This window comes from Schistosoma mansoni, chromosome W (genome assembly GCF_000237925.1).
Source record: "Schistosoma mansoni strain Puerto Rico chromosome W, complete genome".
In the NCBI taxonomy this organism is placed as follows: domain Eukaryota; kingdom Metazoa; phylum Platyhelminthes; class Trematoda; order Strigeidida; family Schistosomatidae; genus Schistosoma; species Schistosoma mansoni.
This window is the reverse complement of record NC_031502.1, coordinates 41,200,155-41,272,243: the sequence shown is the minus strand read 5'-3', so window position 1 is coordinate 41,272,243 and position 72,089 is coordinate 41,200,155. Positions and strand designations below refer to the sequence as shown.

The 72,089-nt window shown below is 33.0% G+C and overlaps 4 protein-coding genes and 2 non-coding genes across 6 annotated transcripts; 4 read left to right on the top strand and 2 right to left on the bottom strand.

Moving 5' to 3' along the window:
* Positions 1–19,878: 19,878 nt before the first annotated feature.
* On the top strand, positions 19,879–19,944 carry Smp_tRNA_01637_Gln_TTG.1.1. Its single transcript has one exon. It is a non-coding gene (tRNA).
* A 1,521-nt stretch (positions 19,945–21,465) lies between these two features.
* On the top strand, positions 21,466–22,581 carry Smp_054430 (putative zinc finger protein; the record flags this gene model as incomplete). The annotated part of the gene is made up of 1 exon (XM_018789722.1): positions 21,466–22,581. One exon carries the CDS (start codon positions 21,466–21,468, stop codon positions 22,579–22,581), a length of 1,116 nt encoding a protein of 371 aa, XP_018655136.1.
* Positions 22,582–26,093: 3,512 nt separating this feature from the next.
* On the bottom strand, positions 26,094–26,162 carry Smp_tRNA_00172_Pseudo_TTG.1.1. The gene has a single exon. It is a non-coding gene (tRNA).
* Positions 26,163–32,702: 6,540 nt separating this feature from the next.
* On the top strand, positions 32,703–33,137 carry Smp_151270 (hypothetical protein; the record flags this gene model as incomplete). Its single annotated transcript, XM_018789721.1, has 1 exon — positions 32,703–33,137. The coding sequence occupies one exon, from the start codon at positions 32,703–32,705 to the stop codon at positions 33,135–33,137; it is 435 nt and encodes a 144-aa protein (XP_018655135.1).
* Positions 33,138–54,271: 21,134 nt separating this feature from the next.
* Smp_054450 (hypothetical protein) lies at positions 54,272–64,568 on the top strand (the record flags this gene model as incomplete). Its single annotated transcript, XM_018789719.1, has 9 exons — positions 54,272–54,320; positions 54,358–54,447; positions 54,487–54,511; positions 56,512–56,554; positions 56,603–56,684; positions 57,828–57,910; positions 59,559–59,611; positions 59,671–59,707; positions 64,479–64,568. The coding sequence occupies 9 exons, from the start codon at positions 54,272–54,274 to the stop codon at positions 64,566–64,568; spliced, it is 552 nt and encodes a 183-aa protein (XP_018655134.1).
* A 2,688-nt stretch (positions 64,569–67,256) lies between these two features.
* On the bottom strand, positions 67,257–67,562 carry Smp_054440 (hypothetical protein; the record flags this gene model as incomplete). The annotated part of the gene is made up of 1 exon (XM_018789718.1): positions 67,257–67,562. The coding sequence occupies one exon, from the start codon at positions 67,560–67,562 to the stop codon at positions 67,257–67,259; it is 306 nt and encodes a 101-aa protein (XP_018655133.1).
* Positions 67,563–72,089: the final 4,527 nt, after the last annotated feature.

Here is a 72,089-nt window from a genome sequence, read left to right as displayed (position 1 = left end):
TAAATTAGAATTTGAAAGACGAATTTCTGATTTTGCAGAAATTTAGATGACACCGATAATTCAAACAAGTCAGTAGGACCAGTTAGTTTGTGTGAAAATTTCTTTTTTACTATAGTGGTAGTAAAGCAGTCTGTAAAAACCTACTGATAGTATAACTAGCTTTCATTCCCAAAAGAAAATTATTATAGTAAAAAATATAAGATCACTGCTAAGACTTATTCTAAATGGCAAATGTTTATGGCTATTTTTCACTCGTGATTTCATGGATAATACATAAAAATAATTTTCTACTTTCAATTTGCTTTCTTCTAATATACGTTTTTAATGGATTGTGAAATATCATAGTAGTCAGTCAGTCAGTTACAACGTAGAACTTCGTACGTACGTACATCAGTTCGAGTTGCCATACCACATTAGCACATAAATGCAGCTATGGATTCAAATCCCATAGTGGTAGAAGTAGTAAGAGTATAAGTATTCTGTGAAAGATTAGGGTTTGAAGATGTGATTAAAGGAGTATAATACAGTGAAATAAATTTGGAAAGAGAAAAAGGATAGGGACATGAAGAATTCAGAAGATTAGAATTTGGTAGAACACAAAGAGTGTATGCACCTTCGCCATTGCAAACAATTTTGAGCCATGTCATTCAAGGTCTCTAACCATCGGTTGCTATCATCTCGCGAATCCCAACCAGGTAGTCTACACCTACCAGCATGGCCCAGTCCACTTGTCAGCGACTTCATGGATTTATGCCATGTTTTGGTCTGGCCGCCCCTAGCTTTCTTCCAACCTGCTCCCACACCATAAAGCATTGCACGTCGGGGCAGTCGGTGGTTGGACATACGTAACACATGTCCCAGCCATCTCAACTGATGAAGTTTCACCACTTCATCAATCCATTTGCCATCCTTACCTAGTACCCGTTTCCTAACATCTGCATTACTTACCCGGTGGTCCCAGGATATACGAGCAATGCGTCGAAGACACCTATGATCGAATACTAGTAGCCTACGAATATCCTCTACTATTATCGGCCATGTTTCACTGCCATAAAGTAGGACGGAACGGACTGCTGCACAGTAAACCCGTCCTTTTGTTGCTAGACGGATATCTCGCCTACGCCATAAATGGCGCAAGTTGGCGAAAGCTAGACGAGCCTTCTGTATCCGTGCTGAGATTTCGCCACACACCAGACCACAAGGGCTGATGAGACTCCCAAGATAAGTGAAGCTGTCAACACGCTCAACTACTTCACTCCCTATCATTAGTTCAGGTGTCGATGCAACCCAATCCTGAAGTAACATTTTGCACTTCGAGGGAGAGAATCGCATCCCGAACATGCTTGCATAGTTGCTTATAGTGGTCAGAAGACTCTGCATTTTGTCAGCGTCTTCACCGAATAAAACTATGTCGTCGGCGTATTCTAAGTCAACAAGTGAGCCTCCCGGTAAAAGTTCAACTCCAGGAGATTGAGATGATGAAAGTGTTATCTCCAAAAACATGTCAACGACAAAATTAAACAAGAATGGGGAGAGTGGACAGCCCTGACGAACACCACTTGAGGTAATCAATTCTGATGACAGTTCGCCATAGGCTCTAACTCGGCCAGTTGTGTTCGAGTAGAGAGCCTTTATGAGGTTAATGTACTTCTTTGGTACTCCTTTCAGTGATAAACACTGCCATAGAACCTCACGATCAACAGAGTCAAATGCCGCCTTAAGGTCAAGAAATACTACTATTGTGGGACGTCTGAATGTATGTCTATGTTCTAGGACCTGACGTAGAGTGAATATCTGGTCTATGCAACCACGTCCAGGTCGGAAACCAGCCTGGTTTTCTCTAGTCTGCTCTTCACGAGCTTTGGTTAGGTGCCTAAGTATTATTGAAGCTAATATTTTAGACACTATATTAGTCAAACTGATTCCTCTGTGATTGTCACAAGAGGACTTTTGTCCTTTCTTATAGACTGGCACAATCAGTGATTGGAACCAGTCAGATGGAATTACGTCCAGTTCCCAGATTCTACCTAAGACCTCAGTCAATCTCGTTGCTAGTACTGGACCACCATCCTTAAAAATCTCAGGGGTGAACCTGTCAGGGCCTGCTGCTCTCCCTCGCTTTAGATTTCCTGTAGCTTTTTCAACCTCGTAGAGAGTTGGAGGACTTACCTCAATTTGTCATTCAGGACAACTGGGGATCGTGGGTAACTGAAGTGTGGCTGGAGGCCAGTTGAACTGATCCCTAAAGTGTTCTGCCCATCGATCCAATCTCCTGGATTGAGAATGAATGATATGCCCATCTTTGTCTGAGATAGTTCCGCTAATAGTTGGGTTCCTAATACCGGTTTCTTTAATAAGTCTGAACAGCTGTCTGCTGTTACCTATTGCCGCTGCCTTTTCCATCTCTCTTGTTTTCGCTACCCACCACTGTTCACGATCATTGCGTAGGCTTCTTATTAGCCTTCGCTTAAGCTGACTCCGCTCTTCATTATGTTCAGAGCCAGGTGGGATGAGTTTTCGAGCATCTATCAGTGCAGTAGATGCTGCTGAGATCCATTGTTTCTCCCTAATCTTATGGCTTACCTTACTAGCGGATATCACTGCTGTTTCCACAGCTTTTCGGATGTCATTCCACGCTGCTTCGGGGTGGGCACAACTTACATGTCTGTCTAACTGTTTTTCCAGTTGTTCCTGAAATATATTCTTAGCTTGCTTATCATTAAGTAGAACCCTTAGAGGCTTCCCTGTATTGTCTTTCCTACGTCCAGTAAGACGCAAACAGATACGTGCTCGCACTAGAGCATGATCTGAGTCTAAACATGTGCTCCAGAATGAGCGACAGTATTCTATCGAGCCCCTCCATCGGTGGCTGATAGCGATGTGATCTAATTGGGTCCAACGTTGGGACGAATTCGGGGGTCGCCATGTCAAAAGATGTTTTTCCTTATGCTTAAAGTTAGTATTTGCAAGAAATAGGCGGTTATCTGAGCACAGCTGCAACAGACGGTCGCCACTATCTGTTCTTTTAGCCATGACACCATAAGATCTACCCAGGTGTCTTTCCCTTTCACTTAGTTTACCTACTTGAACATTGAAGTCACCAGCCACTATTACTACATCAGAACGCCTAGCTTTTCGGAGAAGGTCAGAAAGTTTCCTGTAGAACTCATCTTTTATATCGTCTGAGCTGCAGTCAGTGGGAGAATAGGCAGAGACGACGAAGAGGCAACGACGAGTTTCCCTATATTTCCGAGTTCTTACTGATCCGTTTAATCGGACAGCGCACAAACGACTGTCTACTGGGATCCAGTCTAAAAGAGCTAGTTCTGTCCTAGGACTTAATGCTACACCTACTCCAGCGAGGCCACGAGAAGCAGCATCAGGACTTCCAGATACACGAAGCGTGTATCGAGATGGTTCTTTATTTTGATATGGTTAGGCCAAATGAATGACGCTACTCGGATCTTGTATGCGCGTTTCGGAGACGCAGCACACATCGATGGTGTAAGATTCTAAAGTCCTAGCGAAGGAAGCCTGTTGTCCTATTTGGCACAATGTTCGGACATTAAAAGTTCCTATATGTAGTTTAGAGCGTGGTTTCAGGAGACCAGGAATAACGTTCTGTGTACTCGAATCGTTTACCCTAGCGGTCCGAGGTGATAAAAGGACGTGGGAAGGGTTAGTCGTGGAGATAAGAGAGTTATTAGGAGTAGGAGGGATTTGAAAGTGACCAACTTGGTCTCGTATGTAGTTACGGGTATGAGGGCTAATATCACTTCCCGGCTGCCCACACCCTGGAAGGGTATTTCTTGAGAGACCTGAAAAAGAAGTTAGATTAGTGTTGGTCTTAACGACCTGGGAGCGTGACCGCAGTGCCCAAGGGACAACTGCTTGAGGCCGGTCACGCACGGCCTTTTTGTGGGGGATTTCTGACGTGTTAGCTCCGTTCTTCAAAGGACCTTACCGCCGGAGACGGAAATCCGTGGGATAAGGCGAGGTGTGCATTTTTAGGGTCGACCTTTTTTAACCCCACCCCTCCTTGTGGGAAGGCAGCATCGCTGTCATGCTGGTTGTCCTAGGGAAACACCTTACTGCCGTCACACCTCTGTACAATCGGCAGTACGACTTCGCCTTCGGATTGCTGCTTTTAGTCTTACCGCTCTTCAACCGACCTGTCTGGCATGGTAGGACCCTGAGGAACGATTGTTCCAGCCAGCATAGCTCGATTGGTTCATCACGATAAGCAAGCCCGACCACCACGTCAAGGTAGCAGCAACGGTCGGGAATATCATAGTAGATGATGATGTGATTCACAGATTATTCATCAACACTTTTTCTTGTGGATTTATATGAAAGGAATCACATATATTTATTTTAAATTGCCAAGATTGTGAAGATTTGTTGTTTAGGAAAATGATTTGGGTGAAGCTGTCTTCTATTTTGAACTTTTCTGATTAATGATGAAGCATTCATTGTGCTCTTAAACAATACTATCAGCATAGACATCAAGAGCAGTTTTGTGTTGATGACGTTAAAAGTGTGTAGAAAAGTAAAGCTTTACAATTAATTCATTCACGTAAGAGAACACAACTTCATCAAATAGTTAATGATTTCATCAGATTTGCAAAACGACGGGAATTTTATTTTCCAAACTACTCGTAAGTAATATGATGTGTTTTTTATAAGTTGATTTCAGTCATTAACGACTGACAAATATTCATTATTAGTAAAGGGGAACTTGTCAAGATTGTAGAATGTTCATATTTTAAATCACGAACTGATTCTACAATCTTCACGAATCTCCCTTATACCAATTTTAATCATGCACTCACTAATGATTAACTTCAAGACGCAATTTCTTGAGTTCTATTGAGAAGCCCAGACTAATGTAGTTCAATCCGTGTAGGGTGTAACACAGTCATCCAGTGCAGAAAGTGGATCAAGGTTGAGCAATTTCATGAATTGGTCGAATTTAGACAAGAACACTGTTGATGACCGACTCAGTATTTTATGCTTTCATGCACGAGACAGAAGGTTCTGGGTTCGACTCCCAGTGGTGGAGTCGTGAATGCATACTGCCGAGCAGTGCAAGACCAGGATGAAACGGCTTTCCGGCTCTCCCAGGTTTCCTGTGGGTTTCTAATCGAGATCAGTTGTGATTTAAACTGAAAATATTTCTTATGTTTTCGTAATTGTGATAGAAATCCCAATTATGAACCAACACATGAAAGTCTACGAATAATACAGATTTCGCTCATTTTAGCTTTGGGATGAAAAAAAGATTCACGACAAACACAAATTTGTGTAGTGCACACTAGGTTCTTATATAAGAGCTAGCTAGACAAACCATTGGAAACTTAATGAAAATAACGAAATACAATCTGATAGACAAAATAGTATGTTTAAGACCAGACTATGTTTGATGTTTTATATTCCGAAGTTGATTGAACAAATGAAAAAAACGAAAAGTATTTGAACGCTCATTTATCATGAAACTGAAAATGGTTTTTATTATTATCAATATTAGTAGTAGTAGTCTCTGTTATGACTCACGACCCTGTCAATTATCATGTTACAAATTCTCCAATCAGAATGTCGATTTTCATTACCTTGTCCATGTGCTACACCAATTATACATCAACCAGCACTAGCAGGATTGAGTCAGCTAGGAGGCCTTGATGGTCCTCTGTATAGTAACTTCTCATCTAACCTAGCCCACTCAGTTCAGAACACAAATATCAGTTTCCGCTCTATGGATCCTATATTTCAGAAATATGTGGTTTATATACAAGTAGATCAGACTGTATCACACTATAAAATGAAAAATAATAATTGTACAAGATCAAGCCAAAGGTGGCTGTGAGTGCAGGAGAATGTAACCAGTAAATTGGGAATAGTAAATCATTTAACAGTAGCCAACAGATAAAACGAAAGCTTATGATAAAAGGAATGTGAGTGTATATATAATCTAGTTACTTAATAGTTATCCAATAGAAAAATATATATATAATAATAGTCCATTAATAATCCCTAGCAGTTACCATTCAGTTAGTCTTCGTTCGGATCAATTGCAATCCAATTGAATTATCGCTATCACTGAGAAAAGTGAACATTTATTCCGATCTCTTATTATTAGGACGTAGTAAGAAAATAGAAATCTCAATGTGACTTGGATAACAGTTATTACTTAGTTCATATGTATATGTGTAATTAGAAATGAACATTCACGAAAATCAGGTTCTCGTATTGTTTTATGGAGTCTTTTTATATTACCCTAATTTCAGCTCACTATACATTTCACCATTCACAAATTACAACCAATCAACTAAAAATATATTACTTAGATTTATATTAGAAATTTCTGCATTATTGTCTCTGTTAAAATTTACTACTACGTATTTCTTTACAATCTTAAATTTTATTTTACGCAATCACATGGAATACGACTATTAATACAAGTAATACAAAGTACTTCATATTTTGACTAGCTGAAGTCTTGATTAAAGGTTTAGGAATTTGAAAATCTGTGTGATCTACGAATAATGTTAAGTAGTTGAGTAACAAAATTGGTGGATATTTTGTTAGCCCTGTGTGCAAGATTATGACACTTACAATCAGAAATTCCTAGCAATCTAATGGTAATTGAAAATGAAATTCGAGCAATGAATATCTTAGTGTTTCAGCTCCGTACAGCAGAAACTGAGAACTACCACAAACATCATCATAAAGTACAGGTATTTATAAACAATTGCCTACACAAGATACTCGATGTCCGTTGATCGGATACCATCAACAATAGCCTACTGTGGGAGAGAAAAAACCAGTTTCCATCTGACGAGGAAATCAGGAAAACACATTGGAAGTGGATAGGATATACATTGTGGGAGTTATCATCTTGCATCACGAGGTAAGCGACAACTTGGAATTCTGAAGGGAAATGGAAAGAGGAAGACCAAAGAACACACTAAGTCGAGAATTGGAAGCAGACATGAAAAGGATGAATAAAAAATGGAATCAACTGGAAAGGATTGTCCAGGACAGAGTTAGTTGGGGAATGCTGGTGTTCAGCTTGCGCTCTTCCACAAGAAGAAACTGGTGTAAGTACGCATGTAAGTAAGTAAGTAAGTAAGTAAGTAAGTAAGTAAGTAAGTAAGTAAGTAAGTAAGTAAGTAATCATCTCTAAATGCAATACATAACATATTATTCATTCAATTGGTTGATTTAACCTACAAGATACAGATTAATCAGTCACATTTAATCAGATTTTAATAAATTGGTCATGACAAGCTTGAATAATTCAGTAGTAATATAAACGTTTGCTTCGATTAAGTAGTCGAAAATTCAGTCTTCCATAGATTTCCTCTTCTTCAAATAGGTTGCTGATACAACTTGTTGAAAATTATTGTGAATAAAAACAAAAACCTAAGTTTTATGTTAAATGTCTAAACTAATCAACCCTGAGGTGGTTGTAATCACAAATAAACTTCATTATTGACGATAAGGCCACACAAATAACTTGTTAATTTGAGCTTTGTATATATTTTGTTAATGTTTTCACCAACCAGTCTTCTAAGCCTAATTAACTTTTAGTCAGCTGAAAATGTTATCAACATCCCTCTCGAACGTCAGAAATCATAAACTAAATTCATGAGATAGTAAGATATTTAAATTGTTTGCTGAACGAAATATAATTATTAGATTATTGAGTGGAGAGCATAACATATCACTAAGAAAGTATAACACATTAAATCCCATTAAATAATTTGGTATATTTGAATATGTTTATCAATAACATTTTATGAAAACTCGAGGAACATTGATCCCTTTCAGGTTCTTACTTAGAACTCTATAACATTTCACACTTCGACTTTATGTAGTATCAAAATGGAGATCTCCATTTATCCCAGAGTGTGCGAAACTTTTGTTGAACCAGTAAGTAATAATTTGATGGTTCATATTCTTCAACACCAATAAACAAGCAATGTAGTTTGTTAAAAAATAACTGTTTTAGTTACTTGATGAGTCCAATCAAATCGTCACTTGCTGTCATATGAAAATATTACCGTTATTGTTCTAGCCATTTTCCAAATGATGTTGACTTACTTTGTATGATTTCCATTATGCGGCATCTATTGAAACAAAATCAAATCTTCTGAAGAAAGGTATTCTCACTTAAAGCTTTCATTGTGGACAATCCCAATCTCATTAATTAATTATATAATTTGTGCAGTCGATATAACTTATTTTCACTAAAGTATCAATTTATCATCTAGTTATAATGATCGCAATTTTCAATAAATTATAAATCCTACCAATCACAGTCAAGCAATTTTATTCATTACTATCTGATTGGTTACTTTTGTCAGGAGTAAATTAAATATTTTTCTACCCTTTTAGAAGTAATCGTGCTTGAAAATATTGTGTTTGTTTGTATCGCCCCTCTGTTTCCATGTTCTTATGATGACTAAGTTGAATAGATTCCTTGCGGCTTGTTGAAAATTGGGCAACAGTCTGTGTATTTACATAAACAAATGAGGACAATAGGAGGGAGAGATAAAAAGTTGTGCGATCACTGGGACCAATGAAGATAAGTAGTGTTACAAATTGGTCCAATTCAGCAAATAAGATTAGACAGGATCCTAGGGGTGATGGTGATGATAGTCACATTATTAATGATATGTATGATTTTTATTGTCTATATTTTTTCATGACTATTATATATTCATGACCGTACTTTTCATATAAAAATGGTTGTACAGCCACCAAGACGTTTGAATACAAAAATACTAGATACTAGAATGAATATGCTGCATGATAATTCATCTGGTATTTATATAGATCCCGATTTCCAAAGTAACAAATTTATGATGAATGCAAATCTTGCGGACGCCAACATGAATACCAATAATAATGATATTGATAATAATCATAAGCCATTTTACAAATTATTTAAACACTTTCCAAATTGCACTTCAATCAATGGATTAAATTCTATCTCTACAAATGATATTATGCCTAGTGAGAATAATGTTAACAGTAATAGTAACAGTATTACCAGTCACGGGACAAGTGCATTTAGAACACCTTCACCAATTATGGACTTTATGAAAGAACAATTCGGTATTACACAATCATCACCGAAGCAATCATTGAGCAATTTTACATTTCCTAATGATATATATCATCGAAACACTTCTATTATTAATGAACAAATTAATACCCAGCTACAAAATACGAAGATGAATATTACAGATTTGCAATCAACAATTCAATTAGCTGGTAAATTAGCTCAACATTTTATTGCACTATCTAATAATAATAATAATAATAATAATAATTCTATGAATTCAAATTTTTCACTAAAATCTAATTCAACCGATTCACAATTAGGACAATATCATCATCAGCAGCGTCAACAATCCAACGAATTTCACCAACCTTCTTTACAGCGTCCGTATAATTGTCAACAGTTAATTCCGTCATTAGTCAATTCGAATCATGAGATGAAATTATTGAATCTAAATGATACCTCAAATATACAATCGTTAGATCAATTAACTGAATTATTGTTATATCAACAATATTATCAAAATAACAATAATAATAATAAGCATATTATACCAGAAATACAATATCATAATACTAGTACTACTACTACTACTAATGTCAATAAATTGAACTATAATATAATAAGTAATAATTATAAGGCATCATCAATTCATTTGGAAAATCTCAATCAATTGGATAATTCACATTTTGATGAAACAATTCAATTTACACCATTGCAATCGTCACTTGAAGAAAGTAAGTGTAGTTTTGTACTCCTTTTTATTATTCTTACTGTTATCATTAAAATGATTCATGTTATGAATTGATGTTCAGTTAGGTTATCATTGCTGATCAAGAAGCATTGAATAGGATCGAATTTAGGTCCTTCATATATATAGTGGCTGGGACAATAACTTTAAATTGATGAGCTGAATGAAATTCGATTGTCCACATCTTAAATTTTAGTCAAATCATGATGTCGTTATACTGTGTAAATGAATGGCAACTGTTCTATAAGTGATATTAAATTTTTATTAATCTTTAAGCTGATCATTGTAACATGATACGACTAATTATTAGTTGCTTCTAAAATAAACTAAGTAATTAATTATGTCCCATTTTAGTCTGTCTTAACACTCACTATTCAATAACATTCACGTGTTCTGGTTGAACTAATAATAGAGGTTTTCTGAACATTGTTTGCTTACAATACTATCTAATATACTTTATAATAAATTTAGACGGACTCAGTTTCAAGTGAATATTATGATATTTCTTCATAGTTTTTAAATCATGAAGTGATCTTAGCTAGAATACCACTGGCACCTGGTCGGACGTCTCAGCAATGCACATCTACGACCTTACTACGAGAAATCAAACACAACCTCCAGTCTCGCGCACGAACGCCTAATCTCTAGATTGCTGGACCATCATTTGAAGGTGTTACTGTTTTACTTAATGAATCATATGAATTCCAGTCAATAGACGAGATGGTTTTTCCTAGTCCCTACCCCAACTACCATTTTCCTTCGTTCGTAAAAGATAAAATACGATCAATGAAAAATGTTAAGCTAGTTAATATGGTGATTGATCAATCAGTTCAATTCATCTAATCAGGGAAAAATAGCACATGAATGAACACTTTTACCTTTTATATAATCATCAGAGCTCTTTTCGTCTATTCAATCCACTTCCTACTGGTAGATACGATATTTTTTGTAAAATGAAAACTCATAAAAGATACTCTTGCATACAGCCTTTTATTTCCATTGCAGTTCGAATTCAGTGTTTGAGTTCTAGTACCAAGTAGTATTTACCATAAAATAGATGATCATGGTGACTCACTGATCAAGTAGTTTAATGACTCAGTACTCAAAACATTGGGTATTTCGTGTGATTTTCATTAGGATATAAACCTATTTAGTTCTACAGCTTTACAAAAAGAATAAGATACTCCTGAGTTTTATTGTTACCTATTTTAAAACATAAAATTTCAAGACATGATCACTAATAACATCAAAGCATTTGTACAAGGTACCTATGGGATATCAGAAGTTTGATCATTTCAGGTAAACAAAAATCAACATTTAGATAATATCTATTCATGCGTACTAAGCATATCTGTTCTTCTAGATCGTTATTTCTCAAACGATATTCGGTGATAAAATGAGTATATACTACAAATATTAGTAAATAACAAATCTAAGAGTTGATAATGAAGTAGGAACTTACTGATAACAATTGTCTACGATCATACAATATATCATGAGCTAATAAAATAAAAAACTGCATCATAGTTCAGTATTTTAAAAGTTACATGTCTACTGAAGCATTGCAACGTCGTCATTCTAATTCTGTATGTTTTACGTGGATAATTAACGGAATAGAACCTTAAAGATGAAGAAAAAAAGCTATACAGTTGATCACAGTTTATGATGAATACTATGCTCAAAGTCATATAGATTTTCCTGATAGAGAAAATGCATTCGACCATCATTTTGATATTTCATTTCATCAAAGTTTTAATGCTAGGCTAATAAGGTAACTAGATAAAGTAGATCTTGATATATATTTTCATCAATTCGATGTGCCACGTCACATGTTTACAGTAAGATGAACTTATCGAGACAAATTTATTAGTATATTATTATTTCTATTATTATTATCATTGTTATTATTATACAATTTTTATGAAATATATGAGCATGTCAAACTTCAAATTACTCGATATGCATAAAATCAAGTCTTATCAACAATAAATTATCTTTAAAAGTCATTTTTAGTAAATGACAGAAGTTCAAACTGAACATCGTTTAGTAGGGATTATAAATAAGTAGCCTGCTTCATATTGAGCACCTGAGCAGTATTCCAGGCCTTACACAAATCGAATAATGAAGTGTGGTACATAGATAATCGGTGCCTCCTTGTACCAATGTCTATGTGTTTAAAGAAATAAAATAAATGTGATTGAATAGTTCAGCATGTGTTAATATCAATTACAATAATACTGAAATCATTCTTGTGGATTAATTATATCATTTTCATTGTTGTAAAACTAAGAGTAACACAAGAAAAAAATTTACCGACTAAATTAGTAAACAAGAGGTCACTTAATAATGCCATCTATCTCTATACTAATTCTAAACTACAGAATTTCTAGTCGACTGTATTACATCAACACCATCAGCACCTGCGCATTTTAGTAACTTGAATTCTGATTCATCAAACGGAACATAAAAAAAGCTTCTTTAAAGAAACCGATAAAAAAACTGTTTTGTAACTAGATAGCAGGTGCTATTCACGACAAGTATTATTGATTACATGAATGAAGTAATAATCTAAATGTGAAAATGTACTCAAAACAAATGAATTGGGGAAAATAAAGGAAAATTCCTAGTTAGTAGAGAGGGGGTAAATATGACTATTTGTATGAAAAAGAATAAGCGAAATAAACACTTTATATTGTTCATGAACTGTAAACATTACAGCAAAGAAGCCATCTGCCTTGATGAAATTTACACAATGTAACACAATTAATAAACACATTGTGTTACTATGATTAATGCAATCAAAGTTTATTACTACAAATTTCATCACGATAATGATCATTCTATTATATTCTCTTTCATGTGTCTAGAGGTGTATCACGTTACCAGTTGTTTAAACGAATTATGTTACGGTGTATGTGTGTGTGTAGGGGAGAAAAGTGTTGCAATATTTGAAGTAATTTAAACAATTCAAAAATGAGTGGGGTATAGAGTTGAGGTATAATTAAAACCATTTATATGTGTGTACGTTACATCAGATATCAAGAAATTTAATTTGTGACTGGAAAGACTTCTGTCTATCACAGAGATTATGTCGATTTATTGAAGTTATAAAAAATGTATCAAGTGTTTTTTTCTTTTTAAATTGATACATTGAATAATTAATTGTAAATATATTTGAATTTCAACCAAGCAGTTATGAATTCAAGTTGTAATAATGAATGAGAAATTAGAAGTACAAAATGATTAATACGAAATAGGGGAATTATTGTCCTACTACCATGAAAGTAAAACCTCAGACTGGTGATTTAAACCGACGAGGTGATATTTTTATATCATGTTGAATGATACACTAACAATATATCTCATTAGCACATCTACTTACCACAGGTTAATATGTTTAACTTTGATTATCAAGCCTAGTGATACTATTTGACTACAAAATTCGATTTCAGAACAATGGGTTTAGAAATGTAAAATTTGTGCATGAAAACTATAGAATGCTTTCATCATTAAATTATCCTTACACACAGAATACGACTGGAATTCATAGTAAAATCATAAGTTACATGGAGTTAATAATAGGAATTATTTACCTCTGTTGACCGATAGTGAATACCTTATAACTCCTTTTATTGAAATCACTAATTCCTTGAGTTTTGAGATAAATTGCATTTTTTTCGTTTAATTTCCTTTACTTCTTTTAAAATAATTTTCAATCATAAATAATAACCAGTGATAATAATATTGGTATTATTATCAGAAGGAGTTTAATATGTTTACTATTTTCATAGTTGAAAGCGTGAGTCAATTGAAGCTAGACTACCATGGAAAACCTGGAAGAACTGGAGTGTCTATCGGTTAAGTGCTCTGGCGCGAGACTGGTAGGTCCTGGGTTCAAATCCCGCGAGTGCGGGATCGTGGATGTGCACTGCTGAGGAGTCCCATAATAGGACGAGTTGGCAGTCCAGTGCTTTCCGGTTTTCCCTGGTGGTCTCGCTTCAATTGACTCACGCTTTCAACTATGAAAATATTGGTATTAGCAATACTACCAATACTAATACATATGCTACAAGTATAAATTATTTCTACTATTATCCATGAGTTAGGGGGTAATTCCAGTTTATATGCATATATTTACATCTATTCAATAAACAACTGCATACGTAATAATAATAATATGACTATTAAAATAAATAAAAAGAATATAAATGAATAAATTATTGCTTTTTTCGGTGACATTTAAAAAAAATCGCTACTATTACGTAATGAATGAACATTAGTCTTTCAAATAAAAAAGTAACAAACAACTTTATATTGACATATATTCAGTTTAAAAAAACAACAATCATATTAATAAATATTTATTATACAATGCAAAAATATTTACAATAATAATAAATGCATTTATTCAATAGAATAATAAACTGATGAATGAAATAGTCTTGGATAGATGGGGGGGATGAAATAGTTGGTTATCTATTTAATGATAATCCCAATGGTAAATATAATAACAATAATATTAGTAGATACCAATCAACTTCTTATATATGACAATGAAAGTTTTTTTCAAGGTCTATTTATTGAACCACACGAACAGATTGAATAGTTTAAATATGAATAATAATAATAATAATAGGTTGATAAGTAAACAAATCACTTGTTTCAAGATTTATACTACAGATTTATTCAGCATATTGTTTGTTTTATATATACATATGTATTTTTATAAGTTATTTTCTTTGACAATCTGTTCTATTCCCTTTTCTCCCATATAAAAAATATATATACAATATACAACTTGACATGATCAACTTAATCGTATTGACCTGAACATATTACATTTGATAAATACTTTTCACTTATTTTATAGAACGTCCGATTATAAGAAAATGAATGATTAACTTCATGTAGCTTATCTGATTTCACGTGTCTATATATGTGTGCACATGGGTGGGTGTGTCTAAATGTATATACGAGCGTATATATATTTAGTGATTGATAATATTTATTCATCTTCACTTCATTCCAAATGGATCTCATGGATTATATAAAAGATCTACTAATCACTCAGTCAATGGTTTACTTATATTTACGCATATATGTATGAGATATGTAAACAAAATTTTTCCAATCTAAGATCATTCATAATACTCAATTATTAATCAGGGATCATTAATTTATGATAGACATTCCTTATCAATTATGATTATTAAAATGAGCTTCTATCCAACTGTTAGATATTTAAGATATTTCAGTTTTGTTTAAGACAAACAATTGTGTTTAGAAATGAATTACATGATTATGCAGAACATTAAAATGTTAAAATGCGTTGATTTATCCTTAAATAATCAATTTTTGTAAAATGTCAGCTGGAAATAGTTTTTCAATGGTTTTTTAGTAATAACTATTATGAAATTTGATGTAAAACACTAGTGATCACTGTTATGAAATTTGTGGTTGACTGGACTAAATATTAGTAATAATATGTATACGATAATAATATTGTTATGATTAATGGTGGTCATAACAGTTATCAACAGAAAAATGGCTAAAAAGGAATTTCAGTAACATTGACAGCTAATTTGACCTAGTTTACAACTTTCCAGTAACCTTCACTTTTTTAGTAGTTAAATGTTACAATGAGTTGATATCATTATGAGAACACAGAGAAGTCATCTTATGTCAAACAACTTCACCTATATGTAATACACCTTTATGGCTGTCACAGCTGCTTACTAGAATTCAAAGGTATTCACTTTGAAATCGGTTACTAGCTAACACGTAATTGTTAGGAGGATGAGAGATTTATTACAAAATATTCCCTTTTAAATATAATTTTACTAGATTGGTCTTCAGTGCTTTGACTTTTATAAATGTATCAGATAACCTTTAATTTTCCACTCAAGTATAGAAAAAATGGTAACATCAGATAACAAACAGTTCAAAGTTAAATTCAATAAAAAAAATCATCAATTTATCTTGTTAGTAATATTAATATTGCTGGTAAACAGCTTTAAAAAAACTGATAGAAATAATGTTAAACTGAATATTTAATCTTATCTATTGCATTCACTTATCTCTACGGTTACTTAGTATGCAGGTGGTTACATTCACTTATCACGTACACACACACATACACCTACGTTCCTACACATTCAAATAACACAACAGACTTTTTAAAAAACTATCAAGCTGTAATTTTCTTTTTGTAGAATATGTCATTTTTAACTGTTATATCAGTTATTGTGTTCACTAAGTATATTATACCCTTATTTCTTCGGTTTAACAGTGTCTACATTTTGGTAATATATCTGAACAAACACGTATTTCTATGGTTTACTGTTTTTTATTGTTAGATAATCATTATTATTTATCAGTATAATGCTTACAATGCGATTAAAGTACATTTCACATATCCACTATTATTATTACAATTATCAATAAAATTGGAATGACCTCGATATTAAATATTGACAAATTCGTTGTGATATTTATCTACATAATATTCATATATATATATTATATATATATATATATTATATATATATATATATATATATATACTAATTAAATAGTTGAACTATCTAAGTTATACAAAACATGTATAAATACGTCTTAGCAATCTACTATATATATATATTATGACCTTTTATTTTATAATAATGACGACTACAAAACATTATTCAAGTGAACTTTACTGATTCTTGTTTGTGTCCATGCTTCTTGTTGTTCAAATGTAATGATAGAAACAAAAAGGAATGTTGAGTATGTATTTCATTAAAAAAAGAAATGTAAACAATGAATAACATGTACGTGTTCTAGTATAGGTTTTCACCTCTTGGAATAGTCACATTCACAGAGATCCATATATACAGACATACATAGTTATATATATTTGCACAAACAAACAAAAAATGTGTTTTTTCTAATCTTAGTTGTTTTAGTGAAATTAAAAAAAGAACAACAGTGGAAGAAAAAACATTGAACATACAAAGAAATATTGTTGCTTTAACCATGTATTTTGTAATAGTTATTTGGTACTGTTAAAACAGTTGAGAGAAAAATAAAACATTTATTTTGTAAAACTGGAAGACAATATATTTAAACTTGAACCAATTCATAGGACAATAGTAATATAGGCAATTTGTTAGTGATTAATTGAAAAGATATTGTGTTGGTGCAAATCAATTCTGATTGTGACCCTTTTCTTTTTAATTATTTTATTTTAGATTATCCAACAGACTATTTTTATTACAATGTAGAAGTTACTCTGTTTTACAGTTCTTTCAAACTCTTTTAATCTTATGTTGTTTTAAAAAGACTCCGGAATTTTTTTGTTGCGTAGGATTAATTCGAGAAGTTTTAATTTAGACTGAATGCAAGAAAGTCATTAATCAAATGATAATAACTTATTTCAATATTTTTTAATTTTCAATTTATAGTACTACTCATAATACTTTTACATTTTTATTACACTTATTCAATTACGTATTTTAGACTACAAAATAATGTCCTGATAAGTACTTTTCTTATTCCCAATATTATCTGATTGACTGACAATGATGAGTAAATAATCATTAATACGTTTACTTATTGATATCTTACTATTCGTGGCTTTACTTTCAAACACGATTGTTAGGTTCTCTGGCGAATGACTGATCTGTAGCTGATTTTAGGGTTCACATTGAATAATTTCTTCATAAGGAACTAACCTTCAAAAACCTTTCATCTTAAAAATAATTATAGTAAAATACTCAGTTATTGGTATACACTAATGACAATTTATCAATCGAAAACAAGGTTTTCGCTTGTGGTGATAGATTCATGATTTAAGTGAAAACTTGGAAAACGTCTGTTTAGTGCACACCCCACGCATCACTTTCCAATGTTTCTATAATTAATATCGATTCATAGTGAATACTTCAAGACAACTTAAAATACTTACAAACACAGTTACAATTGAATTGTCAAACAGAAATTAAGTAAATTCAGTAAAATTTTCTTTGTTTTAATGTAAATACTACTTAGTTTTATCCATCTACAATTTGTTACACGTGTAGTTCAACGTAAATTAAATCAAGCATCATTAAAACGTTTTTCCTAAATTTTATAAATTATATTATGAATTAAGTGAATATACATTACACGAGTTTATTGAGAACATAGAAAAAAATCACTTTAGTTTGAAGAAAAAAAATCAGCCTTTAGGGCTTTTTCTCACTTTAATCAAGTGGTTATTGTTGAACTTACCTAATTCTCTCTCTATCATTGCTTTACTCTGAAAAGAATTAAGCGGATATTCTGAATGAATAAATATATAAGTATATCGGTTTTTGTTGTATCGGAATGTTAACTTAAGAAATAAAAAGATCCATTAACTTTTTACATTTTCTTTACCTTCCCATCTGTTGGTTAACTAAATGCTTTCTCCCTCACATTCTTCCCCTTATTTTTCTTTGTTTAATAAACACACATACAGTCACACGTACTACAATTATCAACACGTTCCCCCCACTAAAGTAGTATTTTTCTTTTTTTCTTTCGACTCAAGTGTTGTTATATACCACATACTGGGAGAAGAATAAACACCTATTCATTAGTGAGAATGAAGGAAGGGGGATGTAATTAAAATTCAGAATATGATTATTTCTTTTTTAATCAATTTCTACAAAAGTAATATGGCAAACGCCAACAGATATCAAGCTGTCGTTCAGTACGTGTTACTAGTATATAAAACTAGACTTATGGTAGTATTAAAAAATGCACTTTTCGCTTCTGTTGTTCATATGCATTGTTGTACTCATTTGAACAGATTGTGTATTACATACTTATTAAGATGTTTTGGAGAACAAAGTTAGGTGTGAGAAGAGAAAAATAACTATACACTTGTGAAATCATAATCTCATTTATATTTAAGTCTAATTTTTCGATGAAAAAAAGTTAATTTCTTCGCTGTTTTTTCCTTCTCTCATCACATCTTCAAATCATTTACATCTCTATTTCCATATGTTAATCTAATTGTGAATAAAAGTTTTGGGAATGTTTCATTTTTTATTTTTCTCAGTTCAAATTTTTTATTGTTTTACTTTCGTAAAACTCGTTAATTCTCCCCATTTTTCTTGTTCTCGTTCTCTTTTTCTTTTTCCCTCTCCTATGACTTCATTTATCTATTTAAGTTGTTCGCGTGAACCGACTCCTTATATGCTCATATCTCAGGTCACAAAATTTATTGAATATTAATCAGACGTAAATAATTTTTTTCAAAAAAAAACAGGTGTATAAACGGAACTAGAGGAGGGTGATGAAAAAAAATCACAAACATTATAAGAATGATGGTGGGGTCTGAGTAAAAAAAATAATTAAACAAAGTCGAGTTTATCAATCAATAATTTATAAACATATGTTCATATAAGTTTATCCATATGTGCTACAATATTTGTGGATTATGATAAGTTGGAATATTCTATCGAACGTGTCAATCAACTGAGTGTAAATGAACATCAATGTTTTTTTGTTTGTTTTTCATTTTTTTTGGTTTGTAAAAAAAATTATCAAACTTCTTGATCACTAATCACAGTGTAAATCATGATATTCAAGCCAATATGATTAGTGTTCACCAGAATTAATTTAAACAGATTGCTAGAGTATTTAATTAAATTTTAATTTTTTTCCTCTGAAGAAAAAATAAATACACAAATCACCTATTAGAAGATGTGAAGATGCTTGAGTAATATTCAGATACATTTTTTTATTTATTAATCTGAATGAAAATGATATCTGTAGTAAATTGAAAAAGAAGATTAGTTTGTACATTATGAAGTGGATTTTACTGGTAAACAAGCACCTTTTGAACTGAATAGAACAATAGAGAGATCAATGATGGTATTTCATTATGTTTTTTATCAGCTTGAAAGAAACTATACAAAATAAGTTCAATTAGTATTGTTTATTTGAATCCTCCCATCGATGTGTTAGGACTGCAACTGGTCAGTCTCAAACAAACAATACTAATTGAATTTAAACTTAACCCCGATTGCACAAGCAAGTAGCCATCAGGACTCAGTGGCCGAGTGGATAATGCGATGGCGTTTGAAGCGAGGGTACTGGGTTCGAGTCCCAGAGTGAACATCAACTCTGAGATGCAGGTACATCCAGTTGATGAGTCCCAAATAGGACGAAACGCGCGTCCTGGATTCCACTACTAGCCACTATCCATCTCTGCTTACTATACAAAGTAAGTGTTTCGATTTGTACAAGTTATGATAAAATCAATCTTTTGAAACATTGTGGATGATATACATAGAAAAAAAACCGAAAGTTTTGGCTGTACAGCGGACCCATAGATCTAAATAATTGAAAAACAAACAAAATTTGGGATAGTTAACATTGAATTTGAAATGTCAAGACACCATTTTGTCTCATATTTATTTCGAACAGAAGGTCATTTTTTATTTTAGTTCGAATACGGACGAATAATACGTCATAGGTTATATTTACTAAACCACTAATATAACTCCACTTCTTTCGTTTGCTGTGAATATATCTGATAGTGTGAATATCAGAGGTGACACAAATTATATATATAGAGACAGAGAGAAAGGGTTTTTTTATAGTAAAACGTTAATTAATAATTTGTCGATTTAAAATAGGGATACAGGAAGCTAGTTGTGTAATAATTTGAGATAGTGTAACACTTTATGGTAATTGGTTGTACTGTGAAAAACTAGTTTAAAGACTTCCAACTGTTACCAAGATCACCGTTAAGCAAAGATCATTGTTTTTAACGGTTTACCTTAGTAGCACAATACAGTACATGGATAGATTAGTTATCATAATGCAATATCGAAATCCTTATGACGCAATAACCGTGTAAACTGTTAATAACTTGAATTATTTTAGGAAATACCAATATTCAGTAATCTAATTAATTAAATCTTTCATTGAATCTAGTTGAAGTAAATTTTAAAATTTCCTATCTGTACAAATTGAAGTTTCATGAACTGAATTTGTTATTTATAAAATATTCTTGTTTTTTTATGTTCCCTTTCTGTTAGGTGGTTGTATTGATCTTTCCTATAATGGATCAAACAAAACATCGACAAATCAAAATAAACAAACATCACTAAATCCTTCGAATAACATAGTGTCAAGTGATACATATTCAAATAATAATGTAAATAATAGTATTGATAATATTGAACAACATGCAAGTGAATCAAATGAATTGTCAAAACCACTAATTCAAAAATCTATCAACGAACTACAACACTATTCTAGTATTTCCTCATTTTTAACATCAACACTAACTACAGGTACAATGATGATGACAACACAAACTCCAACAACAATATCTCCAACTAGTTTCTCAACAATGACAACAATCCCTACTCAGTCAGAGATTGATTTTAATTCATTACCATTTCCACTAAATACAGATATTAATTTAAGTAGTTATCCTGGTACAAATGATTTTTTCTCATCATTATTAAAGTTGAAAATATCGACTGCTGATAAATTGAATGAAATCTTTGTCAATACCGCTACTGCTACTACTAATAGTAGTAGTAATAATAATAGTAATACTCATAACCTAAAAAGCAACAATAACATCAATGCTTCTAATGATAAGCATACAAATCTAAGTAGTATGGGTGAAGAATACAGTCATGAATTATCATATGATGAATACATACAAAACCAATATAACACTAATCATACACTGAATAGTAGTTGTAGTAATAGTGGTAGTGGAATCAGTAATAAAAGTCATAGAAATATATCAAACAAATCTCGCCATCATCATCTTCAAGAGCATATGACAAATGATTTAACTAGAGCTAAAAATCGTAAATCAGGTTTTCAACCAGGTGTAACAGTTGGTTATACGTATGATGCATTTTTTATCTCAGATGGTCGATCAAGAAAACGTGTAAAAAATTCTCATATAAAACAGTCGAAATTACAAAAACGTCAATCGTATCATAGTAATAATGATGATACATCATTACAACTAATTAGTCCACAATCGAATATAACTAATACGTCAAGATCATGTTCACTTGATGATTTATCAAATTGTACAAATGAAGAACGAGTAATAAATAATACACTGAATAATAATTCATCAAAATCTCATCTATCATCTATTACGTCCTCTTCAACTTCTTTATTAGTTACATTAAATGAAACACAAACACAACGATATAGTTGTCCAGATTGTGGTAAAAATTATGCAACATCATCAAATTTGAGTCGACACAAACAAACACATCGTAGTTTAGACAGTCAATCAGCTAGAAAATGTCCACAATGCGGTAAGGCATATGTATCTATGCCAGCATTATCAATGCATTTATTAACTCATGATTTGAAACACCAATGTGATATTTGTGGTAAAGCATTTAGTCGACCATGGTTATTACAAGGTCATCGACGTGCACATACAGGTGAAAAACCATATGGTTGTGCACATTGTGGTCGTGCATTTGCTGATCGTTCTAATCTACGAGCACATATGCAAACACACTCAGGTATGAAGCAGTTCGAGTGTAAACAATGTCATAAAAATTTTGCATTGAAATCCTATTTAAATAAACATTTAGAATCTGGTTGTATGAATAAATCTGACTGGTCTGTTATGAATTCTTCATTAACTTCTGAAGAGAAATCTTATTTCTCACCAGAGCCATCAGAGAAATTATCGAAAATGGAATTTCACCAACAATCTGATTTATCATGGAGTGTAACTAAATTAATTAATTGATCAATTACCCAATAATAAAGATCAGTAAATTTGTACCAATATTTTTCACTTTATTCTTTGTTTTATTCATCACTAAATGAAATATGATCATTTGTACGATTGATAGCATCAATTCTATTAATAGTAATATTGTAAGACAAGGTTTACCTTACCTCATTTGATTGATTTTAATTCTGTTTTTTTAATATATTTCTTTGTTGTTGCTTTCAATCTTGAATAAATCACCCGTTTTATTAATAACTAATCACATAATCAATCCAGTCATTTGATTAGAAATTTCGCCTTATACAGTTCTACTTGTAATACTATATATATATATATATATATATATATATATATATAAACATTAAAAAAAGACTGATGGAAAACAATTTATCACTTACTGTAATTCATTTCATTTCATCTACATATGTAAAACTAGGATGATACTTCATAATCAATTTACATTTCCCTTTGTCTAATTATTCCTTTAGTTTATAGTTTCTTCTTCATTTTATTAATTCTGCTCAATGAATTACAATGAAACTGATTGAGAAACGCACAATTCACATATCTTTAAAACAATAGATTTCTTTTTTTTAATTATAGAAGAAAATATGGCTTATTGACAATGATCATGTGTGATGTTATTGTTATTGATAAATGATAAATTATTGAGGGGGGGGTTAGTTTTTTAAATAGGGAGAACTATTTATAATTTATGATTATTATTTTTTTTCATTTTTACATGTAAGATAATAATTATTTACTTCATATTTGAAAATGTCATCGTTTGATTGAATAATCATGTCTTGACTATACAATTCTCAACGTATATATACATATATACACTTGTAAAATATAGTTTCTTTTCATTTCGTTTCGTGGGAAAAATGAATAATGAGAAATGTTACTAAGGGTATGTAATTCTCCATTGTTGATACATAGGACTGAAATTGATCACTCTCTCATATGCATATTCTGAGTGTATAGCTTCGATATTGCATTACCTCACGTAAAGATGAAAAGTACTTTCTTAATAACATGTTATACCAAGAATTTCCAGGATCTATTGAATTATTTGACACAATGTTTAAATGTAGCGCTAAAAAGTTAGAAATTTTGTTTTAGTTCCGAAGAAAATACATATTTATTTTCTATCAACTAGATTATCCAATAACTTCAAAATGAATGGGACATATTAGCCAAAGAAAATGAATTTACATAGTTATTTGATCTAATATTTTACTTTATACACAAACTTTATTTGCCACAACACATGAATTGTTAGTAGTATTGATGTGCATGCTAAGTATATCGACAGACATAAATAGCGCTAGTCAGAAATGGAAGAGCCGGTAGCAGAGTAATAGTTATGACAATGAAAGAACGGTGGAGTTTGAGACAATTGATGGAGAATTTGCAAATAAAGTATTGAACATTTGGTTTTCACATTTGGCGAAGAAACTCTGTAATTTTATATTAAATACATTGCTTGTCACCCACCTAAGTTCTCATTCACAATAGTATTAATATTGGTGTTAGTAGTAGTAGAGTCAATTCACGCTCTAATTATTTTACTTATAGTGAAAATGCTACAGCTTAAAGTCCGATACATGAGTTTATATACAACTGTTGTATTACAATCGATCATTTAGATTTTTTCATATAAAGACAATTGTTTTTGCTCTATTTGAGTGTAAGATTTGTGGAGTTTGTGGAATTTCGTAGTTAACATCACGGACTAACCGCAATTAGGCAACCACTGAAACCAAGAAAGCAAAGGTATTACATGAAGCTATGAACTAATAATGAATTACTTATATAAATTAGTATTCAGTTAAGATCAATTGTTTTCGATAATGTCATTTACCGATGTTATAGAATGGTATTTATTGTTAACTTTACATATCGTAGTTTTTAATGAAGCTGAATGGTTGAATCATTAACGAAAAGGCTATAAGTTAATAAGAACAACTCCAAATTAATGTAATAATCAAAGGATGAGTGGAATGAAAGATATAGGAATGATTATCCATTTGATAAATATCAATATAAAAAAAAAGAAAAACACGCGGACAAAATGACTTTCAAATATGGAGTGTTAAGATCATAATATATGAATGGATTGAATATGCTTCCTTTCAACAAAAATGTGAGATAATAGACATAATACAGTTGTAAAGTTTCGATATAAGTTTAAATTAATGGATCACCAAAGTCTCGGCACAAATATCTTAGTTTGAAATAAAACAAGTTTCTATAACTTCATAAATAATATTGAATGAGCATTCTGATTGAGACAGATGATTAAAAATGGTCAGTTATGTTCAACAATAAGCAGTTGATCAGCTTGAATTCAACTTCGGATAGCTATGCGAGTAGCGTTCAAAGATAGGTTTGGAAAGCGAACGCCAAATGAAACTGGTAGAATGAATCCATCTAAGCTTTCTACGATCATTAGTATAGGGTATAGTGGAAATTATAGAAGTTTCATAGTTTTTAAATTACGAACAAATATCAGTTCGATGTTTAAACCGTGAAAATTATATGATATCTACAAATCTCGCGATAAGACTAATAATCATATGCTCATTAGCGAATAACTTCGAGATGGAAGTCTAGGAGTTCTAGTAAGAAGCCGTAACCAGTCGAGTTCAGTCGTGTCTTGTTTGAGAAATGTACCCACTGAAGACAACGATAGATGACCGCACAATATCATTGATTAATTTAAGTTATACCGGCTCAGTGGTCTAGAGATGTCAAGCGTTTGTGCGTGAGATTGAACGTTCTAGACTCGATTTGTGGATGTGCATTCGTGAATACATACTGTTAAGAAATCTAATACTAAGATGAAATGACTGTCCATTGCTTCTAGGTTTTCAATTGTTGTTCAAGCAAAATCAATTTATGATTTAAAAGCTCTGAAGCTTCTATTCTTAATTTTCGTCTCTATCATAGAAGCTAATTGGGTTAACATTTTAAATTTATTCAATTACAAATAATATAAGGATCTGTGATGTTCAAGAACGATGATAACTATGATATAAGATCATCTTATGAGTAAACACTGAAGTGAATCTATATTCATCGAATCAGGTTTATTCGGCATTGTATAATTTGTACATAATTAAACACCCGAGCATGGACTAAAGAACTGTAAACATGTAAATTTGATTTTATTTACACTTAACCATTTAATACTATTTCTTAAAATACACTTTTATTTATTCATTACACATGTTCATAATTTTCTGCTAACGTTTAAACATTAGTTTCTTATTTTTACCTATACACTGTCAGGCAAATAAACAATTCGATATTATACATGTAGTTAAGTAAATTTACATTTTATTAAGATGATACAATAAAACAATCAAATTTAATTACAAAAACTAGTCATATATCAATGTCAAAAGTAAATCTTTCTTGTAAGCAAAGATGGGTAGTGGCTAGCAGTGAAATCCAGGACGAGCGATTCGTCCTATTTGGGACTCGTCAGCTGGATGTACCTGCATCTCAGAGTTGATGTTCACTCTGGGACTCGAACCTGGTACCTTTCGCTTCAAACGCCATCGCGTTATCCACTCAGCTACTGAGTCCTGATAGCCACCTGCTTGTGCGATGGGGTGAAGTTTAAATTCAAACAACATTAATTCAGTTCCCCCACAAAGTAATTACTATAATTTTTAATGTACAAATGGACTATAAATTGCCGTCAAGGTCAACTATTACACTGTATATTATTTGATTAGTTCAGATATATTTTGGGTCAATTGTTCAGTTTTCAACTTATTCATTTAAACATTATCACACAGATAAAACCCAGTTTGTATTATTATATTGTGACATGATTGTGGAAATATTAAACCATGTACAAGCTGTCAATTTTCGTTTTATCTTTTGATTTTATTGTAATTACTAACAAAGTAAATAAGAGAAAAGCTTAATATATACAGTTGTAGTGAACGAGAAAACAAGTGAAGACGATCCAATGTATTTGAACACAAAATTACAGAATATCTTAATAAAATCTGAGAACCATACAATAAATACTTCATTTGCAAAATGCCAGTCAACCGTCTCAGACTTGATTGTTCCTTTTTTTCCACACCAATCATTCTCTGTTCTCGTTCTCTTTTCTTTGATCTTCTTAACCTTCTGCGACCAGACATTTCAATTTCGATTGATGATACATACTACTTGTATCTGTCGACATCAGTAGCATACACCATACAATTAGTATAAACTATTATTTATCAATTTTTCGAGCTATTGTAACTATAAAATAAATAAAACAGGATATTTCCTGCTTTATTCATTCGCCAGCAATAATTTAAATAATCCTATGTTCCCTGGTAAATTTCTTATAAATGAATATCTCAGAGTCCGACTTGAAAATGATAAAATGTAGGTTCATTTCATTTAAGGATAAAAATAAATCTTTATCGATAACAATGTATAATGATTAGGGTCATATCATGAATTAACTGAAATGGGAATATCTGTAATGAGTGACTACAAGAATTAAGAAAATCACTGAAATCACGAATTGATCTTGAGGAACCAATGAAAACCGAGAAGCAATTGACGGTCATTTCATCGTAATATCGGATTCCTTAACAGTACGCATTCATGAATGCGCATCCACAAATCGAATCTAGAACGTTCAGTCTCACGCACGAACGCCTAACACGATCAAACCATCGAGCTCAGAGAACAAAACTTCACCAAAATCATCCATCTGAGCTACAAATCTTCACCACCTCTAGACCATTGAGCCGATATCCAATAGTGTTAATATATAACTTCAATCAATTCATGATATTGTGCGATCATCTCTCATTATCTTCAGTGAGAACATTTCTCAAACAAGATACGACTGAACTCGACTGGTTACGGCTTCTTACTAGAACTACTAGACGTACATCTTGAAGTTGTTCGCTAGTGAGCAAATGATAATTGTCGTTTTAGGGTCTATTTTAACCAAAATTAATAGTTTCTATAGCCCCATTCTGAAATGTTGAAGTGTTGAATCTTGCATTCCCATCCAATGGCAGCTTGTTTCCTGTCACGGTTTAGTAACGTTAGACCTGTAAATATAGATGTGTAGATTTTGCGTTGTAGTAATAATTTCTAAACCAAAAGTGATCATATTTAAAAAATGTCTTTGTTTAATTATGATATTCTATCTCAATACAAAAAATAAAACAACAGCAGAGATATTCTAACTTCAGTAAACTATAAAAACTGTCTCGTTCAGCCATAAATATTACTCGGAAACAATAGATGATCTTATCTTTTAATGAATAATTACTTGACAAGATCATAAATGTTTATCACTTGCTAATGTCAAATTACATTAAACTATTGAATGGTAGCTAATAATGAGACCAAGAATGTCTATACATCCATACCTAATACTTTTGAGCTTGGCTTAATAATATCCATGCCTTCTTTCACTACAAACTACAGTAAACTAATTGTCACTTAACATATCACAGCATTATCTATTGAGATAGTATATCGTAATACATTTTCAACTTGAAGTGGGTTTATATTTTTATTATGACCTATGTTCAATAAAATATTGAGATGAATTGAAATACGAATCCACAATTACCTTTCACAGCTATATCCTATTAGGATGTAGTTACAAATGATGTTGGCGTTTATAATAAGGATGGCTATTCAAATTATCGAAATAAAATTCAACAGAAAGTGAAAACGTAGTTATACTGAACAACACAACTATTTGAACAGGACTAATTTTGTGCATAACAGTACAAGTTCATTATCATCCTATTATTTTTGGAAGTACTAATACTGCTGACTTTTTTTGAAATCAACATAATTATACAGATTTTTATTATGATCAAGTGATTTGTCGTGTATATTATATAATTCACATTAAATTTGTATAGGAACTAAATAACCATTTTGTCAGTTTAGGGATTTGTGGAGATTGTAATATTTTCACAGTTGAATTCAGGAGTCGATCTACGCTAGACAACTATTGAAAACATGAAGGCATTGGACGGGACTCCTCATCAGTGCTCATCCACAATCCCGTATGCGGGACTCAAACACAGGACTTCAGATCTCGCGCGCGAATGCCTAACCTTTAGACCACTGAGCCGATATCCAATGGTGTTATTGTCTAACTTCCATTGATCAATTATCTTGTGCAACCATTTTGTATTTTCCTTCAGCTTAGTTAGTATAAGCGAATAACTTCAACTAATAAGGTAATTTTATATAGTTGAAATCATGAGTCAATTGAAGCTAGACCACCATGGAAAACCTGGAAGCATTGGACGGCCAACTCGTCCTATTCTGGGACTCCTCAGCAGTGCGCATCCACGATTTGTCCTCTCGAGATTCAAACCCAGGACCCATCAGTCTCGCGCGCGAGCGCTCCACAAACTCCCCTCCTGATAATAAGGTAATATTCAATGAACTACGTCAATCTGACTTGAATAAACCATCAGTTGTCATAAACTGGACAAACAGTCTAAATTTTTTTGTAAAAGACTGCAAAGTATAAAATGTTATTTCTCATTGTTGATTAGTTTTACAACTCAGTGACTTTTTTTCCAAATTTATATTTAATAATATTATAAATCTGTATGGATGAGTCCTAACTATTCATCAGTTTACTTTATTGATAGATGACACTTTTGGATCAAAAATCCTAACCTATGATCTTAAGTGTACACTAAGTAACTTTAATGAGAGAATCTATTCAACTGTAAAAAAAAGAGTTGATATGAACAGTGAAGTTTTGGAAAAAAACATGTAAATTACGTTCCTTTCTTTCGATTTGAAATGTCTTAATTAGGTTTTGTTTCCTTCAGTAAACTAATTACTTTTTCCTTTCTTACTTCAATATAAATAACAATTAATGAATCAGTGGAAATAATTAATTATCTATTAAGAGATGGTTATTGTCATGATTACGCAAAACTGTTTTCTCTTCTTTCTTTTAATGTATAAATTTGACAATAAGGAAGATTAGGCATTCAATTAGGATAGCAAGTGATATTATTAACATTCATATAATGAATCATAAAATCTATTTATATAACAGTCTACTTCATTTTTTAACAGTACAATCTAACACAATTTCAATGTATTTCATTATAATAAAGATTTATATTTATGCATGAATAAATTTATTTAATATTAGGAATGAAACGGCCGTCCAGTGCTTCCAGGTTTTCCATGATGGTCTAGCTCCAATTGACTCATGATTTCAACTATGAAAAATTTTTCACTTGATTGACATATTTCACAATACAAAAAGAAGAAAAAACAAAAAAAACGAAACAAGGTAATCTCCTTTTTACCCGAAATGAAAGTGGAAATTTTTTCTGAAACTTTCATTTCATGATAAATTAACTTAATATTGGTTATGTAAGTCGTTAAGTTTACTCACATATATATGTATATGTATATAAACGGATTTATGGAATCATGAACACGCAATCATTAAACATTAAAAACATTTATATATGGTTTAAAATTGTGTTACTTCAAAGGAATTTATGCCGTCCGTTCTTCCACCTCTCGCACACTCACACAATTGATCATTGCTGCAAGTATTATCATCAAAATACAAAAATAGCTTTGCAGTCAATTTAATTCGTGAAAATAAAATCTTAGGTCTAATTTAATACTGTATAAAATTTCTCTTGAAGTTTACAAAGTTTGATGATTTACAGTCAATGTTAAGGTATGTGAAATCTCTTTTATTACATACACTTCTCCTTATGAAATAACGATACAGATCAGAAGGGGTTTTGTGGAGATTTCAGTATTTTCATAGTTGAAATCATAGGTCAATTGAAGCTAGACCACCATGGAAAACCTAGAAGCACTGGACGGCCAACTCGTCCTATTGTGGGGCTCCTCAGCAGTGCACATCCACGATCCCGCACTCGCGAGATTCGAACCCAGGACCTACCAGTCTCGCGTCGGAGCACTTAACAGATAGACCACTGAGCCGACATCCAACGGTGTTAATGTCTAACTTCAACCAATCCACGAAATCTGAGCAAACGTTCACCAATGTCTTGAGTGAGTTGATATCTCTGCAACAGACGTGGTTGAATTCCACTGGTCACTGCTTCCCACTAGATCTCCAGGAAATATATCTTGAAGTCAGTCACTAGTGAGCATATGATTATAGATCAGAAGGGGTTTTGTGGAGATTTCAGTATTTTCATAGTTGAAATCATGAGTCAATTGAAGTTAGATAGGTTAAGTGCTCTGGCGCAACACTGGTAGGTCCTGGGTTCGAATCTCTAGAAGCAGGATCGTGGATGCGCACTGCTGAGGAGTCCCATAATAGGACGAGTTGGCCGTCCAGTGCTTCTAGGTTTTCCATGGTGGTCTAGCTCCAATTGATTCATGATCTCAACTATGTAAAATTACTAAAATCTCCACAAAACCCCATTCTGATAATTCTATATCATACAGTTTAATCAATTGATAAGAAGTAACTGATAACAAACTAATCGAAATATTATAAAGAAAAATAGTATCCCATTATTATCAATATTAGTATTATATGTATATATCACTTTTATTTGAAAGGAATAAATCGTATTATATTATCAAAGAAAAGAAAGGTTTATGTTTTATGTATAGTTGATTAGTAGTATATGCTTGAATATATTTATGTTTGTTTGTATTCGCTATCATAATTACAAAAGTGTATTCTTTTATAAATAAAAATTTGTATTCGTTTATTAATTCGTTCATAAAATCTCATTTTAGTTAATAGTATTAATGGATTAGAGATTATCATAGTCTAACCATATGTTGTATAAAACTTTGACACATTCTAATTAGAATACAAGAAAATAACTTTTATCATATGGAGTACAAAATATTGATACTGTTTTATATACTACTACTACTACTACTACTACTACTACTACTACTACTACTACTACTAAAGCTAAAGTCGCTACAGATGATAGTAATAATGATGATCACTTCGATAATCCAGTAAATCATCAATAGTTCGTGTTCTTTCTTTCTTTCAATATGAAATTACATTTAACTTTTTTTAGGGGGGGGTATAGAACAGGTCAATTATCATAAATCAATGGTAAACATTGATAAAAACTAAACTACATATTCTGTTAAATTCTTTCTTTTCTATTATTCCACTTAAATATGTTCAGTTATTTTATAAGATTTATTTAGTTTCATTGTGTAAAAGTTAAAAAGAAAGAAAAGAACAACAACAACAGAATTTTGAATGTGTGAAAATGTTTGAGGTAAAGGTGAATAATAAATTAGATTGATGTATTCATTAAAGATGTGAAAAGGTGTAATGAAAATGAAGTATATAACAATTTGATTAAGAATACTTCTCAAGTAGAAATTATAGTAGCAGTCATAGTAATGGTAGTAATGATAGTAGCATACAAACAGAACGTGTGTATAAGTTTGTGGAGAGAAAACTCAAAACGAATGATTTTGAATGAAAATAATATGGTGAGGTAAAATAATGGAGCATAAGTGAATTAATGAACAAGTGAGAAAGGAAAAAAATCAAGGAAAAGGAACAAGAGAGAGAGAGAATGGGAAAAGAAAGATTAAATATAGACACATGGTTATATATATATAATCAAGAACCATGTGACACATAATTACTTATTTGCAAACCGTTTTTAGTTCAAAAATTGACAGTAGCGAAATGATTGATCCTGTTCACTTATTTATTTATTCATTTCCATACTGTATTTAAGTGTTTATATGTGTGGAGCAGAGTGGGTATATTTGGGAGAAGGAATGAAGAAGTGTATGATGATGGGAAGGAGGTAAAAAAATTTTCTTAGGGTAATAACATGGAACATGTGGTTGACATTAATTTATATCTTTCAAGTAGACAGGTAAGTAAAAAAAACTGAAGAGTATTAACGAGACAAACTAATCATGAAATAAATATAACATTTCATAATACAATTTAACACTTGTCGAGTATTAGTTAAAAGTGAGTAGATGATTTGCTGTGTTGGAAAAACACTACCATGAGGAATGTACCATAGAACGATGGTTACAATGTTGTTCAGACCTGTTCAAACAGTATAATTCACGTATCGAAACTGCCAACCTTGGAATTGACAATGCTGCTGTTGTCGGCGCATCTGCAAGGATTTCTGAATCATCAGGAGTCTCCGGCGGATCTTCAGGTAGCAGTACGTCGTTCTCTAGCTCGATTGGGTAGCGTCCTTCAGACTGGTGACACAGTCGTGCAGAGCTCCTCCCATCCTAATAAATCCAAGGCAGTCGTGGCCTCCGCACTCGTATATTCACTTACAAGAACGCTCGTTCAATCCCATGAAGCTGCCATATCAATATACGCATTTGATAGTTTTATCATACGTTCTCAGGCTTGTTCTGAAAATCAGAAGTTCATACCGCGTATTTTTCTATACGGAGATAGTTATATAAGCAATCACATCAATGTTATTCAGTTTAAATCAGTCAATTCTACAGTTTACAATAATGTTTCAGTCGAGTTTAAAATAACTTATTCATTGAACCAAATAGATCAGTAAATTAAAATCGACTGAATAAAAGTAAAATTCAGTAAGTTTATTCAAACATCGTTGATCAAACCAAACACAAACAAACTAATTATATCAGATTCACAAGTAAGTTCTTTTATCTCCTGTTACTCATCAACTAATCACTGAAGAAAAGCAAAATGGCATTGGATAGTTGTTTAACCTGAGCTCAAGACACTTAAACATGAATCATCAACTTGAAACTGCGGTGAATTGAACTATTAAATGCTTTTATTATCAGTTTTTTTGTAGCTTACATCAGTTGATGAAGAAATCGCTCTTTACAACAACCATCCAAATAAACATTAAATTGCCACATTAAAATGAACGAGACATAAAAAAGAAATATCTACTGTAGGACTGAAATACTTACATTAATCGGTCACTGAGTATCCATCACCGATGATCAATTTCGGCCCGAATAGATCATGATACTAACTTGGACTGTGAAATTTATTTAGGTAGGTACGCATTCTACAGGGAATATCAGTTCCCTCAAAGTTTGGGATAGGCCTTACTGATTAATTCGGACTAGCATGAAATCACAATCCAGTGTTCCTCGTAGACTAACTTCAACCACAACACCTAAGCATAGTGTAGTTAATGTGGAGTCAGTTAGGTTAGCAGACACATTGAAACTTAATCAACAGAATTTGATCACTGTTACGGACAAAATAAACATTGAATTGTTTACCATCAATATGTCGTGATGATGACAGAAATCAATAATACCTCATTTTAAATAAAATAGAAGTTCTTTCTATTATAACTATAAATAAACATGTTAACAACGAAATGTATACCATATATATTTCTAATCAATAAAAGTTTACAAAATTATACTATCATATTTTCACTCACTTCTACTTGGAAAATATTGTCAACTTATTTTACAGCAAAAATCAACTAAAATGTTAGTTTTCATCCTGAAGTAACATCAACATAAGAACCATTTTAAACTTATGAATATTGAATCAACAGTTTGTTGAAGTTTGATATATTTCTTATAGTTTGTGCAGAAAGTACAACCGAACTCAAAATATTCAGATCTTTCATAGTGGAGAAAATATCTTTGAATGATTGATCAAGAACTTGATTGTCAACATTAACTTATTATCCTAATAAATCTAAATGTTTTCATTACTGTACATATTCACTCGTTTCTTTTAAACAATAATGAATTAATTAGAATTTTAGCATACTTCATACATATTCACTTGGTATTGTTTGTTTGAATCTTCCCATTGATATTTTAGGACTGTAACTGGTCAGTCTCTAATTGGCATATGTGCATACTGTGTGTATTGCCTCGATATGGCCTAAATTCACAAGTATGGTAAGCAAACGAAACGCGCGTCCTGGATTCTACTGCTAGCCACTATCCATCTTTGCTTACCATACTTCATACATAGTTGGCAATATAATCTAAGAGTTATATTTTTTTTATCATATTTGAGACTCATCAACTAGTTGAACCTGTATTTCAGCGTTGATATTTACATTTAGGACCTTTCGTTTCAAACTTCCAATTGATTATTCACTAAACTAATGAATTCAGATAGCTATTCACTTTTTTTCTACTAGTATGGCATGGAATATGAATTAGGACTTAATCAGCTTTAAATATAGTTCTATATTCATCTAGTTAGTTATATAGTTTAATTTCTACTGTATTGATTTGAATATCATCCAACAAATATAACATTCCAATACTTATTTAGTAATATTTTGTGTATACATGTAAAGTGTATTGTTTTGTTTTGAACTGCTGAGGAGTCCCATGATAGGACGAGTTGGCCGTCCAGTGCTTCCAGGTTTTCCATGGTGGTCTAGCTTCAATTGGCTCACGCTTTCAACTATGAAAATACTAAATCTCCACAAAACCTCTTCTGATAAACAAAAATGGTTAGTTTACATCATTTGTAAATAACTGACAAGGAAAAAAATTTTTCTAGTATAGATTCTTTCCTGAATCATTTGTACAAAGAAAATAGAAGTAACGGTACAACGAATAATAAGAGCTAAACTTTAAATAAATCAGACTAAAGAACTTTATCTTCCCTAGATCATTCAATTATTTCACTGTTGTTGTTTTGTTTTACGTGTTGCTACTCACATTGTTACCATCATTAATGATTCAACTCATATACTTGTTATAGTCTATATTCATTAAATGTATAACCTTAGTGTAGTAGTCAATTAAAAATAATCATAATAATGACCTTTATACGGCTAGTTATTAGAGTTGTTTTTCTTAAATAGAATATACCATAATAATAATAATAATAAGATTGTATAAAGTACACTTATGACAAAATTTGTTTATTATTATGTTAACTAGAAAATTAGTAGTGATAGTATTATTCCAAATTTTACTAAAAATAAAAACAACATTGTTGTTCAATTCTAAATTGTTTAACAATCATAAAGATAATGGTGTTGGCGATGATGATGGTGATGATGATGACCACGACGAAAACAACAACAACAATAATAATAATAATAATGTAGAAACCTTTTAACAATAAACTAGATATCTGTCGGTTCATTCAACTATCTATCATATAATTATATCATATATAAATAAAAAAAACAATACAGGTCAACACGAATAATCATTTTTACAGTTAATATTTGTTAAATTTTGATGATTGTAATTTTCGAGAAGTTGACCATTTATTGTGATTAGTAAATCCTATAGTTTTAATTGATGATCAATATCATACACTGAAGGTGTTTATTAATAAAAACTAACATATAGTGCAGAGTTATTCATAAACATGCAGCATTGAATAGTTGTTCCTTTGTACAACGAAGCGCTTTATAAAAACCAATCAGTATACTCAAAACGGGTCAATTGTAATTCCATAGAGGGAATGATATACTGAACAACTGAGTTGGAATCAATGAAGTTTCATATTTCTTGATAAAATTAGTCCTGAACCTTCATCGTGTGTCATTAACGAAACGTTGCTTCATGATAAGCTTGTGGCGAGTGTTGGGATATTGCGATACTGTTAGATTTTTGAGTTAGGATCCAATAACCTACATGTTCAAATTTTATAAGATAAAGCTTGATGATTAACGGATGTTATCCAATATATCTCATGTCATTCCCGACTCTACATCCCTTTCAAGACTAGTCTTAAATATAACAGTTTATTGATTTGACGATGGTTATTAATTGTTCGTCTTTCAACACTTTATCCAAAAAAATATCCATTCATGGCACAAATAATAGTCACGTTAATCAGTGTTTTCCATAGAGGCCTACTGAAAACATTGTCATAAAAATCCATTACACGAAAAGAAAACTGTTTTCTCTTAAATAAATTCCAATGATTTATTTTATCTAGAATGTAGATTTTACTAAACTGAATCTTCTTATACCCTTTTTTTCTTCAACAAAAACCCTTTTCTATTTTAAAAACTATTACTTATTTACTTACTTACGCCTGTTACTCCCAATGGAGCATAGGCCGCCGACATTTCAAAAAACTATGCTTTGATCAAGGCACTAATGAATTTAGAGCTTATAGAGAATAAATTTAGATAAAATGAAATAAATAACCGTACACGTGTAAAAGAACTTTCAACAAGTAATTAACAATAACACCTTCATTATAATAAGTATCATAAGAATGAATATTTTGTTGTTTCTTAGGTCATATTTAAAATAGATAAACAAACCATTAAAAAAAATAAACAACTATTCCATTTCAAAATAGCTTAGTGACTAACTCTTAGAAATATATTTACTTAGTAATTATATAGTTTATGTTAATCAGATTGTTTAATAAAACTTATTGAATATTCACAAAATATAAACAAATTGATCAATAATGATAATAATAAAAAATTAAATTCAACTAAGTATAGTTTGTTTGAATCTTCCCATTGATGTTTAGGACTGCAACTGGTCAGTCTCTTATTGGCACATGTGCATACTGTGTGTATTGCCTCGATATAGCCGTGATTCACAAGCTTTGTAAGCAATGATGGATAGTGGCTAGCAGTGGAACCCAGGACGCGCGTTTCGTCCTATTTGAGATAACACGATGGTGTTCGAAGCGAAAGATACTGGGTTCAAGTCCCAGAGTGAACAACAACTTTGAAATGCAGGCACATCCAGCTGGAGAGTCCCAAATAGGACGACACGTGCGTCCTGGATTCCACTGCTACCCACTATCCATCTTTGCTTACAATAATAATAAATTTCCAATCAGTGAATTGTTCTGATTAGATATTGAAAATTGTGTAAAATAAATCCAACATATAACCGATTTCACCAATGTCACATTATTCAGTATTATTATTTTGATGAATTTAAACAAGTTTCAGATTAGATCATTTATGTAATCTATTTTGATTTTTAAAGTTAATATAATTGTATCATTGCTATTTACCAAGAAAAAGTTCTACTATATCTATTTGACGGTTGCATATTGAAAGCATATTAATATAACAAATAGCATGAAACTCTTTAAACCAATTTTAAAAGGGTGAATAAGAAAGTTTAGGTTAGCATAGAGATTTCAGGTAGACTCGTCACCGAAAACAGCTATGGGAAAGGTTAGCCCTAGATCGCCTATCGAGAAACAGAAATCTCCCGCCCGAAGTTCTTCTGCATACCTACAACTTACCCACAGTCCCTACACAAGAAAAAGTACAACAACAATTCGATCTACGTCCCATAAAGTGGTCACTTCGACAACGGCAACAAACGGTCAAGATTCAAGTGAACTTCAAGAAAATATCCTATTAAAAAAGGGAAGATCCCAAGAAACCACTTTGTAAACGTCTTATTTGTGTGATTTTAATTTGAAATTTTGAATTCCTTATTTCCTTTCCAAAAGTGCTCATCTTTACTTTCGGATTGTATTTCCCACTTGGAAGGACCCTAAATGTAATTAGTTCGTTTCCTCTTTTTATACGCTATTTTGTGGTGTTCCTCAAAGATATTTCAATACCGTATATATACACTTCAGTTGTGTACTCGTTCGTTCGTGCTTCCGATTTCTTGTGGAATATACTTTTCCCTCAGCTGAATCTGATCTTCTCCCTTCAATTAGCAGGGCTGGGGCCCAGTCAACAGTTTAGCTTGTCTTGTTATTGTGTTGCTGACTTTGTTCCGTTCTCTAGTTTAGGTATTGTCGTAATCTCGTTAAACGTAACAACTAATAAGTGCTTTTGTTCTGACATAAGTTATGATTATACTTTCGAAATATTTTATTAATTTCACGAAACGTTAATATTCAGTTTTAGTGACTAAGCTGAAAACTTGTTTGATATAATTGAATCAATGCTGAAAATAAGACAAAAGTATTTCTATTATCAGCCAGTCATTGAATAATGTAAAATCTTCATGATTCAGTTGAAAAGTTCCATTGTTTATAAGATTGACCTTCAGAAATGAAAAAAGTAGACTACTTCCATTAATAGCAAAATTTTAGATGTGACAATTCATAAAACGTGAATAAAAGTAAAAATGATGGAAAACGATCTGAAACCCTAATGAACTCAATGTATGATCTTTGAATTTTATTCATTTAAATTTTAGACAGTACAAGGCTATTCGAATGAATAAAAGTGAGAAGATTCTTATAATAAAGAGAAGAGTAGAACGATATCCTCTTTCCTCGATTAAAACTATATTACAGATAGATTGTATGAATTACAAAGAATAAATCTTTGGTCTGAATGAATCAGTGACAATGTGTTTGTTATTATTGGTAAATAACGTTAATATAACATTCTAAAGAAAAGTCAATGGAAGCCTTAAAACAAAATCATCATGTCAATATCTTATCATACCGCTTTTACTTGTCGAAAGATGGATCAAGTGCTATTTAATATTTAAAAGTAGTTTTCTTCTTAAACGAATATCAAGTAAAAAACCATTGGAAAAATATTCGCAACTTAATAATAGATATTGTTTATTCTATACGAAATCATCATTAAAGACTTCAAATTCTTTGATTGGTCAGATATTGTTCAACGAGAGCATATTAAGTCGTTAATGTTTCCGAATTCTTGGTAAAATAATAATTTATTTTATATAAAATTCGATAGTTCCAGATTAGGTCTCATATGTGACAGAAAGCTTGTATTGATGAAGAGCCCAGGAGTAAGACGAAACATTTATTTACTTCTACCTGAAGTTTGTGCTGATGATGTCGTTCAGAAGGACGATGAAAGCTCCACGACCAAATCATCCAGCTCAGAGAACAAAACTCCATCAAAATAATTACTAGTTACTAGTAATTTTCTACCTGGTTTTATTCAAAAATCAGAATTATTTTCAAATCGATAACATTTTTATAAGCCACTTTCCTGATTGTAATTTTCAGTAATTTATTAGAATCTAACCCTTGTGTCTCATGGTATATATTTTTGAATTGTTTTAAACGTTTATAATAACATTTACTGACAAGTTCAGTCAAAAAGGGAAGTGAATGTTTAATTATAAATTGTGATCGTTTTTTCACAAAATGATTATCTGTATCTATGAGAATAAATGTTCCAATAAAGATGAACACTTTTCAGTTACCTGCTGTACATCATATTAATAAAAGGAATTAAAGGATTATTAGTATATCACAGTGTAACTATCAGGTAGTTGTGATTTTTAAAAAAAGATTAAAGATGATCTTCCATTTATTAAGTGTTTAACTGTTAATGCAAACATTCGTCAGTGATATATGCCACAGTGAGAATGGTAATAATTCATCTGATCATATCTAATTACATCAACTGATATTCAGAATTATAGCCAGGTCACAGAATAATTTAAACTGATCACCATCAAGTAGATATTACTTTACATCAAAACTTTAATTCGGTTCTCAATAGTAGTGGAGAACAATTTGATCGAAATTACCAATATTACAATCTGTCATTGTGACCTCTTATGTATTGTAAGAAATTTTTCATTGATTTATCCAAAAATATAGATTTTCATTCATAGTGATCAAGGAATTTCAATATCGAATTGTAGATAAACTCAACAAGATGACCGTTTCTCCCCAGTTGTACCTAGGTTTGACTATTGATATCAACACACAGACTACAGACAATATGGAGACATCTGTCCAAAAAGTTTATATGCTAACAAGCATTGATCAAGTGAAGTTCTATATATCAATAACAGGTGAATAAAAACTCTTGCAAATAAGTAAAGATTAATTTCAGAGGAACCATATGCTTCAAAATATATTTTATCAGGTAATTATATCCTACTGGTAGGGCTATTCATTTTGAATTGTTTTATAGTGAATAACATAGTTTTCAGTTTGTGTCTGAATATCACATATACATAGTTTTTCACTAGATCGGTTCAACAAATTCCTTCTCAATATCAACCACAATATAAATGTCAGAACTATTCTTTTCGATAGGGGATAATTTGGTTTGTTTTAACAAACAATTGAGGATTACAAATTAAGTTTGATTGTTACAAAAAAATGTGTTTAAATTATCCCAGTTTAATATCATTTAATATACAAGTTAGACGAAGGTAGTTTACAAGTATTAAATAACCTGAAGGCATTCAAATTCACACATTCAACTTTATGTATCAACCATACAACTTTATTGAATTATTTTCATCTAGGCGCCAGGATTTGATGAATTTTGTTTAACACATATAACAATATACATTGATTCCCCTATCATTTCAACTGTTGTTGCATTTTGGTTTATATACACCTCATCTTCATTAGTCTCCTTTTATATGATTTTGTTATAATGAGTTTTAATACATGTCCCGTTTTTATCATGTAAATAAAAAAATTTACTGTATACCTAAATGAAGTGATATTTCGTCAGGTTTTGTGGAATAAATGCAACAATAATAATCACTACAACTAATGGTAATAATAAATGAATGTTTATACCCACATCGACACATGAAAATCCTCACTAGCAATCATATCCTTAGGGTGAGATCAATCAATTTGCTTGGAATGAATGGCCAGTCAACATAATGTACTACACTTATCAAACTTAGCTGAGTATATTCGGTTAAAATATATAAAGCTTTTACTGTAAAATATATTTTGAATTATGCACAAGCACTACCGTGAACTTCTATGTTGGGATAATTTAAGGATCTCTTTATCGACATTTTCATTAGCACTAAATTTATTATTGATTCATGGTAAAATTCATTAACTTGGTGTATAAATGTCATTCACTAACACAGTGCTTTTACCTTATTGTATTTCGGATATATATTCCCTTTCTAAATAGACGGTATACATCGTTTCGAAAAGTGATTGAACCAACTGCACTATTGAAATAACTTGTGACAAACTTTTTATAAAATGATTAAATTTAGTACGAACTTTCATTCATTTTAGCCTAATTCAATTTGAGATCTGAGTGGAAGCAAATACTCTAATGCTTGAATTTCTAGTTTTAAAACAACAATAATATATCTTCAACATATTCATCAATCTACATAACTTTTTTAAAAGTCACTTTGTTGACAGTAATCATATTTTGGAACAGTCGAACATAATACAAACAATTGAGGAATAAAAACATAGCGATTAGTTCGAGGTGAAAATGAAGTTATCAACCCATAGCTAATAATTTTATAGGGATGACAGAGGTGTATCATTGCAGCTATACTACATGATTGTTCATCACAGTTGCGTGAATGTTGACTGCAGCTCCGCTGACAGATTTACCAATATTAATCTCGGGAATCCCGGAGATTTTCTATGATGTGAGAATAGTCTTCTTCATGAAAATGATCAAATATTCTCAATCATGACAGAATAAGTAGTGAATTGCCGTAAATCCCACCGAAGATTTGTGTTTGCTGTGTAGTGAATGATGTTGACATTAACAAATTAACTCAATGATAACCATTTAGTGAGAATTGTGGTCTGTTTCAAAATGATTCAACTTTGAGTTGTTATTCATATTAACTGTGATCTAGTAGTCTGAAGTTATTGTAGCTGGATTTGAATGTGCAGATTTCAAAAGTTCACTCTAGCCCAAATGAAAGATTAGTTCATTATAAGCAATTTACACATTTCGGTTTAGTTTTGATTAACTAGCTAGCATAGATTTCACATTGAAACAGCTTAATCCATAACTCTAGTATCAACAATGTGATAATAATAACAATAAACCACTGATAACTTTAATCATACCAATAATGATAGCAATATCGTCATCCACACTCATTATTATTATCATTATTATTGTGTTGTATATCAAACAAATGAAATCTGAATTAAATGTGACATGTGCATTACAACACACGTGGGAAAAAATCCTCATAAACTGTCTATTAGCAATAACATCATAAACATTATATCCGATAGTTTATTTATAAATCAGATATATATAATGTGTGTATTATGGCTTATAATTTCAATATTCATTATATCCATTAAAGAAAGATTGTTTTCTAGTTCATCTTGTCATTATTTCCACTTTCATTTTCCTGTTAGAATGAAGACTGGACGTTGTGTTGCTAATATGATTCCCCAGAGAAATGATAAAGGATAATAATGGTTAAATAGAACCTTAATGCTTATAGTTAATAATAACAGTTGATAAGTGATGTATGATGATTACTGTTGATGTAACAACCGAACTAAGGAAACATGTAATGACTAGGTAATTGAAACTTCTCTCTCTCCCCCTCATTTTTTTTCTTTTCTATCCTCATCTGAAAACTAAAAACTAGAAAATAACTCAATTTACTCACCTGTGGAAAGTGAGGAATTCACTTAGATTTTACAACCATAATGTCAAACAGATGGATCGTGTGATTTGGAAATGTAGAATTCAAGTTAATAGGCTGTTTTCATGTTAATAGTAACAATAACGATAATGGTTTTATTTGAAAATCGAAATTTTGTTACAGAAAGGAATTCGTAGTACTAATTATACAACAATGCAATACATTTTTATTTAATACGGACTCCCGTTTATAGACAGGTAAGTTTTGTACCAGTCAACTATCTCAATTGCCTTTTCCATCCACCATATATAAGTTGTATTAATTCTGATATCTTCATCTCTTCTTTTATTTCTTAAAATGGGTATGTAACGATGCAAAATGCATACAGCTGAAGTGTTTCCAGTTCACCTTCTAAGTATTCAACATTATCATAATTTGACAGTCTTTTACGATACGCTACGAGTACATTCTGTTTGCATTAGTAATTGTTCAGTTCCAGCAGATTACAATAATTGAACAGTTGCAAAATTCGTCACCCAAACTTTTGAAGTGCACTGAAATTTCTGATTTAACTGTCATTTACAAATATTATTACTACTTCAGATTATGAGTATCATGCATATTCGGTTTGATTGTACGTACTAGTGATATATAGAGACAGTTCAACTGAATCGCAACATTTTAAGTAATTTAATGTTTTGAGTAAAACGGATGATGATCTTTCCTGGTCAGCCTTTTTTACAGGGTCAGTGGCCTCTGCTCTACGAAGAGTAACAAGTGTAATTAAGTAAAATTGATCTTGATAAATTTTTTGCAGTTTAGATTCAGAATAAGTAGACATCATGTTGTCTCCGTTAGTCAACACTATCGAAAGAATTGACTTGGTTCCCACTTACTTATATTGTCTGGTAAAACATATTTTACACCTAAGCAGTTTAAAATGTAATGAAATAGTTTTATCCAAAGAAATCCCTACATGAATAAATCATCAAATTGGGTATCATTTAGTTATTTATTATCAACAAGAATAGTTATACTGTCAACCATTGACTCTATTTAGACGTAGAAATAGTACAAATTATTTCTGATTTATTTGGATTTAAAATTTTTATTTGTGAAATTTCTAATCGCATAAATTTATGAATGGTGAATGCAAGACCGGAAGTGTTTCATAAACTTATTACTGTATGTTCACCTCACTTTTATTTCAGATAACAATAAGAGAATATTCTGAAACTCTATTCGAAGTCAACGAAATTCTCTTAAAAATATAAGGAATTTAAACATTGTCATTTGATAACAATCAATAAAGACAGTATGAAATGGAAGATTTCGAATGTTGATTGATTCGTAATGGGTGAATAATGATTTTACAAGTAAACGATGGTTCAGTATTGTCTAAAGTTAATCAACAAACTGTTCTAATCAAAATATAATACTTTCAAAGAGTATAACAATAATTGCATCTTATCGAAAAATATCTATTCCATATGACTGATATAATGATAACGCATGGTAATTACTAAACAGTTGTCAATAGAAAATGTTGACTTTTGTCTTTGGACGAAGATTTGTAGTGATGGTTCAATTTGAATGTTAGTATGTAGCTGTAATTGATAAAGTTCAACCATGTTTAATGATTATTATCATTGAACAATAGACGCCATATACATAGCTAACTAATTGAACTTTCACTCATAAGACATCATAATATATTAGAAATAACTTTAGTGAACACAATATAACAAATTAATCAGAAGGGATTTTGTGGAGATTTCAGTATTTCCATAGTTGAAACCATGAATCACTTGAAGCTAGACCACCATGGAAAACCTGGAAGCACTGGGCGGCCGTTTCGTCCTATTATGGGACTCCTCACCAGTGTGCATCCACGATCCCACCTCGCGAGCGGGATTCGAACCCAGCACCTACCAGTCACGCGCCAGAGCACTTAACCGATTGACTGACTTCAAGATACATGTCCTGGAGTTCTAGTGGGAAGCAGTGACCAGTTGAGTTCAACCACGCCGGTTGTGAGATAACAACTCACTGAGGACAATTGATGAACAGTTTCTCAAACATCGTGGATTGGCTGAAGTTAGACATTAACACCGTCGGATGCCGGCTCAGTGGTCTATCGGTTAAGTGCTCCGGCGCGGGACTGGTAGGTGCTGGGTTCGAACCTCGCGGGGCGAGGTCGTGGATGCGCACTGTTGAGGAGTCGCTTAGTAGGATGAAACGGCCATCCAGTCCTTCCAGGTTTTCCATGGTGGTCTAGCTTCAATTGACTCATGGTTTCAACTATGAAAATAACAAATTAAATCGGTAAAAAGTTTTTATCGTTATTTTGTCTGAATCTAATGACCTAGAATTTTATATCTTTTAACGTACTACTGAGTAATCTATTCAACTTTAGTCTTTTATTATTTCTAAAATCAGAAAAATTTTTTTCTATTTAAATAATAAAAAAGAGAAACCATTGATTGAATTTATTTCGAAGCAGTAATACAATAGATAGATATAAATTTATATGAAATGGATGCATTATCATTACTGTCGTTATATTATTACTGACTGTTCTATTTTAAAACGTGTTTCTAGGTCAGTGAATATATGGTGTACATGTGTACTATAATAGTTCAAGGCCACAATGCTAAGGTCTAGTCACAAAGACGACCATTTAATAACGATAAAATAATAAGTTTATTTGTCATTGAGAATAGATATGTATATACATATAGAAGGTACTTGTTGTGCATCGAATGACCCAGACGTATATGTATAGATAAATTTTCATAAAATAATGATGGTATTAATAACATACACATCTATTGTTCTGAATTTCTGATACGATCAATTAAACATTTATTTATGTGACAACATTGATACACAAGAAGAGAAAATAGGCTTTAAAAGACACACAAGTGAGTTGGTTAGCTTAGAGATAGCATTTAGTGCGCTCTCTCTCTATCACACCCTATATATATATATATATATATATATATATATATATCATGTCAGCGTGGTGATGATATCAATGTAGCCTCACAGTCATTATGCTTTTTAACGATACAATTCCAAAAGTTGATGTACAATTCACGAGAAAACATTGTTATACTTATAATAAGAGTAGTAACAGTAGTTATAGACATCGTTAAACATGTTGCTTCTCTGATTTATGACTTGTTTTCACTACATTTGTCAAATTGAAAATACTTGAAAATTCCTATTAAAAAGAGAGGGAAGTACAATAGTTGAAATAGTGAAACTGTTTTTCTATTAAATTTGATGTAAATCAAGAGAAGATATATTGTTAAGACAATTTGGTTGAATTAACACTATAAACTAACAATCAAATAGACACGAGACAAACTATTGTATTGGATAAATAATGGTAAGTCAAAACATTCCAATATGGTCTGAATCTGAGGCTTGTGTTACTTCTGGTTGTTGCCGATTGCTTTCGTTATTAAAAATAAGTGTATTCTGTGCACTTGCTCGGTTGTCGGCTCACTTTTTCTTATGTTTTTCTCCACTCTAGACTTCCTCAATCACTCTACTCTGCACTCTACCCTAGTACACAAAGTACTTACTGCCTAAACGCGAACCGCTACACAGAAATGTATAGTTTTATCCCAGTCATGATTTTCACGATAAGATTTTCAATTATAATGTGTTTTAACTTGAATGAAACAATAACTTCACGTATTCAGCAGTCTTAAAACATTTCGGACAACTCATCAACAATGAAATCTCGAACATTCTCAGTTTCTACACCGCGGCACGTGAAATTATAATTCAATATCAAATCGCCTCATGTTTTTATACTCAATTTTAGTTTATCATATTACATGGAATATTTATTATTAATATTATACACGTGGTTTATGAAGATGGTGGAATTCCATAGTATACATCTTGGACTGGTTCTAGTTAAAGAAGCATTGGAAACCAGGGGTAATTGGACATACTTGAACGAAACTCTTGTCAAGTGCCTTTTGTTCTCCAGTGTTTATTGAACAGAGATAGCTCGGTGATACAAGTTATGGAATATCTACTGACAATAACTTATTATAAAAATAAGTTACTTCGTTAAGTCATTCTCATTTGGTCTGAAATCATTTGAAGAGTGTGAAATTTTACCTGTAGTAGTGATTTAATGAGAAGGCATGACTAGTGGAATTTAAGCCTGACAGATGTGAGTTTAATAGAACCGATCCCACTATAAAAATGTGAGCAATCGGACGCTCGCTCAATAGTTTAAATACTACGTGTTGGCTGCTAGACCAGAAGGTTTTATTTGTGAATCATAGTAGGGGCATGAATGACCGTTCAAGAAGAGCTCCATAAAAAGGAGGCAGCTGTCCATTGACTCTTATCTTTTTATTTTTATCTAAGTGGGAACATCCTGTCATGTAGAACTGAAGAATCCAACTATCTATTCAACCATTTGTACTAATATTGATAGTTTACTCTTGAGTATTCATTTATCCAATTATGGTTTTGCGCTTGCCACAAAACCAGTTCGATTGTTCTAGGTTCGATTCCGTATGTGCTCGTGGATGGAGACCGTTAAGGAGTCACATGCTAAAAAGAAACAATTGTCCAATATTTACTGCTTCGCAACGATTGCCTAACTGAGTTTCATTTATGGTACAAACTATGAAAATGAAACAATTATAATTGGCAATTGAAATATCGTTTGAATTCAAGGAATGTAGAAAACCACAATACAATAATTCCTCGAACATGGTTTCCCAGTCTCGTAATAAAACAAATAACACAACAATTAAATATAATAGAAGCTGAATTCGGAAATATATTTAGACTTTATATGAATAATTGTCAATATTTAAACGAATAGTTTGACAGAAATCGAACCCCGAATATGCAGAAGAGATTATTCGTAAAAAATTCTGTACAGAACATTGGAATGATTCAAATTTCAATTTCTGAAATAATTTTGAATAGAAGTTTTACTCGTAACATATTCTGACTATCCTATTTTTCGAATTATTAATTTCTCAATATAAAACAATTAAAAATGATCTTATACATGTGAAGTAGACGTCATCTAATCCCAATCTCCCTTTCAAGTAAGTAAACTATCATTCTAAAGAATACCTTCAATGTGACATGCGCTTATTTTAATATCCTATCTTGTTTGGTTAATTGAACTGTGATTTAAGTTTGTTTATTTTAGTTCAAACAAATAAATTGATTGATGAAATTTATTTTTTTTTTTTTAAAGAATAAAATACATCACCAAACAAACAGAAAATCAACACAGTACACAAAAACATTTAGGAATTATTCATATTGAAAAATAAATGATGAGAAAAATGTGGAAGTTTATTTGTTTATCAATTTCTCAATTAGTAAGGTGTTTCCAAACTTCATATCACGTGACAAAGTTTCTCTGAATGTGAAAGAGATGAATTATCAAAGTAAAATTGAGGAGAGGAAAAGCCCTCCCCCTCCGAAAAAATAAAACGGAAAAATGAAATAGTTCATGCATAAAACAAAAAATAGATTAATGGGAAAACAAAAGAGAATGTTGATGACGATAATAACGTCAGCAATGACGTAATCGTTGGTGTGGTTGATTAATTTGTATAAATATTAGTAATTTTATTAAATTACTCAAAATGCCTTCTTTAACTTGTATCAAATAATTAGATGAATGGTTTGTATAACGCAGTGAAATTCGAAAATTAACGAACTGACAACAGCTACTGAAATACCATAAACCAGAATCCACTAATCAACTATTACATTCTGGTTTAAGAATTATCGACAGTATCCACCTATGATCTTGTACAGCTTACCATCAAATAACGAGTTTTGCATTGACCATAAATCCTAGGGATTGTTGGTCTGCATTACTTACATCAACTGATTAACAAACTAACACGATGATAGTCAAAAACATAGGGTAATGGTTGTCTCATTCTTGAAATGGTTGAAGACAACCAGTTGCCGAATACAGCCACCAGAATTCTCGAACTAAAAACAAACTGCTGTTTATTTAATCCTGGTTCACAGCTGTTCTCCAGCCGACCGTTAGTCAGTCACAAAAGACTTCACTTTAGAAGTTGGAGTGGGTTATTTGGTTATGAAAATTCAGACGAATTAACAAAAGTCATACGTTGTCAACATTTACAGTAACAATTATAGTGAAATCCATAGCTACGTAATAACAACAACAGCTTTCATGTATACCAACATATAGAATTATGTGTTGGTGTAGAATATAACTATTATTCAACCCTGAAATCTAGTGCATAATTTACTCAACTGTAAAAATAAGAGCAAGTATTGAGTGAATAAGGTGCTTCTGTATATTTTTAAGACATTAAACAATACTCTTAGTTATATGCACTAGCCTTGAAGGTATAATAAAAACATCATGAACAGATACTACAATGAAATAACAGTCCCACTCACCTCTCGGATACTCTTGATTAAAACATGAATAATGGATAGTAGTGCTTTCAACAGAAACATTTATGTACCAGTCAACCTTCATAGCCTTCTGATGAAAGATTTTCTACTTCCGATTGGTGTTGCGTTATACTTATGTCTGTCGACACAAGTAACATACACCACAGCTATACTCTACTAATTTGCATTTTTCCCTGCACAATTCTGTAACTTCCGATAGAAATAACTGGATTGATGGAAATCTACTTATCAATAATGGGTAGCGAATAAATGATCTGACTTGGCATTGATGTTACAGAACAAATTAGTTAAATTCTATGACTGGAGATATTGTTTATTTAAATGATTCTCTGGTTGTCATAGAAAGCTTATCATTTTCACGAAGAAACATCCTTGAGTCTCAGAAAAGGAATTAGTTATTATTCGTGTCTTGTAATTACTAGCTTGTTGAAGCTAATTTCCATAACTTACAATTGTTTTTGACGCAAAAATTTTTCAAAACTTCCATTGGTATGTACCTCACTATCAGTAACAAGTAAGTACAAATATAAGGTCCAAATTGATATAAAGTATACATGTAATGTTATATAAACCTCCAGCACTGATATTAAATGTAAGAAGATAAATTAGAAAGTTATATAGGAAGGTATATTCTCTAGAGTTTATGGTTGGTTTATTGCTTTTTATCATCACAAAGAATATGGTAAAAATGTATTCATTGATTTGTGACAGAAGTCAATGTAGTAAGCACTTTAAAGCAATTTATCTCTTAGATATCTTTGACACTAGTAAATACTGTTGAATCCAATTGATGACTACAAATAGGTATAATCTAATAGAATCAGAGGACTGTCCAACTTACATTCACAACAATACAATACAAGCTCATTAACAATTTATGCACAGAATCATTGACAACACTATGAAGCTTTACAACATTATATCATTTGGTCATTAAAACAAATAAAAATGACTTTTCATAATTAATTCTACTATTCTCTCTATTACTTTGATGAATATAAAAATGAGAAGGAATTCAGAAGGGGATTTGTGGAGATTTCAGTATTTTTCAAAGTTGAAATCATGAGACAATTGAAGCTAGACCACTATTGAAAACCTGGAAGCGCTGGACGGCCGTTTCCTCCTATTATGGGACTCCTCAGCAGTGCGCATCCACGATCCCTCACTGCTGAGAGGGAATTCATTCAACAAGACATGAAATTCTGATGAGGTATCGATAAGTGCTTCCAATATTTTCATTTCATCTGAATGATTTAAAATAATTATATACACCAGAATTTATTTAATAATGTTAACCTATTTATCAAGTCCTAACACTTTAATACTATGGAAAATTACAAAACGGTGAAAAAATATAAATACCACAATGCATGTAGTAAATGATTTATTCATAAATTATATTTGGACGAATTTTTTCCACATATTACATTGTTCAGTCTAATTCAACAAGTTCCTCTTATACTTCTATGTTACATAAAACAATCGATAACTGCATAAATATATGCCCGAAATAAGTAAGTATGTAAATGATATCAGTGAGTAAACAAGTAATTTGACAATGGTTAGTCCCTACTGATTGTAATTCAACTTTGATGTAATTTTTGCGCCATAAACCTGTTTCGGTTCCTAATCGATAATTTTATTTAAACCTAGCGGTTGTAGTAGATCTTGGCTATACAACACTATTATTTTGATGAGAAATAAGTCTATGCTATGAATTATATGCTGCTTTCAGCATTACTAAAGTTTACTCCCAAGAAATTTCATTACATAGAAAGTTGTTACAACAAAACCGGGAAAAAATTTCTACTTGAAATGGCTTTCAGATGTGTTAACATTCATATGTGTAAAATATCTACCTCTTCGTGGATTAATCATTGATTTACGAATTCAACAATGCCACTATTGAGGAAGTTAGTTAGATGGTATTCAACTACTAAATACTTCTGACTCTTGATTGTGAATAGTTATGAATTACTTTATATGACCGTTATAGTGAAGAGCTGATTGAGGTTGTGACATTTCTCCTGTACTAAACATACATTACTAAATAAAGCGATTATTCATTCAAACATCATTTTACTGCAAGAAAATGTTGGATTGGTTACGTTACAGCTACTTTTAAATTAATAGTAGTGTGATTGTATTTCGAAGATATTCTCTTTCGGAAATTACTAAGCACCAAATTGATGAACCAGTGATAAGTATAATTTGATGTAAAATTGTCAAATTTGATAACCGATCACCGAGAAATTGACTATTCATTAGGCAAATTGTGAATTTGTAGAGATTTACGGTATTTTCTCTAAGTGATTTCAACAGTAGAATTACTGAAAATCAGTAAAATTAAACACTCTTTTTGTTTCCGTCTTCACGTTTCCATCACTTAACATCGATTTCACATGAGGTCGGATCAAAATCTCTTAGAATTTAAAATATCACTTCATCAATAGAAAATAGGAAGTTAGGATTCCAGGTATTAGGTTCACTTCCACATAGAATCATTGATAAGTAGTATATGGCGATGGTCGGGCATTGAATGTATATCAGCAGAAGATCGATAAGTAAAGAACGGGAACGGCACGCAATTGGTACGAAAATGCATGAACAATTATAATCAGAGACAATGGACGGATATTTGCAGAAGAAACAGTCAAAATGAGACAATTGATTGTTATTTTGCAAATCAACTGTTCACTATATGGTTCTCATATTTTAATGAGATATTCTGTAATGTTGTGCTAAAATACATTCGATTGTCCCCACCCCTGTTTTCGTTCACTACAAGAGTTCTACGATCACATGACCAGTCCTTTTCAACCTGGAATTAGGAAATGACTTTTCCATCAGAAGTCGATGTAACGAGACTTTTGTTTTTATGAAAACATGAGTCACAACTGTTGTTTCGTAAAAGCTATTTAACTGTTAAATGTTCAGATGTATTCCCCATACTATTCAACGAAATGATAACCATACCAAATCTAGTGTGACTAAACAGAAAAATTTTGATTAGTAGCTTGTTTGCTCCGAATAGTACTGTTGACTTGTTTATTTATTTATAACCGTTCAGGAACAAATTAATTTAGTCAATCAATTTAGAGAGGTTACTCAAGTAAAATGTATAACATTTAGTGAGAAAGATGTGAGAAGGGTGTTACCATTGATCATCACATAAGAGCATAAAAAAATCCAACAAATCAAACACTGAAGGATTATTTAACAAACTATAGATTTATTTAGGCAGTATTGTATGAAATTTAAAACTCAATGACATTTCGTTCTCGTTGAGTCTGGTAGTGGTTGATTGATAAAAAATCTGTCTCCCAATTAACCAGACATCTTGAACCATCAGTAATCAAGCAGGATAAAGGTCTCAAACATAACAATCACCAAAATTTTGAATTTATGTATATATCAGTATACATTGAGGAAGTTAATAAGACATCATTTCGAAAGTGCATATTCATAAATATTCGTAAGATGCGCTTCGTATTTATTCTATTCCACACTGTTTATTGGAACTATTTCTTATAGAAAAGAGTTCAGATCACCCACAATTTTTATGATTATGATTCATGAATAAATCATTCGTGCAGCTGTAAATCTTACACTTCAGAGTGAAGAATCTCTTGACGATCATGAATTATCCAAACGTAGTTATTCTAAGGCATGAATAACTCTAAATCGAAAAGATAAAACCTAGTCGATACAGAAGTAAGATGAAGCAGATATCATCGAGTGTTCGTCACATAATAACAAGACTTTATTACAGTCAAAAGAAATGAACCATTTCATAACTACTCTGTTTTGGATCTTGAGGTTTTGGGCTCGATGACTAAACAAGATTTATCAGTGTGCGATAGTTAAGACAGTGACAGTAAATAATTCGGAATACCTAAGTTGTTCTTCTAGGAGGCACACAAAAATGTCTATATGAGAAATTGATGATCAGCTTCAATTTCAAGTTTTTCATAGATATCCAGTGAGTCGTAGTTTCTAATGCGTAGTCAGGATCCCCAGCGTACACTTCATTCAGTTGCAGACCTCCTCTGTAGACCAGTCCTACCATCATGTGCTACTTTTTCTAATTTCAGCCCTGTCAACCTTTTTGATAGAAACTCATCGTTCCGCAACATAATAACAAAAGATCCACCTGTACTTGGCAGTTATCTAGTATCAAATTCACCACAATACAAATTATAATGTTTGGTTTAAGTCTGCATAAAATAATCACCATACATCAGCAGTGTAATCTAGATCTAAAAATATAAAAATAATATGAGCGTTCACAGAAACTACATATCAGAAACATTAATTCAGAAACATAATAAAACATTGATTTTGCATCACTTAAAAATCTGTTACATATTACATTAAAAGAACGATTAGAATATTCGCTTACAAGCTCCAGAATTTAATCGGTTGTTCAATAACACTATCAGGTCACAACAACATAATTCCGGTTCCACCGGAGCTTTGATATTCATTGATCCAGTCTTGTCTGTTCATATTACTATGTCAACGTACGTTTTCTAACAACTTGTCGCCAACTAGTTAGTAAACTAAATCTAGAGAGAATGTTTAGCGCATGTTGTCATAACGATGTCAATCTTCGTCGGAGTATGTTAACTATCTGCTTTGATTTTATTTTGCTTGTTCTTCAAGTTTTAAAATTTATGAGGAATCTCGTAATGTGTTCTTAGTATCCGAACTAAGTACTTTCAGCTGATAATCGACTTTGCTATCGAAGCATCAATGAAGCGAAGCTATTTTCTAAACTTTTGACCGAATCCTTATCTGTGGGCACCTTCAAAGTAGGTTCGATCAATTGAGAGACCACCATTGCTAGGACAAACACAGGCCACCTAGCCTCGTGTAATTTCCAAACTAAAACTGACCGAATGGACCCTTTGGACCTCACTAGTAGTTAAGTGTTTAATATATAACCGATTTGGGGATGAATGTTTTATTTAATATTGCTGTTCCTTATAGAAGTCAAGGTTTGGGTTAGTTGTTCATATGCTTAGTTATTTCCACCTCCAGGTGACCTACAAGTTACCGCTAAGTTCAATTCCGACATGCCAGGGTCGAATGGCATTGATGTTCCTGATATTCCTGAAGTAAAATATGAATGTAATTATGCATTTTTACCTTGACTGGTTTGCGTTTCAGACCTTGATCACACTGCTGATGTACAGTGAGTATTTTTTGCAGTCTTAAAACAATATTAGCTTACATATGTTAGTAAAATAATCTTGGTACAGCATTTCTTAGGACTTCATTTTGATGATCATTGGCGTGTTCTAAAAATTTGCTTAAAAATATGTGACTTTTACTTCTAAAATGTCGTCCTCAGGGTCCATGATGAATAGGCTTCATTCATTTACACATTAGCTGGTATTGTACTGACGTTCTTCAAGAGGTTTGACATATTCCGATGAAGATTGACATCGTTATTTCAAAATGTGCTAAACATTCTCTCTAGATTTAGTTTACTAACTAGTTGGCGTCAAGTTGTTAGAAAACGTACGTTGACATAGTAATATGAACTACCAGTTTCGGTTAGGAAGGGACAGGAGGCTAAGTAGCCTGTGTTTGTCCTGGCTATGATGGCCTCTGAGTTGATCCAACCTTCTTTTAAAAGTGTCGACATATGGAGACACAATTACGTGTTGAGTTAGTGAGTTCTATTTTCTGATGATTCAATGTGAAAGTCAGTAGTTATCTGACAAGTAATTTGTTCTGAGGTTATAAACTCTTATGGAGTTTTTTCGTAAATTTTTTGTTTCGGAAGACAAGAAAAGTGTGGGCATATCAAATAAAAATTTAATACTTAGTTTTTCGAAAGCTGTAATCATATCGCCTCTGGTTCATCGATATGACAATGGAAAAAGGGGTGTAGTTTAGTATTTCGAGCATCATACGGAAACTTAGCTATTCCAGTAATTAGCTTATTTGCGGTTCTTTAAACGTTTTCCAACAGTTCACTATCTCTTTTTAGACAGGGGCTAGCCGCTTGTATGTAGTGCTCTGGTTTAGGGTGCACGAATACCGTGTACAAATTCATTTGGCTCGTTAGTCTATACACCTTTAGCAAGGTAACTCCGGAGATATTTTGAAGCATTAGCTGTTTTATCAACTCTATTTCATGCTCAAAACTAGTCTTTGGTTCTAAGCTTTCACTCTCCTTGACTCTATGAAAGATAACTGACCTGTCACTGTGATCAGTCCTTAATTTCTCAGCTACGTTTTGGGGTGTTGGTTTTTCTTTCATAACATTATGTCGTTTCTTGTTTTCGATCTGTACCCATCCATCAACTTTCGTTGGAGTAGCAATCACAGTCATGCCACACTGTGAGATCCTGGATGCTTGTCGATGACTTGGGTGATCAGGTTTTTGTTTTTCCTGCTAGAAACAGACCTAGTCTTACGATTAGATTTTCCATGTGTTTCCTGCTGGTTGCTATTTGGAGAACAGAGGACAAAAGAAACTTCCTTTCTTGAGCTTTTATTTCTGGCAGACATCTTTGATGTCGATTTTCCCTTCTTTGGTCCATGTAAGTCAATTGACTTGGGACTTATTTAGGTTAACAGCTTTCTATCTGCTTATTATAAATGGTATCACTTCCTATGCAAAAGTAGGAAGATTTAACTTTTAACAGTCGTGCTAATAGTTTCTTAACGAATACGCAAGTATCTTATCTTAATAAGTATCTGTTCCCGACTTGTCAGATAATAAAATGGTACACTATTACTAATATTTAGAAATTCTAACCTTCCTTGGAGTTATTTTTGACCTGGGACATCTCTGGGAAAGTAACAAACAGAAGTATATATGCGACAATTCATCTAACACATGTCCTTTGTTTTCAGTTGTCATTGATGTCTACTGACAGTTCAATGAGACACTGGTTGCTAAGCCTTTATTTCAAATGTTCAAACCGTAAATAAATTTTATCCGTAACACTGTTATCAGACCATCTATGTACCGTCCCAAGATTCTTTAGATGAAAAATATATTCTTAAACTCAGTCCAATTAGTGGGAGTTAACCAAAATGATCACCTCATTGTTAGGAAATATTATTTGACACGAATTATGGCATGTTCTCACTTTTTTTATTCTAATCACTGCCCCTAGATTGAGTTCCAATGAATCCGTGATTTTTTTGTGTACGTGGTATTTGTTTTTCTATTAGGTTACATTCCTGGGGTAGTAACCAAACAGAAGCATTTGAACAAGTTAGTTGCATTTGATCTACTTATCAGATATTGTTATGCTATAAATAGATTGCTATGGCGATGTTCAACTATATGACAACAAACTACGACTCAGTGGATACCTCACAAAGATTTGAAATTGAAGCTAATGGTCAGTTTCTTCATTCATTTTTTTGCGATTTTGCGTTATCACAGTTATAGGTAAACGTGCATGCTGTTCTTCGTTGTATATGACGCATAAGTTGTTATGTTAATAGTCTAAATTAAATACGTTCGTGTGCTAAGTAATTAATACTTAAGTTTACAATTTTTCATCGGTTTCCTTAAAGATCCTTGAGTTAAACATCGGAATGGAAACTAGAAATCTTATCTATTTACTGATGGAATTTGATTACTGATTATTAGTCGTTTATTTTTTGAATAGTGTAAATAAGTCCACGTTTTGTTTTCATTAACTAAAAAGTACTGAAAAAGGTGAATGCCAATATACTTATTGAGTCACCACGATTTTCAAGCTTAACCACTAGATCAGGGAAGCAGCGACAGTCTGGAGCGCGAAATGTCAGAAAAAACTTCCTAAATACCTTAAATAAAACAAGTTATTTTTATGCACTGGTAAATATTTACTCTTTTCAAATACCGCCATTAACACAAAACTCTTCACTTCAAAAATCAATCACTTTTCGTGTGCCTTAGTTATTAAAGTGTTCGACTTTCATCCGCCAAGTCCTAAGTTTGAACCCCACCACACCTACTTCTGTTTAGGCAACAAGGTAATATTATTTGCCCTTACACTTGAAATCTGCTCCATACACAAGCGCATATCTATCTGATGCCCCTTTGTACCAATATGTATGTGTTTAAATAAAAATAAATAATACACAAGGAACTGGAGAATACTTTAACTAAGGATTCATAAAAAATATGCACCCCTAAGTGCGCCATTTAAACACAAGTTCGACTAATTGATCAGTACATCTAAAAACGTCGAAATAGATTTTCAAACAACTATAGAGTAGTCAATCTTTCACGTTTTCCCGTAAAATATGTCTTTTCGTTTCATATCTCAGTGCTTTCGCAAAGTGTGCGAATCACGAAAGTATACTTAACGATTTTGAGGAGTCTAGTAAAGTAAATGTATAACTTTGTATTTGTCTATAAACATTTATGGATCATTTCCCTTTAAGTATAATCAGTCTTGGGGAATGTTTGTGGACTCATTTCCTTTCTTTGTTAAACATGTGTCTAAACTGTTCTCATACTCAAAATATATCTGTTGATATAAATTTTTCAGGTCACGATATGATGTCACTACTTTTCCATTTTCTGGATGAATGGTTATTCGCGTTTTCAGCTGAACCATTTTTCATTCCGCGGGTAAATCTTCGATAGCTAATTGTTGTATCTTGTGGCCTGCATGCCCTGTTAATGTATAACGTGATGATACCGCCAATTAGAGAGCATAGAATTATCGATCGGACCAATGACACTCGAAACCCGTACAAGCAGTCTAGAGTCCTTATCGGTCTTGCTTTCTGCCTAGCCCAGCCAGTTAAGTCCAGAACACCAATCTCAGTCTCTGCGGCATGAATCATATATTTCAAACATACTGGATTTATATACCAACCAGACAGACCACATCGTACCATAAGATAGGAAAACAACATTTGTACAAGATTTAGTCAAATGTGAATGTGGAGGACAGTAATTAATAGACTGGGGATAACTCAAGAACGGTAAATCGTATAGTAGTAGTCTAAAGGTCAAAATAAAGCTTATAATAAGAGGAACATGAATATGAATAGTTTAGTTGTTTAACAATTGTACGATAAAAATATAATATAGTATTAGTCCATAAATAGTTCTCAAAAGGTATCACTTATAATTCTCTTCGGGATATAACACTAATGAAGAAATCTTGTGTATTTTTTGCGTGTCTGTTTATTGGTAGTTTTTTACGTAGTCAAGTGACTTCGGATGATAACCGACAACTTCTTTGTGTCCACGTTGACAATACCACATGTTCACATTGACCGTAGCTTAGTAGTCAACGGTTAATGTTACAAACCGATTGCATAACTCAATCTGATTATATCAGATATTTTGTTATTTGATACGAATATCGTTCAAACTTTCCCCAAAATATGCTCAGTCCAACTCTTTTTTGCAAGTTTCAGTGTTTCTGAACTGTCTACGATACCAGAATACTTACTTATTCAAAACAGGTTCGCTATTTCAAATAAAGATAAAATATAGCATCATAAGTACTCATACTTTTGTTAGCAATGGTTTACATGCAATTAGACTGAGATTTTCAATCTAGGTAAAATATGACATGTTTTCACTAAGTTCTTTCATTGTAACAGTTATGGCCTCAGATGTAAATAAAGTTAAAGAATTTATATTGTTAGCTTTACCTACACATCATGCCTTATTTATTATAATAGGTTGATGTAGTCAAAGACGTAGACAGTAATACTACCTAGTTGCTTACATCTCAATAAGTAAAACAAAGTTTCAACTAGTAGCCCAGTAGCTGAAACTCGTGTGTTTTAGCTACCACGATAAGCCAGCTTTTGGAAAATCATCATACTATAGTAACCTTTCGAAGAATCATAATTACCCATATTGGGCGATAAACTAAACAACAACGTCCGATTTGATATGTTTCCTTATGCTTGTGTTACTTTTCTACCATTGACTTTATCGCTCGGGGTTTTGCAGCAGTCTTTCTATTTCAATACACCTCATCCCCCTTTTGTAACTAGTATCACTGTGTAACTGTTAAGTATTTGTAGTATACTTGTAGTTACCTCCCTCACAACATATTCGGTTATTTCTAATGTCCAATGTCTGTCTATCATTTGTAATATAGTTCCATTTGTCATGAAACTCATATATTCCCGTTGCTTTCTGAATAAATTTCAAATAATTTTCTTCGAGTGAAACTTTCAATTAGTTTAATAGCTGTTACAAACTGAATTTTTTTGTTGTTTGCTTATATTATATTTGTTTTTCTTATTAGATTGTTAAAATAACAGAATTTGATAAGGAGAATTTTCACATTAAATCATCTGGGTAAGTTCTGTCCTTTTTGAGAAAAAGAAAACTAATGTCATATTAATTTTATATTATAGTTGGGGTGAACCTTTTGACATTTCAAAACATCCTCAGGTTGGTTATCCTCTTCCTTTTGTCCTTAATGTTAAAGTACTTTGTGTAATGTCTAATTATTTCGATTAGTGATTGCAAACTTATTAACGTGATTTACAGACTTAATTTTAGCAGAGCACAAAGAACCTGTACCTAGTAAACAGATTGTATTATTATTATTACTGTCAGTCAGTCAGTCACAACGTAGAACTTCGTACGTACGTACATCAGTTCGAGTTGCCATACCACATTAGCACAGAGATGCAGTTGTCGATTCAAATCCCATAGTGGTAGAAGTAGTAGGAGTATAATCAGAAATCCAAAAGATTAGGGGTTTCAAGAAATTATTGAAGGAGTATAGTACAGTGAAATAAATTTGGAAAGAGAAAAAGATAAAGACATGAGGAATTCAGAAGATTAGAATTTGGTAGAACACAAAGAGTGGATGCATCTTCGCCATTGCAAACGATTTTGAGCCATGTCATTCAAGGTCTCTAACCATCGGTTGCTGTCATCTCGCGAATCCCAACCAGGTAGTCTACACCTACCAACATGGCCCAGTCCACTTGTCAGTGACTTCATTGATTTGTGCCATGTTTTGGTCTGGCCACCCCTAGCTTTCTTCCAACCTACTCCTACACCATGAAACATTGCACGTCGGGGCAGTCGGTGGTCGGGCATACGTAACACATGTCCCAGCCATCTCAACTGATGAAGTTTCACTACTTCATCAATCGATTTGCCATCCCTACCTAGTACTCGTTTCCTAACAACTGCATTACTTACCCGGTGGTCCCAGGATATACGAGCAATGCTTCGAAGACACCTATGATCGAACACTAGTAGCCTACGAATATCCTCTACTCTTATTGGCCATGTTTCACTGCCATAGAGTAGGACGGAGCGAACTGCTGCACAGTAAACCCGTCCTTTGGTTGCTAGACGGATATCTCGCCTACGCCATAAATGACGCAAGTTGGCGAAAGCTAGACGAGCCTTCTGTATCCGTGCTGAGATTTCGTCACATACCAGACCACAAGGGCTGATGAGACTTCCAAGATAAGTGAAGTGGTCTACACGCTCAACTACTTCACTCCCTATCATTAGTTCAGGTGTCGATGCAACCCAATCCTGAAGTAACATTTTGCACTTCGAGGGAGAGAATCGCATTCCGAACATGCCTGCATAGTTGCTTATAGTGGTCAGAAGACTCTGCATGTTGTCAGCGTCTTCACCGAGTAAAACTATGTCGTCGGCGTATTCTAAGTCGACAAGTGAGTCTCCTGGTAAAAGTTCAACTCCTGGAGGTTTAGCTGATGAAAGTGCTATCTCTAAAAGTAAGTCAATGACAAAGTTAAACAAGAATGGGGAGAGTGGACAGCCCTGACGAACGCCACTTGTGGTAATCAGTTCTGATGACAGTTCGCCATAGGCTCTAACTCGACCAGTTGTGCTCGAGTAGAGAGCCTTTATGAGGTTAATGTACTTCTTTGGTACTCCTTTCAGTGACAAACATTGCCATAGAACCTCACGATCAACAGAGTCAAATGCCGCCTTAAGGTCAAGAAATACTACTATTGTGGGACGTCTGAATTTGTGTCTATGTTCTAGGACCTGACGTAGGGTGAATATCTGGTCTATGCAACCACGTCCAGGTCGAAAACCAGCTTGGTTTTCTCTAGTCTGCTCTTCACGAGCTTTGGTTAGGCGACCTAGTATTATTGAAGCTAATATTTTAGACACTATATTAGTCAAACTGATCCCTCTGTGATTGTCACAAGAGGACTTTTGTCCTTTCTTATAAACTGGCACAATCAGTGATTGGGACCAGTCAGATGGAATTACGTCCAGTTCCCAGATTCTACCTAAGACCTCAGTCAATCTCACTACTATTACTGGACCACCATCCTTAAAAATCTCAGGGGTCAACCTGTCAGGGCCTGCTGCTCTCCCTCGCTTCAGATTTCCTATAGCTTTTTCAACCTCACAGAGGGTTGGAGGACTTACATCAATTTGCCATTCAGGACGACTGGGGATCGTGGGTAATTGAAGTGTGGCTGAAGGCCAGTTGAACTGATCCCTAAAGTGTTCTGCCCATCGATCCAACCTCCTGGATTGAGAATGAATTATATGCCCATCTTTATCTGAGATGGTTTCACTGATATTCGGGTTCCTAATACCGGTTTCTTTAACGAGTCTGAATAGCTGCCTACTGTTACCTATTGCCGCTGCCTTTTCCATCTCTCTTGCTTTCGCTACCCACCACTGTTCACGATCATTACGTAGACTTCTTATAAGCCTGCGCTTAAGTTGACTCCGCTCTTCGTTATGCTCAGAGCCAGGTGGGATGAGTTTACGAGCATCTATCAGTGCGGTAGATGCTGCCGAGATCCATTGTTTCTCCCTAACGTTATGGTTTACCTTATTAGCGGATATCACTGCTGATTCCACAGCTTTTCGGATGTCATTCCACGCTGCCTCGGGGTGGACACAACTTACATGGCTGCCTAACTGTTTTTCTAGTTGTTCCTGAAATATATTCTTAGCTTGCCTACCATTAAGTAGAACCCTTAGAGGCTTCCCTGCAGTGTCTTTCCTACGTCCAGTAAGACGCAGACAAATACGTGCTCGCACTAGAGCATGATCTGAATCTAAGCATGTGCCCCAGAATGAGCGACAGTCTTCTATCGAGCCCCTCCATCGGTGGCTGATAGCGATGTGATCTAATTGGGTCCAACGTTGGGACGAATTCGGGGGTCGCCAGGTCAAAAGATGTTTTTCCTTATGCTTAAAGTTAGTATTTGCAAGAAATAGGCGGTTATCTGAGCATAGCTGCAACAGACGGTCGCCATTATCTGTTCTTTTCGCCATGACACCATAAGATCCACCCAGGTGTCCTTCCCTTTCACTTAGTTTACCTACTTGAGCATTAAAGTCACCTGCTACTATTACTACATCAGAACGCCTAGCTTCTCGGAGAAGGTCAGAAAGTTTCCTGTAGAACTCATCTTTTATATCGTCTGAGCTGCAGTCAGTGGGAGAGTAGGCAGAGACGACGAAGAGGCAACGACGAATTTCCCTATCTTTCCGAGTCCTTACTGATCCGTTTAGTCGAACAGCGCATAGACGACTGTCTACTGGGATCCAGTCTAAAAGAGCTAGTTCTGCCCTAGGACTTAATGCTATACCTACTCCAGCGAGGCCACGGGAAGCAGCGTCAGGGCTTCCAGATACACGGAGCGTGTATCGAGATGAAACTTTATTTTGATTAGGTGCGGTCAAATGAATGACACTACTCGGATCTTGTATGCGCGTTTCGGAGACGCAGCACACATCGATGGTGTAAGATTCTAGAGTTCTAGCTAAGGAAGCCTGTTGTCCTATTTGGCACAATGTTCGGACATTAAAAGTTCCTATATGTAGTTTAGAGCGTGGTTTCAAGAGACCAGGAATAACGTTCTGTGTACTCGAATCGTTTGCCCTAGCGGTGCGACGCGATAAAAGGACGTGGGAAGGGTTAGTCGAGGAGATAACAGAGTTATTAGGTGTAGGAAGGATTTGAAAGCGACCAACTTGGTCTTGTGTGCAGTTAAGGGTATGAGGGCTAGTATCACTTCCCGGCTGCCCACACCGTGGAAGGGTATTTCTTGAGGGACCTGAAAAAGAAGTTGGATTAGTGTTGGTCTTAACGACCTGGGAGCGTGACCGCAGTGCCCAAGGGACATCTGCTTGAGGCCGGTCACGCACGGCCTTTTTGTGGGGGATTTTTGACGTGTTAGCTCCGTTCTTCAAAAGTCCTTACCGCCGGAGACGGAAATCCGTGGGATAAGGCGAGGTGTGCATTTTTAGGGTCGACCTTTTCTAACCCCACCCCTCCTTGTGGGAAGGCAGCATCGCTGTCATGCTGGTTGTCTGAAGGAAACACCTTACTGCTTTCACACCTCTGTACAGTCAGCAGTACGACTTCGCCTTCGGACCTTGGGATTGCTGCTTTTAGTCTCACCGCTCTTCAACAGACCTGTCTGGCATGGTAAGACCTTGAGGAACGATTGTTCCAGCCAGCATAGCTCGATTGGATCATCACGATAGGCAAGCCCGACCACCACGTCAAGGTAGCAGCAACAATACAATGAGTCATTATTATTACTGCTGTAGGATCGATTCCAAAAAACACTGTTGTGACTTTACAAAAGGCCGTCACCAATTTGTTGTGACTTTATAAAAAATAGACGTATGACAATTCGTTATTAATTTTTATGTCCGGCTGTTATCACGTGAACTATCCACCAATCGAAATACGACTTTTCCAATCTTAACACTGTGCCAATCAATGACGTCCGACTGATATGAGCAGTCTAGCGTCCTTACTGGTCCTTTGTCCGCCCTTCCAATTAAGTCCAGAGCACCAATTACAACTTCTGCTATGTGAATCGTTTATTCCAAGCATACTCTGTTTATATACCAGACAGACCGCATCACACCATGAAATAGAAAATGATATTTGTACAAGATCAAGCTAAATGTGGCTGTGAACGTGGGATACAGTAATCAATAAACTGATCATAATTTGAGAACAGTAAATCGTACAGTAACAATTCATAGGTGAAAATGAAGCTTATAATAGGTCCCGGAAGTTACCCGTACTTATGTCTTCGCTGGGATATAACAAGCACGACATTGGTTCATATTTAACTTTTAACATGTCTTTTAAATTATATTTTATTGAAGATCATATTACTTTTATTTCGAGTAATTGTAATTTTTATTTATAATTTTCTTTACAAAATTCTAGGGTACTGAAGTGAAAGCTATCACTTATTCAAATATGCAAATTCATGAAAACGAACATATGCACGAATTATTTGTAATTATTGATATTTAAAGAATTATGTTTATATATACATTGTTTTGAAACTAAAGTTATCCTAATATCTTCTCATTTATACTTAAAGGGGTTGAAAGATATTCTATTTTAGTACAAAATAAATGTAATAAATAGCTCAAACAATCTCTATTTTGTGTATTATGTTTCGAACATCACCTGAGAATAATGGCGTTTTGAGCTTCTACCGTAATTTTGACTATTCAATCGAGCTTAGAATCTGTTTGTTATGATTACTCAAGAGTCAGTCAGCTACAACGTAGGACCAGGCACACATATGCATCGGTCCAAGTTGCCATACCTCGTTAGCACAACAAAACGAACACCGGATTCATAGAAGTAGTTAATTTAGTGGTGGTAATAAATAAAAAAAGGTTGTATATAAGGATATAGTACAGGAAGAAAGACAGATTTGAAGCAATTTTAATCTCACGGTTTAAGGGAAGATGAAGAGTGTATACACCTACGCCATTGTGATCGATTCTGAGCCATGTCACCTAGAGTCTCTAACCATTGGTTACGATAGTCACGCGGACCCCAACCAAGTAGTCTACATCTACCAACATCGCTCACACCAGACGTTAGTGACTTCAAGCACTGATGCCACGTTTTGGTTTGGCCGACCCTAACTCTCTTCTAACCATCCCCTACACTAGTCAGCATAGCGCGTCGTGGTGATCAGTGTTCAGGCATACGTAACACGGCCTAACCATCTCAGTCGATGAAGATTCATCACCTCATCAACTGATTTACCATCACTTCTTAATGCACTGTGTCTAACCTCACTATTACTTACCCGGTTATCCCAGTAGATGCGAGCAATATTTCTAAGGCATCTGTGGTCAAATACTAGTAACTTTCGAGTATCTTCTACTCTTAATGTCCATGTTTTACAGCCGTAAAGTAGAACAGAGCGAACTACTGTGCAGTATACTCGTCCCTTAATTGATAGACGGATATCTCGTCTTCGCCATAGGTGACGTAAGTTGGCAAAAGCCAAACGAGCTTTTTGAATCCGTGCAGAGATTTCGTCAGACACCAACCATTAGGGCTGATCAGACTTACCAAAGTTTATATAGCGTTTAATCTTCTGATCGGGCAGCATACAAATATATAACTGAGATTAACATATATGAATGGCTTTAATATCTCTTATCATTTAAATCAGTTGAAACTCCTATACGTATTCTTGTGCTCATAAAACCTTTAGTAGTGGGATAGTAAGGATTCATGGGATACTTCTGCGCAACTACTAGGTCACGCTTCTTCCTCAGATGTCCGTGCATCGGCATACAGCCTAAATTATTCCTTGAACATTGTGACAACCTGTATATCAGTAGTTAAAATACTATGAGCTGGATATCCTTGGTTCTATGCACACTATGTTCTGCAACACGAATAACCAACGAAAATAACCTGTCAGTGATCGAATGATTTCTGAAATTAGTCGTCAAAAATGATGCTTCTCGACTGTTTATTTAACAAATTTGTTCTCTTTTTAGACACACTTTGTGAACAAATGATTAGTTTTGTTTGATTGGATTATAAATGTTCTCAATATCTAACACGTGTTACTTATCAATTCAATCAAATCCAAGTGATATATGAATATTTTTTTGCAATAATTAATTACAACTTACAGTTCCAACCGCATGTTTTTTCTTCTAAATTATAGACTGTAATTTAAATATTTTGCAATTATGTCAATAGTTAGTAGCATGTGTTTGACATAACGTTTGATTAAATGGGTATTAAGTTTTTATTTAATACATATTAAATAATTGAAACAACAAACAAATTATGCACAAGGGTAGTTGGAATTCCACTTCGAATTTGATTTTTCTTCTTTGCCCCCCTATCTGCTTACACCACATAATAGATAACCTCTTCACATATTCATAGTGGGAATCACTGCGATTGGATTTATCAAGAAAGGGGATATGAAGTAACAGCTTGAGAAAATAGAGTGATTCACCAACTCACATGTAACTATTGCTTAATAGACTAGTGTGTTTATCCATACATTCACATATACGTGTACATACAAACAAAAGTGAATGAGATTGGAAGAAACTTATCTATTGTTTATCAATGATAGATAAATTGTAGTGTTATCCTGATTGAGCTTAATAAGATATGCGTGAATTGGGTGAAGAAACAAGAGTAAATATGTCCTGTGGTCTTATTTACCAATATGCTTAGTTTACAAGTATTATTGTTGCACTTCAATTAAGTTACCTGGTTAACATTTCTTTCTAAATTTGTGTGTATAAAGAGTCACACTAGAAGAACAGGATGACGAAGAAAAGAAATTAGTAAATAAATAAACCATTAGATTATGTAGGAGAAATAAGGATATGTAGGGTTTTTCTTATTGGCTTACTCTTTTCAACAGTTCTCATGAGTAAAATTGATAATCTTCAAATATTATTATGTTAGAGCAATGTTTTATTCGAGTCTGTGTATACTCAACGAAATACAACTTGAAACAATCGAAACTAGAGATTGTACTATTGCAGTTTCAGTAATTATTCATAGTATACGATAATAACTATCATCAAAATAAATAGGCCAAACAGGATGACAATCGCTAGGTTGAGGTATGTTTACTGGAGTGGAAAAATCATGTTTTCCAATCAGCCGATTTAATTCTTCCGTACTATACGAAGACTCCACAACAAACATACGTCAAGATTGTAGATTACCAAAGAACGATGGTTTGCTCGCCAAAAATGCAATTGGTTTGTGAACGGCATCGCAAGTAGCGTACGATGTTATGCCGAGAGCATGGGTCATATAAACAATTTTCGAATCGTCTGAACATATTTTGATGCCATTAATGGAAGTGCATACTATCAGAGACTTACTACGTGTAAAGCATCTTAATGATTCAAGACCTCTTTGGACTTTTTGAGTTCTACATACATTGTCCTGCTCATCAACAGGAGACGATCCGACATATAGATAATGACGGTAGATTATTTCATCTTTCATTAAAGCAAAATTAAAAGACATCTGATACCCTGAAACTGTACAACGACTCAATGGTATCATACACTGATGAACGTTGAGATATAGTTAATAGTATAAGCAATCATAATATAGCATTTCTCAAGACTGCATTTTGATGATCATTGACGTGATGTCCTAAAAATTTACTAAAAAATATGTGACTTTTACTTTTAAAAATTCGTCCGCAGGGTCCATGATGAACAGGCTTCATTCATTTACACATTACCTGATATTGTACTGACGTTCTTCAAGAGGTTTGACATATTCCGACGAAAATTGACATCGTTATGACAACATGCGCTAAACATTCTCTCTAGATTTAGTTTACTAACTAGTTGGCGACAAGTTGTTAGAAAACATACGTTGACATAGTAATATGAACAGACAAGACTGGATCAATGAATATCAAAGCTCCGGTGGAACCGGAATTATGTTGTTGTGACCTGATAGTGTTATTGAACAACCGATTAAATTCTGGAGCTTGTAAGCGAATATTCTAATCGTTCTTCTAATGTAATATGTAACGGGTTTTTAAATAATGCAAACTCAATGTTTTATTATGTTTCTGATATGTAGTTTCTGTGAACGCTCATATTATTTATATAAGAACTCTCGTCTAAATTAGAGCGAATAGTTTCACAGTATTTGAGCGCCGAGTTGATGTAAGACATTAATTATTCGATAATTTTGATGTTTGATTATAATTCCTTGAAAAAGCTTGGACCAGATTGCCAGGCGAAACGTTGGATTTAATTAAAATTCATTCGCTGAGATTTTACAAATATATTATTCCTTTTTAATGGCTCATATTATTTTTATATTTTTAGATCTAGATTACACTGCTGATGTATGGTGATTATTTTATGCAGACTTAAACCAAACATTATAATTTGTATTGTGGTGAATTTGATACTAGATAACTGCCAAGTACAGGTGGATCTTTTGTTATTATGTTGCGGAACGATGAGTTTCTATCAAAAAGGTTGACAGGGCTGAAATTAGAAAAAGTAGCACATGATGGTAGGACTGGTCTACAGAGGAGGTCTGCAACTGAATGAAGTGTACGCTGGGGATCCTGACTACGCATTAGAAACTACGACTCACTGGATACCTATGAAAAACTTGAAATTGAAGCTGATCATCAATTTCTCATATAGACATTTTTGTGTGCCTCCTAGAAGAACACTTTAGATATTCCGAGTTACTTTCTATCACTATCTTTACTAACTTACTTACGCCTGTTACCCCTTGTGGAGGATCATAGGCCGCCCACCAGCATTCTCCATCCAACTCTGTCCTGGGCAATCCTTTCCAGTTAACATTCATCATTTCCATATCTGCTTCCAATTCCCGGCTTAATGTGTTCTTTGGCCTTCCTCTTTTCCGTTTCCCTCCCGAATTCCAAGTTGAGGATTGCCTCGTGATGCACATTGGTGATTTCCTTAATGTAGGTCCGATCCACTTCCAACGTCTTTTCCTAATTTCCTCTTCAGCTGGAAGCTGATTTGTTCCCTTCCACAGTAGTCTGTTGCTGATAGTATCCGGCCAGTGAATGTCGACTATTTTGCGTAGACAATTGTTTATAAATACTTGTACCTTGTTGACGATGGATGTAGTAGTTCTCCACGTTTCAGCTCCGTACAGTAGAACTGTCTTGACGTTCGTATTGAAGATTCTCACTTTGAAGTCAGTTGACATTTGTTTCAATGTCTTTACTATCGCACACTGATAAATCTTGTTTAGTCATCGAGCCCAAAACCTCCGGATCCAGAGCAGAGTAGTTATGAAATGGTTCATTTCTTTCGACTGTAATAAAGTCTTGTTATTATGTGACGAACACTCGATGATATCTGCTTCATCACACTTCTATATTGACTAGGTTTTATCTTTTCGATTTAGAGTTATTCATGCCTTAGAATAACTACGTTTGGATAATTCATGATCGTCAAGAGATTCTTCACTCTGAAGTGTAAGATCTACAGCTGCACGAATGATTTATTCATGAATCATAATCATAAAAATTGTGGGTGATCTGAACTCTTTTCTATAAGAAATAGTTCCAATAAACAGTGTGGAATAGAATAAATACGAAGCGCATCTTACGAATATTTATGAATATGCACTTTCGAAATGATGTCTTATTAACTTCCTCAATGTATACTGATATATACATAAATTCAAAATTTTGGTGATTGTTATGTTTGAGACCTTTATCCTGCTTGATTACTGATGGTTCAAGATGTCTGGTTAATTGGGAGACAGATTTTTTATCAATCAACCACTACCATTGTAACATATGTTCATGATGTTTTTATTATACCTTCAAGGCTAGTGCATATAACTAAGAGTATTGTTTAATGTCTTAAAAATATACAGAAGCACCTTATTCACTCAATACTTGCTCTTATTTTTACAGTTGAGTAAATTATGCACTAGATTTCAGGGTTGAATAATAGTTATATTCTACACCAACACATAATTCTATATGTTGGTATACATGAAAGCTGTTGTTGTTATTACGTAGCTATGGATTTCACTATAATTGTTACTGTAAATGTTGACAACGTATGACTTTTGTTAATTCGTCTGAATTTTCATAACCAAATAACCCACTCCAACTTCTAAAGTGAAGTCTTTTGTGACTGACTAACGGTCGGCTGGAGAACAGCTGTGAACCAGGATTAAATAAACAGCAGTTTGTTTTTAGTTCGAGAATTCTGGTGGCTGTATTCGGCAACTGGTTGTCTTCAACCATTTCAAGAATGAGACAACCATTACCCTATGTTTTTGACTATCATCGTGTTAGTTTGTTAATCAGTTGATGTAAGTAATGCAGACCAACAATCCCTAGGATTTATGGTCAATGCAAAACTCGTTATTTGATGGTAAGCTGTACAAGATCATAGGTGGATACTGTCGATAATTCTTAAACCAGAATGTAATAGTTGATTAGTGGATTCTGGTTTATGGTATTTCAGTAGCTGTTGTCAGTTCGTTAATTTTCGAATTTCACTGCGTTATACAAACCATTCATCTAATTATTTGATACAAGTTAAAGAAGGCATTTTGAGTAATTTAATAAAATTACTAATATTTATACAAATTAATCAACCACACCAACGATTACGTCATTGCTGACGTTATTATCGTCATCAACATTCTCTTTTGTTTTCCCATTAATCTATTTTTTGTTTTATGCATGAACTATTTCATTTTTCCGTTTTATTTTTTCGGAGGGGGAGGGCTTTTCCTCTCCTCAATTTTACTTTGATAATTCATCTCTTTCACATTCAGAGAAACTTTGTCACGTGATATGAAGTTTGGAAACACCTTACTAATTGAGAAATTGATAAACAAATAAACTTCCACATTTTTCTCATCATTTATTTTTCAATATGAATAATTCCTAAATGTTTTTGTGTACTGTGTTGATTTTCTGTTTGTTTGGTGATGTATTTTATTCTTTAAAAAAAAAAAAATAAATTTCATCAATCAATTTATTTGTTTGAACTAAAATAAACAAACTTAAATCACAGTTCAATTAACCAAACAAGATAGGATATTAAAATAAGCGCATGTCACATTGAAGGTATTCTTTAGAATGATAGTTTACTTACTTGAAAGGGAGATTGGGATTAGATGACGTCTACTTCACATGTATAAGATCATTTTTAATTGTTTTATATTGAGAAATTAATAATTCGAAAAATAGGATAGTCAGAATATGTTACGAGTAAAACTTCTATTCAAAATTATTTCAGAAATTGAAATTTGAATCATTCCAATGTTCTGTACAGAATTTTTTACGAATAATCTCTTCTGCATATTCGGGGTTCGATTTCTGTCAAACTATTCGTTTAAATATTGACAATTATTCATATAAAGTCTAAATATATTTCCAAATTCATTTTCTATTGTATCCGCCAGGGAGCACCGGTTCCCTCAAGATTACAGGTACACCTTGCTGACAAGTGCCAAGTAGCACGAAACCCGAGTCCAGGGTTTCCTGTTGACCACCTCCAACCACCATCCTACGAAAACTATACGTTTGATTTGGTTAAAATCATTAATTAACGGGAAGAAAACAAACTATCAACTTGAATTCCACATTTCCAAATCACACGATCCATCTGTTTGACATTATGGTTGTAAAATCTAAGTGAATTTCTCACTTTCCACAGGTGAGTAAATTGAGTTATTTTCTAGTTTTTAGTTTTCAGATGAGGATAGAAAAGAAAAAAAATGAGGGGGAGAGAGAGAAGTTTCAATTACCTAGTCATTACATGTTTCCTTAGTTCGGTTGTTACATCAACAGTAATCATCATACATCACTTATCAACTGTTATTATTAACTATAAGCATTAAGGTTCTATTTAACCATTATTATCCTTTATCATTTCTCTGGGGAATCATATTAGCAACACAACGTCCAGTCTTCATTCTAACAGGAAAATGAAAGTGGAAATAATGACAAGATGAACTAGAAAACAATCTTTCTTTAATGGATAT